This window comes from Nuphar pumila, chromosome 12 (genome assembly GCF_984573655.1).
Source record: "Nuphar pumila chromosome 12, dmNupPumi1.hap1.1, whole genome shotgun sequence".
Taxonomy (NCBI): Eukaryota; Viridiplantae; Streptophyta; class Magnoliopsida; order Nymphaeales; family Nymphaeaceae; genus Nuphar; species Nuphar pumila.
The window spans coordinates 7,832,341-7,904,429 of record NC_143260.1 but is presented as its reverse complement, the minus strand read 5'-3'; the positions used below and the strand labels follow the sequence as shown (position 1 = coordinate 7,904,429).

At 36.8% G+C, this 72,089-nt stretch overlaps 2 protein-coding genes across 6 annotated transcripts; both read left to right on the top strand.

The window, feature by feature from the left end:
- Nucleotides 1-5,384: 5,384 nt before the first annotated feature.
- On the top strand, nucleotides 5,385-16,271 carry LOC149819859 (uncharacterized). The gene is made up of 14 exons (XM_089983104.1): nucleotides 5,385-6,100; nucleotides 6,195-6,281; nucleotides 8,445-8,554; nucleotides 8,819-8,869; nucleotides 9,125-9,296; nucleotides 9,434-9,754; nucleotides 9,926-10,129; nucleotides 10,230-10,706; nucleotides 10,815-11,024; nucleotides 11,730-11,918; nucleotides 12,963-13,126; nucleotides 13,930-14,082; nucleotides 14,211-14,289; nucleotides 15,535-16,271. The coding sequence occupies exons 1-14, from the start codon at nucleotides 5,702-5,704 to the stop codon at nucleotides 15,961-15,963; spliced, it is 3,045 nt and encodes a 1,014-aa protein (XP_089839230.1). The 5' UTR covers nucleotides 5,385-5,701; the 3' UTR covers nucleotides 15,964-16,271.
- A 19,186-nt stretch (nucleotides 16,272-35,457) lies between these two features.
- LOC149819858 (GDT1-like protein 1, chloroplastic) lies at nucleotides 35,458-64,459 on the top strand. Of its 5 annotated transcripts, XR_016426544.1 has the most exons (13): nucleotides 35,458-35,631; nucleotides 37,508-37,550; nucleotides 39,235-39,558; nucleotides 43,253-43,306; nucleotides 44,548-44,609; nucleotides 59,707-59,775; nucleotides 59,894-59,945; nucleotides 60,105-60,179; nucleotides 61,575-61,704; nucleotides 61,787-61,857; nucleotides 62,224-62,271; nucleotides 63,705-63,837; nucleotides 63,941-64,459. XR_016426544.1 is itself a non-coding variant. In XM_089982869.1 (12 exons), the coding sequence occupies exons 1-12, from the start codon at nucleotides 35,483-35,485 to the stop codon at nucleotides 63,774-63,776; spliced, it is 1,149 nt and encodes a 382-aa protein (XP_089838995.1). In that variant the 5' UTR covers nucleotides 35,458-35,482; the 3' UTR covers nucleotides 63,777-64,459. The 5 variants fall into 5 exon arrangements, 4 of the variants coding, with proteins under 4 accessions (XP_089838995.1, XP_089838998.1, XP_089838996.1 ...); XM_089982869.1 differs by having other exon boundaries at nucleotides 63,705-64,459; XM_089982872.1 differs by lacking the exon at nucleotides 61,787-61,857 and having other exon boundaries at nucleotides 61,575-61,632; nucleotides 63,705-64,459.
- Nucleotides 64,460-72,089: the final 7,630 nt, after the last annotated feature.

Genomic DNA, 72,089 nt, shown 5'->3' with positions numbered 1-72,089 from the left:
GAGGAGAAGACTGAAGTGGGGAAGATGGTGGCTCCAATTTCAACTGCAACCGCCTTCTTGGTGGGGTTTGCTCCTATAACATGGGTTTCTTCAATGATGTTGGTGTGTTGCGATAAGACAACATCGAAACAGAGGGTGGAGAAGATGGAGGTTCCTCGATTCTTACCCGCAATCGCATCAATGGCACTTCGTATTCAAAATCATCATCTTCCCTCTGTCTCAAACTGAACATTAGCTAAAGCAAAAGATAGAAAAGGTTGACAATACACTACAAACTAAAAACCACGTAGATGAGCAAATTCATTGAGCAGACCATGTTCTAAAAACCACGCAGATGAAGCAATATACTGTATTACATACCTGTTCATGCGAAGGGCTTGGTTGCTTAGGGATTGGTTGTTTTTTAGACATTTTCTTGCAAATCAATTCCAGTGCACCCGTATATCGATTTGTAGGATATTATGTTGAATTGCCGTATACCGATTTGTAATATATTTTATTGAATTGTCGTATATCGATTTGTAAGATATTATGTATTTTCGAGTATCGATTCGTGAGATATGGTTTTGTTTGTTAATATCGAATTGTAAATACTCTAAACAACCACTCAAAGGTTTCCTTGGTCTGGTCATAAAAAAAAGTACCACCTAATATGCAACTCTGTGAGTGATGGTTCACTCCGATAAACTGCGCAAATGACCACTGTTCCGTATTAATCTTCACTATCGTATAAAAAATAAGCACATCATTGGAGCATTCATAATCTACTCTTAACTTTGAATTTACCCAAAACATATTCAAAGCATACCCATCTTCGTCCAGTTGCATTGCACTAAAGAAACTAGGGTCAATGTTTGATTTTTTTTTGTAGGTAATCAACCAAAGAACACATTCCTTCATTCTTCATGTTTTCTGACATCTTCTTTCTCAAGTGGTTTCTTAGATCCACAGGTGTGAATGGTACATTCTCGCAACCACCATCTACGTGTACGCACAAATTGTATATCTTCCTTGGTACAATGCCGACACTATCAACTATTTCAGCAATTGCAGCATGCACTTCAGTTACTTTACGATGTGACCTTAACATAGGAGTCATAAATGAAGCGGCTAATTCATGATTATGATCATTGATTAAAATACGAACAACATATTTTCCATTCGCAAGTCTTCTTAACACCATTCTCGTTGGACATCCGCATCTTGAATCTGGCGTGCTTCTTGTTGGATTTCTACTAGACTTCATCCAACCTTGCTTAGAACAAACATATGTCTTTCTCACCACGACACCCTGTGCATTTTTTGCCTAAGAATACCTTCTAACACTGAATCCAAATTTTAAGGCTTAATCATTATAAAATTTGTATGCAGCGTCCTTATTATTAAACTGCATTCCCTCTACGGGAACAGAGTCAAGTGTACTATCATGTAGAATTGAGGTGCCTGCACTTTTGTCAAGTGGACTGTCATGACCGTTTACTTCTTTATCGAATTGCATTTCGTCTGCTGGAATATTTAAGTCAAGAGTGAATCCAATGCCTACACCATTCTTATCATGTGCATCATTAGTGCATATATTCAATTCTTCAGGTGCATCGATAGTACGGATATCCGTTGCTCCATGACTTTCCAATGATTAAGATACATCATCTTCACTGCAACTACTTGATATGCTAAACATTGTCATGAGCAAAATATCAATTTGCGTTAGCCAACACATACGTTTACTATGATTTATTCAAGATGCATATAACAACGGCTACCGATTAGTTAAGCAAGTTAAAAAAATGATTGAATGAATCACAGTATCAAAGATCCAACATAATAGTTTACAAATCGATATTAACAAACAAAACCATATCTCACAAATCGACACTAGAAAACACATAATGTCTTACAAATCGATATACGGTAATTCAGCAAAATATATTACAAATCGATAATAACGAACAAAACAATATCTCACAAATCGACACTAGAAAACACATAATATCTTACAAATCGATATACGATAATTCAACATAATATATTATAAATTGATATTAACAAACAAAACACTATCTCACAAATCGATAATAGAAAACACATAATATCTTACAAATCGATATACGACAATTCAACATAATATATTACAAATCGATAGTAACAAACAAAACAATATCTCACAAATCGACACTAAAAAATGCATAATATCTTACAAATCGATATACGGCAATTCAGCATAATATATTACAAATTGATATTAACAAACAAAATAATATTTCAAAAATCGATACTAGAAAACACATAATATCTTACAAATTGATATACGGCAATTCAGCATAATATATTATAAATCAATATTAACAAACAAAACAATATCTCACAAATCGATACTAGAAAATACATAATATCTTACAAATCGATATACGACAATTCAACATAATATCTTACAAATCGATATACGACAATTCAACATAATATATTATAAATCGATATTAGCAAACAAAACAATATCTCACAAATCAATACTAGAAAACACATAATATCTTACAAATCGATATACAACAATTCAACATAATATATTACAAATCAATATTAACAAACAAAACAATATCTCACAAATCGATACTAGAAAATACATAATATCTTACAAATCGATATACGACAATTCAGCATAATATATTATAAATCGATATTAACAAACAAAACAATATCTCACAAATCAATACTAGAAAATACATAATATCTTACCAATCGATATACGACAATTCAACATAATATATTACAAATCGATATCAATAAACAAAACAATATCTCACAAATTGATAATAGAAAATACATCATATCTTACAAATCGATATACGATAATTCAGCATAATATATTACAGATCGATATTAACAAACAACATAATATCTCATAAATCGATATACATGTTACTACAACCGCGATTTGGTTACATTGTATATACTGAGTGAATGGACGATATCGGGTGGGGTAGAGACCCTTGCTCACATCTATAACCAAGCATTTTTGTCAGGAGATCCCACCACCTTACAAATATCTTCAAGTTTCCAACAGTCGAAACGATAAAATCTACCTGCAATAACAAAACAACGCCTTAAAGACACTCACGACGACATATGTTCTTCAACAATAGCATGATGACATGAAAATGTATTCACCACACTTTAATGACACTTGTTGGAATGTTTGTGCATCATTGCTTTTTTTCATATTGCCTAACGAAAATGAAGAAGAAAAGAAGACTGTAAAAAGTGATGGCCGGCAAATCCCCCTTTGACGCCCACCAATGATTGAACCAGACATTCGATTTATAGTTATCTCCACGAGATAGGAACGAACCCGAAAAAGTTTTCTATTTAACACAAGGCAGGAACGAGAAGGCGGCCATGTGTTGTAGCACAAGCTAAAAACAAAGGCGAAACATGCAAATCTATATACGGGGAGCAGAAGGACATTTTTGTTCAACGCATATCTATCTTACGGGAGGACATTTTCATCAAAAGCATATCTATCTTTTTTATATGTTATTTTATTATAAAATCATCGTGGGCAACATTGGAATATGAATTATCATGGGTCCCAAGATATTCCTCCATACACACCGAAACAAGCGAATTTGTGTTCCGGGGAGAACACACAACACCCTCTCATGAAACGGGGATAGAGGCGGGGAGAAAGGTTAAAATCAAAACTCGTGCGGGGATGGACTTACGCTTTCTCCCTTCCCTTCCCGCCCCATCCCCAATCCTTCTAAAGATGACAATGGGCCGAGGGGAAAGAGAGCCCCGCCCCACCTCGTCCAGTTCGGACCGGGGATGGAAGACATGAAACAGGGATGGAGCCTGGAAAGGAGGACATGAAACGGGGATGGAGATCCAAATTTTGAGACAGGGCGGGGGTGGAGACCTTGGTCCTCATCCCGGTCCACTGCCATCCCTAGGCACTCGAAACACAGTAGGTTCATTTGGAAATGCTAGATCATAACATGGTGGGCAGTTTCATTAGAAAGGAATGCGCGTGTATTAAGAAATGAGCGTTCGCATCCCGGGGCATTCACAAGCACATTTTCTTCGATGCACTTGCAATTGTTAAAGAGAAATGGGGCCACCATACTTCTACTTGGATATTGTCCCTGCCCACTTTACTCTCAACAGTGTGACCTCTGATATATGTTGAAACCTTCACTGAATTTTACTGAGAATAATATCTAATCTTTCTTTAAAAAAAATGATGCACTGTTTCTTATGAAAGAGGGTCTCAAAGAACATGAAACAAACAAGCATGACATAAATAAAAAAGGCTTATTTGTGCATAAATGGTTTCATTCGAACAACAAAGTTTGACAAGAGATAAGAATTGACTAGGTTGTTGAAAAATCCAGAATTGTAACATTGGCTTGATTGGTTCAAAAGAGTTGACAGATGTTTTTCATCCCAAAAACCCCCAAGGGGTTTCTTAAGAAACATGTTCTCTTTTATAAGTAAGAGTCTCTTTCCTAAAATGAGTGAAACAAACATCCTCATCAAAAATCTGTGGTGAGGCCCATGTAATAAATGCTAAAAAAGCAACTTTTCTATCAAAATAGGTTCACACCTCTACCAGTGAGAAAGCACTTTCCCTCTTAGCATCCTTTTAAGGAAAAGTAGCTTCTCTTGAGTAGGAGTGCAACAAAACATGGTTGAGCCAAAATAAAATTTCCTATCTTTCTTTCTTTGCACGAATGCGTTCAAGCTCTTCCTCAGTTTCTTAATTAAGTTAAGACCAAAATATCATTGATATTTTGAAAATATTGTTATTTTTATTGACAAATTTTTAAAAGATAATATAATGCCAAAAAACATATGACCTAAATATCACATTTTTATCACAATATGAACGCGATAACTTTGTTGTAATATTTTTTACATTTTTATTTATCATTGTCACATATGCTTTAGATGTTTCAAGTTTTATATATTGATATTTTTTGAGTTTTAAAAAATAAAAATTTTAAAATAAGATTTCCCAGCAACTAGTGGGCAAGCAAGGCACAAAGTAATTGACTGGACCCTCTACAATCGAATGCCCTAAACCATACGCACCAACTCAATCCTCCATGACCAGCTCAGGAGTATAGAGGTTATTATGTATAATTATAGGAACAACTTGATTAACTTAAGTTTGCAATTCTTGCTGTCATCACAAAAGGCCGGTCTCTTTTGTCAATTACAAATATATCTTAAATCTTTGTTTAAACCCTTCTGGCGTTCTTTTTTTATAGTTCTTTCCGAAAAAACAAAAAATAAAAACAGACCCATTTTGTCTCCTTCCGAGAATATATATATATATATATATATATATATATATATATATATATATATATATATATAGAGAGAGAGAGAGAGAGAGAGAGAGAGAGAGAGGATTGCTGAGTTGCATTTTAGCACAGAACACGTGAGCCCGTCTTCATATTCAACCCTCTCCAGTGAGGTGAAGTAAACTCCCAGGAAATAGATAGTCTACTCTCTAATTCTGCCATTAACTCTCTCTCTGTCTCTAGACTCGTTTACTACACTCGTCACTCGTTCTCATCCTCATAAAGGCGGCCGTGGGGAGAATCTGAACCCCCACCACCGCCCTTGTCTTCTTCTGCTTTTTCCTCATTAGTTTGGATGTAGAAGGCCCTCTTCTCGTTGAGATAACCATCATCCGAAGATGGGTTCTCTGGAAGAGCCTGAATCGAGGAGAAACTGGAAGAATGAGAAGTGGGTACCCATCAAAAGGTCGTCTTTTGGGAAGCGGTCGAAAATGGAGAGATCTCTCAGATTCGAGAAGATTGGTTACCTGCAGTGGATCTGCTCCATCTTAGTCTTCCTCTCTGTGGTCATTCTGTTTCAGGCTTACCTTCCCACATCTGTGGTGGAGAAATCCAGCGGCCAGGTGAGTGCCGGAGGGATGAAGCAGCTAGGAGACTTGAACTTTGGGGATGGGGTTAAGTTTGTGCCGTGGAAGATGATGAGGAGGTTGGAGATAGGGAAGAGGAGTGGGAACTTGGGGCTGAGTGGGACGAAGCCGAGGATCAGAACGCCGATTAGGAAGCCCCTGATTGCAATTGTGAGTTTTGTTTTTGTGGGTTTTGTTTCAGTATGTGTTGTCTTTTTTTTTTTTTGTAATGATGTGTTGGATGTGGGGGAGGTTTTGGGTGTAGGTGTTTGCAGATATGTTGATGGATGATGTGCAGCTGTTGATGCTTAGTGTTTCTTCTGCCCTGCAAGAAATAGGGTACGCAATTCAGGTATTTACACGGATAAGAACTGTTCTTGTTCATGGTGTGTGCCAAAGTTGCTTGTGGTTGATCCATGTGAACTGAGTATAGGTTTCATGGGAAGGGTTTTGTTTTAGTTGGTTTTCTTCTGATTGTGCAAAGTTTGTCTTACTATTTCATGGTCAAGTCCAAGTTGATTCTCCGTGAAATTTAAAGTGCAATTGTTGACTGAGATTTTCCCTAATTGCTGCTTATTTAGAAGATCATATTTTTTGCCTTAAGGTATTTTCCCGTTGGGACTTGAAATTGAATTGTCAGTAGCTGGATGCTGCTTAGTGTTCATGAAGCTAAAGGAATTAGGCGATTACTTATCACTCTCTTGAGAGATGTAATCGACTCATTTCCTAGACAATTATCCTGAAATTTCCTATTAAAGTTCACGGGACCAGTGGCCTAGGAGCTGATGTCCTTTAGTATGTGCAAGGTTAGAATTTATAGGTTATGTATCTTCTTTTATTTGTTGAATTACAGAAACTTAATGTTAGTTTAATTTGTGGATACCCGTGCCATGGTATCTATTAGGGGAACTACTATACCCTTAGAACTTGACAATGAATTTCCCATCAATAACATGTGGATATAATGTGGCTATTGACACAATTTATCATGTGATTTTCTGTGATCTTGATGGGATAATAATTAGATGTAGCTTTGAAAATGGTCTTCATTTTTGTACACGCAGGAAAAAAGATTTTTACTCCAGGTGGAAATGCTGGTCCTAGTACATGGGGCAGGCAGCCATGGAAATTGTGGATGTTTTACCGGATTTCTTCTGCTATTCATCTATTTTCCTTATTGACAAACACAAAAAACAATAGAATTTGAATCCTCCAACTTAAATTCTGAGCTCTTAAATTTGACTTCTTGCTATGATTCTACCAAGAATAGTAGGGCCTATACTTGCAAATCTAACAGCATGAGTTATGATTCAGGAAAATGAATAATGTACCAATTGTTAGTTTCAATCTTCTAGCCATATTCATAAACGCAATTGATATTGTTTAATGGTAGCTATGTTAAAGTTGGACCTCTTGCTGGTTTCGAAAAGGTGGATAACTTCCACAAAAGAAGCAGAAATTAGTAAACATCAAATATGAATTGGATTGATAGATCTTCACTTTGATATTTATTGACTGGACTATTATCTTGTCCAATTCAAGTCAGCGTAACTGACCAAAGTTAACTTGTTTCTTTATAGTAATTTTCCATGTTAATCGTTATACTCTATGTCACATGGGTGCGGGTGTGGAGCAATTTCAAAAATTTTGGACACGGGGACACGGCTATATATATATATATATTTTTAAATATATATATATAACAATAATAAGACTCGGTCAAAGTTGTGCCCATTAGGGGACACAGCTATATATATATATATATTTGTTTTTTTTAGTTTTTTGCCCTAAAAAATGGACAAAAATAGACTCCATCAAAGTTGACCGAGTCCAAAATGTGGACGGACTCGGCCCCGGTGTGTTGACCGAGTCCGACACTTGGTTGACCGTGTCTGAAGCCGCATCCGTGTCGGGGCGTGTCGACGCGGGTGCGTCGACCCCCTAGCCGAGTCTGTGTGACATAGGTTATACTATACCATTGTCTGAGCGATAATGAACCGAACTAGTATTGGCACTGGTTTACGAGACTTGTATAACCTTGAAGACTATTTAGGAACATACCTGAATATCTGATAAGCTTTGTCTTCTTATATCTGATAGATATGTTACTCTTGCTGGTTCCTGCAACTGTGAAAAGTTTGTATCAACTAGTGCATACATCCAAAATATCTCCTTGAAGAACTGTTTTCAACATCTGATCATTATAGAAGGCTCTTGCTAATTTTTGCTGGGGAAGAACTCAGATTTTCAAGTGTCTGCAGCCTTACCTAGGTGGCTTTCATTTTTTTGAAAAAAAAAAAACAACTTGGTTCTTGTCATTAAGTCATCATTTGTGAAATGGCAATTGTCAGTTTTCAGTATTTGTTCTTCATTGCTAATTGATTTCATTTTGAGAATTTACATGATGAAAATGGTGAATGACAAGTGATTCAACAAAATATTTTCTTCAAAAGATAACTCACTTTGCTTTGTGAAATGTGAAGCAATACAAAGTATTAATTTGCATATGCCATAGGTTTTTGCAGTTGAGGATGGTCCTGTTCATGCTGTATGGAGGAACAAACACATTTCTGTTAGTATTTTGCAAGGAACCAACAAGTCAGGAACAGCTGTAGATTGGCTCAAGTAAGTTATTGTTCTTCGGTATTATTAAAGAATTACAGATCTTATATACGCTAGACTTTATAGTTTATACATGGTGAGCTATTCTTTGTTTAAGTAAGTTATTGTTGTACCTGATCCTATTCTTCATTTTATTTTCCTTTTTCTTTTCTTCTAAAGAGGTGGATTATGATCCTTAAAGTTATACTCTGCAAAGTCTTCCACAATAAAATATATTTTGTTGTTTCATATGCAAGCTAATGCATGATTAGTATGTCTCATGTGCAGTTTTGATGGTATTCTTATCAATTCTCTTCAGGCTAGGGGTGTTCTTGCAAAGTGAGTATGCATTTCCTGTTGGCTGTTATGAAAAGTCATATTCTTTTTCATATGGTTGTCTTATTGCTACTGGTTCTATTGTACTTGAGGAGTAAATGATGTTTTTCTTTCCTTAGTTACGGCGGGACAAAATTTCTAGAATATGCATTCATTGTGCTGGATCCAATTATCTCTTTCCTATGCACTTTCTCCCAAAGATCTGTCGTTGAACAAATATTGCTGCTCTTTAAGGAATAAGTTTCATATCTGCAACAGTTTTATGCAGGAGCCCTTCAAATCTATACCTGTGATATGGACAATCCATCATGGGGCACTATCACCTCAGTTGGCAGAGAACAGACCAGATGAGAACTCTAAATTCATCAATGAGTGGAAACAAGTCTTTGGTCGAGCTACAGTTGTAATCTTTCCTGACTATGTTTTGCCGGTAATGTAGTGTTACTGCAGGTCATCTCTTTCTCTGTTCATTAACATCTGAAGGGTTTGGAGTTCTGTTGGTTGTTAGGAGTCCTTATTTATACTTTTGAAAATATTATAAACTTGGTTACTTTTCCATTTGTGCAGATGATGTATGCAGCATTCGATTCTGGAAACTACTTTGTTATCCCGGAATCATCTGGTGAATCATGGGAAGCATCGACATTTTTGGCCCTCAACAAGGGGCGTGATGTACGAGCTGAGATGGGTTACAGGACTGATGATTTTGTTGTTGTCATTCTTGGGAGTCAATTTTTGTACAATGGTATTTGGTTGGAACATGCACTTGTTATGAAAGCCTTAGTGCCACTTCTTGCAGAGCTCCACACTGGTAACATTTCCAGTTCATCTCTGAAAATTGCTATTGTGAGTGGGAATTCTACAAGCACCTACAAAGTGTCACTGCAGGTATAGTTAGAACAGTGTTTACATTATTTTGACAAATTTGCAACTTTCTTTCTTATTTGAAACGTAGCATCACTTCGCCATTTGGATTTTAGTTGTGAAGTTATTATGCTATTCTCGATAATTTTTATATAGGTGAAATGATTTCAGTCATGAAGGTATATGATACTGCAGGCAATTGCTCTGAAATTAGGTTACCCGAGGGCTAATGTACGACATGTTGGCAGTGACGAAGATGTGAGCAGTTTTCTTAGCATATCTGATCTTGTAATATATGGAACATTTCACGAAGAACAATCCTTCCCATCTTTTCTCATTCGAGCAATGTGTCTTGGAAAGCCAATTATTGCTCCCAATCTCGAAATGATCAGAAAACATGTACGTTTTATCAGCTCCATTTAAAAAGTTCCTATTCCTTTTTCATCGTAAATTGCTTCACAAAAGATGTATAACAGTGCAGCTGCTATGATGAAATCAGATTGATGACAGGGTCAACGGATTTCTTTTCCCGAAGGAAAATATTGGCTTGCTGACAGAGGTGCTGTTTCAAGCAGTTTCAAATGGAAAATTATCTCTTCTTGCTCAAAATGTTGCATCAAACGGAAAAAAGAATGCAACAAATTTTATGGTTGCAGAAACTGTTGAAGGCTATGCAGCAGTACTTGAAACCATTATTCAGTTGCCATCAGAAGTTGCATACCCAAAGACCGTCAAAGAGATCCCTCAGCTGGTGAAAGAGGAATGGCACTGGCAACTTGCCAATGAAGTTGACCTCAAATATTGGAAAAGAAGTTCCAGCTTTGCGGTCCTGGTTGGGGAATTCCAGAATCATAGTCATGTGGTAGGTTCTGTAATCCCCAAAAGTGTGATAGATGAAGCGTTCTCATTTACTGATTGGGAAGAACAAAACTCTATTGAGATGGCTAATGCTAGAAAGAAGAGAGAAGAAGAAGAGGTATATTGATGCCCTGGTGATTTTCTTTTCCTGAGCCATTGTCTGGATGTAGCATTTAGCTAATCGTCATTCTTTCCTCTTGTCATTATGATCTATTAAATATTTCAGTTGAAGGACAGAACTGATCAGCCTAGAGGAACATGGGAGGAAGTATATCGGAATGCAAAAAGAGCAGATAGAGCCAAAAATGAATTGCATGAAAGAGATGACAGGGAGCTTGAGAGGATAGGCCAGCCTTTGTGCATATATGAGCCTTACTTTGGGGAAGGTGCCTGGCCGTTTCTCCACCAGAGATCCCTTTATCGTGGGATAGGCCTGGTGAGTCTTTTGCTTGGTTTACTAAAGTTACTATGACCTCTTCACTACTTGAGACCTCAGATACAGCACAATTTAACTTCATCTCAAGTGGATAGCTGATTTTATGCATTTTGTCATGACCTAGTCCTGCAATGTAGAGTACCAGATTAGTCTCTTGGAAACTGAACTCTCTTAGTGGCAGTGTTTATGCAAGCCCCAGCACATTTCCCCATCTTATTGGATGTTCCAGTTGATTCAGACATGTAGGATCAGTGTTTACATGAATACCAAAAGCTTGTTTCCATGCTAGTCAATTTTACAGTTGACTTAAACATGTAATTATGTAAAATTGTCTACTTGCATGAGCACCAAGGCCTCGTGTATATGTTATTTGATGCTACAATAAAAAACTGTAAACATAGGATCAGTCTTTCCATTAGCACCAATATGATCTAATGCCTGCAACCTTATCTTTTATATTGTCAGCCTCTAGTGAAGTTTCTCCATAAATGCTGAATTGGATGACCTATGACACATACAAATATCTATGTTACTGGGATCCGGTATTGCAAATTGTTTGGAATGCTGATGGATGCTCATCTTTGCCATTTATGAAAGGAGTAAAATCTGTCATCTATAGTTTGCTAACATAGGGTTTTATCTGTAGAAGATGCTTGACTGGTTTGTGCTCCATCTAATCCTTTGGTTTATTCAAATGGGTGATAGTCTACCAAAGGCCGAAGGCCTGGAGCCGACGATGTAGATGGACCTTCTCGTCTTCCACTCCTGAATAGCGCTTACTACAGAGATGCACTTAGTGAATATGGAGCCTTCTTTGCTATAGCTAATAGGGTGGATCGTTTACACAAGAATGCATGGATTGGGTCTCAATCTTGGAGGGCTACGGCCAGGGGGGTATGTTTTGAATTAATTTTTTATGAATTGGTACTCTTTTTTTTAATTATGAGTGATACTTTCAATATCTATTACAAACCATATGATGTTTGTGTAGAATGGGATGCTCTCTTTTTTTTATTTTCTTACAGTGTGTATTTCAGTCCTTTGACTTAACAACTATTGAAACCTTTAACTTATAATTTCGGGCAACGAGTCCTTACCATGAATGTGTGATTTCTATTCTGATAACACCTAAAATGGCAGCATAGCAAGAAGATTTAGTTTTTAGAAGAGAAATTACAGTTTATCAAGTTATGGAGAACAGTCAGTATGAATAACATCATATCAGATAGAACATAATTGGTGTGTATATGAAGGGAACACTGAGTGATCTAAAATGATATAACTTGGAATGCCTTTGGATAGGTATTGGCTCTTGCAGGCATTATCTTGTCATATAAAAGCAAGAATCTAGCTTTTCATAATCATGCTGTTTTTGCCTTTGTTTTGCTTCTCTTTCAGCTTTGACTGAAGAATATTTCTAGCTTTTTATTTCACTTTCATTCTGATCCTTACAATAAATCTTGTTGTTTTTAGTTTGATAGCACATAAAATGACTGCTTACCACTATAAAAAAAAATAAAGTTGATTAAATATGTCCGTCACAGTTGATTGGAGTACAAAAAAAGCACACAATATGAAACCACCATCCCGGCATGAATGATAAACTAGCAAGAATCTTGACTTGATCTATGCACGAATGTGTGTGGGTGGGTTGGCAGGGGCTGGTGAGGGGTGGGGAGAGGGATTGCACGGCAACTGGCAGGTTAATGTGTCTTTAAAATTAAAACTTGAGGTTATGAATTAAAATACCATCATCCCAGAACATACAAGGGATTTGATTTTCCATGAATCAATAGTTGTCTTGTGAGATGGTTATGCTTTCTTTTTACAACTCTTATATTATAAGTTTCATTTGCTGAAAATTTGTTGACTCCTCATCTAACTTTATCATATGGTATTTGGAATCTTTTGCTGACATCCGATCATCACCTCAAACAGGCTTCCTTATCTGAGACTGCTGAAGGTGCACTATTAGAGGCAATTAAAACTCACAGACATGGGGATGCTCTCTATTTCTGGGCCAGATTGGATGAGGATTCAAGAAATCCAGCTCAACTGGATTTCTGGTCTTTCTGTGATGCTGTAAATGCTGGAAATTGCAGGTACCATTTACTTGCAAAGTTTTATGCAGCGTTCAGGAATTCTTGATCAACATATGGTAATATTTAAAATGAGCAGGCCATAGATTTATGTCTTTAAAATGATGAGGGCATCCTCAACCTTTATGTGAGCCAGTATTATGACCATAACAGATGGAAAACTTTTCTCTTTTATTTTTTTTGGGGGGTAGAGAGAGAGAGAGAGGCAGGAGTGTATGGAAAACTTGAGAAAGCAACATTACATTCAACAGGAACCGTTCGCATAGACCTCGGAACTCCATTTTGAGAGAATATAATGTCTTCTGATTTCATCTCCTCATTGTTAACAAATTGTAAATTCTGTCCTATTCTTTTTGGTCCATGTCCATCTTAAAGAATGAAATTCACTGGATATCAAGTGGGCATTGTGACATTTCTGTGGAGATTCATTGAGAAAATTCTGAGTTGCATTGAGCTTGGATGTTTCCCTTTCATTTCATGCAACTTGTTTGGTGCCGCTCAGAATCACTTAGTTTTCAAGGGCTACTTTGAGACAGTTTCTTTTTTTTATGAGGAACCTTTCTGATAACCGGGTCACCTAATGGGTCACCTCCCTGCGAGGTAAACCCGAGTGGGGTCACCGACACCCAAGCCCTTATGGCGCCCACCAGTTAAAGGCACCCACACACCCGGTGGGAATTGAACCTGGGACGAAGGGGTCAGCACCTTCTCCCCAGTCACACACTTGAGGAAAATAATGCTTTTACTTCATCAGATTGAGGGAAATTTATCTGACTATACTTTCTGTGACAACATATATTTCTTAGGTTTGCAGTTTCTCAAGCACTTAAAAGGATGTATGGTGTGCAGAAGGATTTTGATTCTTTTCCGTCCATGCCTGGTGATGGTGGTACTTGGTCTGTGATGCATAGTTGGGTTTTGCCAACAAGATCATTTCTTGAAATGGTAATGTTTGCAAGGTGAGAGACATGAGCATTTGCACTTCACCGCATGGTGTATGATTTTTGCATGCATGCAGTTGCCTCAACTGTCTATTCCCTTTTCTTGTTGCCATATTCATTGTGCTAAAGATGTGAATCATTGACAGGATATTTGTAGATGCATTGGATGCAGAGATATACGATGAGCACCACAAAACCATGCAATGCTATTTGAGTACAAGAAAGGTACTTTATTTATTTGAATTGAGTGAATTCTTGTATGTGTGATATTTGCAGTGCTTATTTCCTTTATCTACTTGTTACAAACTATGCTTGACAGCCATAAATTTTTTCCCCTATTGGTGCATGTTGTGTAATTATCTGTTTTGGACCTTTGGTTAATGTTGTCACTTTTTACTATAGTTCTTAGCACAGTGACAAATAAGGCGAGATTTATGAAAATCTTGCAATAATATCACGAGAAATTGCCTGAAAGTTTAAAACGGCAATTTCTCGCAAGATTTTCAAAATATAGAGGGATTTATGAAAAAAACACAAATACCGCGATTTAAACATGATATTTACGTTTTAAACGGCTATTTAACGTGAAAAATCATGCATTTTTATCTTTAAATAATTTTTATTAATATTTTCTTATAAAAAAATATTTTTTATATTTTAAAATTTATTTTTTATTGCCAAGATTTTGCCAAAAAATGCAAGATTTATGAAAAAATTTCAATTTCTCACGAGTTTTTGAAAAATGAGATTTTTCTGATAAAAGCATTTGTCACTCGTTCTTAGACATGATAATTCACACTAGTCTTCTCTCTAGTACTTCTCATGTCCTTTTGATTCCTGTTTCATTATCTGCTAACATTGCTTTAACTTGATGTGGTAACCTTTGTCTCTATAATGAGGGGAAACTACCAATATGGTTCAGATAACCTATTACGGTCCGAGGGGTGCCACATTGACCATGGCCCTGTTTCAGTATTTGTGGTGTAAAACTCCATGAGTACTCCCTTCTTGCTGACCGGGGTTAGTGTCCTGTTGACTTTGGCCTGGTGGCGAGGGACACAACCCCCGGGCATCAAAATTGCAACGTCCTTCAACTTAAACTCCTTAAGCCTATATATATATATATATATATATATATATATATATATATAGAGAGAGAGAGAGAGAGAGAGAGAGAGAGAGAGAGAGAGATCCTCCAACCAAAGGAATGTCCAAATTCTACGACCAATAATGCTCAGATGGCTCTTCTGTTATAAAAAATGATAAAACCATATAGTATGGTATAGCCACTTAGACAAATAGGTTAGAGTTGCTCTTGTTTCTTTTTAGCTTTAAGTAAAATCCCTTTTATTGTTCACATGCAAGTCTCATCTTGTCATAAGCTGTGCAAAAGACGCATGCCCACACACACACACACCCAAATGTCTTTCAATGTGCTGCCCTCACGCTCATTCTCATTGATTTCTGTAGGACCGGCATTGCTATTCACGCTTGCTTGAGCTAGTTGTTAATATCTGGGCGTATCATAGTGCAAGGCGGATGATTTATGTAAACCCACAAACTGGAGCCATGCAAGAGCAACATGGATTAAGAAGCAGAAGAGGCAGAATGTGGATCAGATGGTTCACTTTTTCCACACTTAAAAGCATGGATGAAGAATTGGCAGAGGAGTCTGATTCTGATCATCCGAACAGGAGGTGGTTGTGGCCCTTGACCGGAGAAGTCTTTTGGCAAGGCATATATGAGAGGGAACGGAATATGCGGCACCAACAGAAGGCTGAAAGGAAACAGAAAAGCAAGGATAAGATTAGAAGGATTAGAAACAGACAACATCAGAAAACGCTCGGGAAATACATCAAGCCACCACCTGAGGAGGTGGCGAACACAACAGTGACGTGATCATTGTTGCAATTCTGGCAGCTGGTTGTGAAAATTCCAGTGACACCAAGGCGATTCTGGCAAGTTAAGTGTATTATTTCATTCTCTCTCTCTCTCATTTGGAAAGGTGCATGATGCTTATGATTGAATTTCTCCATTTTTTTGTATGAGCATGATGTTCATGGAGTGAAGAGAGATTGTAATATGTTGGATCTGCATCCTTGTAGCGCATGATGTTCATGGAATGAAGAAAGATTGCAATATGTTGGATCTGCATCCTTGTATGCGCTGTTCATGGAATGAAGAGAGATTGTAATTCTTTTGTTTCATATTCTCGGTTTCTAGCAAATGCTCCAGCTTGGGGATTGAATCACCATAGTGAGCCAACTCTATTACCACATTATCATCATCTTTAAATGTCATTAAACCATGATCATCATTGTAATTTGTTTCCATCATGATAATCGCATCTTCATACAATGCCATCATGACATGGTGTCCTATCATCATTGGCATCTTTGTAATCTTTATCTTTCATGCAGTGCCATCATCAGTTCATCACATGGTATCCTCCTATAATCAATGGTAAATATAAAACCGAGCTAACAAACCAAATTTGAAGGCACAAACTTAACCAAACTTGGTGTACGACAAAGTTGAGCCTTCTGAGTTGAAATGCGTGTTAACTCCTGGTACTAGGTTTAATCCATACCACTCATTTGATTGGCTCGGCTAAGATTCTTAGCTAGTTCATCTCAGTGGTATATATAGAGAGAGATTTTCTTTGTCTACTCCCTCAAAACTCCTTGGTTGCAAATATAAACAGTCATCAAATGAATTTAATGCTCATATTCACAGAAAATATACTCATTTCATCTTTAATAAAAAAAAAGGATCCCACTTCTGCATAGGAATTAAAGGCATATCTCATTTATGCACAGAAATTAAAGGCATATAAGAGCTGAAACGAATTTCAGGTTCTCTCAAGATATCTGGCCTAGTTTTCTACAATGAGTGAAATGGACCCGTTCATATAAAAAGAGAAAAAAACAGGGAAAGTAATTAACAATAACAAAGAGAAAAATCAGGTGCCGAAACCAAGCTATTCAATTTTATGTAACAAGGGATTGACCAAATTTATATGGACATCTTAATAAGGTGTTTAACCAAAGTTGAACATGTGGGATATTGTGAGTTGGATGAGCATGGACCTAAATCTAGGACTGGTTTACTTGTGACAGCAAAGCCGACTAATACCATGATGTCATTAGTACTTTGGATTACAGGTTTGTTTACAAATGCAGGATGTATTCACATAGAATATGGACCCCAGATTTACCTGCCACAGTATTTGGCATGAATCCAGACCCAAATAAAAAAACACAAAAGCTAGATGGTGAGCAAGAGAATATCCAATATCATGTCCATCCCAAACTCAGTATCCACACTTCAGAATTGGATCTATGTCCAAAAAAAAAGGAATCCGATGCAGGCCCAACCAATTAAAAGTCTTAAGAGGAAGGCAACTGCTGGTTTTAGACAAAATCAGTGTCAGTAGTAAAGCATTGAGGGAAGGTTCATTGTGCTAAAGCAAAAGTTAAGAGGGCATATTGAGAAAATGTTCTACAAATTGTACATGTGTCACCACTCCTATGGTGGTCTAATTTAAAAATCCATCTGTTGGGTAATGTTCCTTTTCCCTTTTGGCAATGAAGGTTATCTTCTTATAGAACATCTATTGGATGGGACCATCTTTATGTTGAACTCATGGTAAAAACCCAGCAATTCCATCTAACTTGATGCTATAAGAGGGAAAAGTGTACTAAGTCAAAGAATGTAAATTCTACAATTTGTCTTGTGTGAAACTTTGACTTTGCATGTTGCAACATAAAGATCTAGAAGAGAAAATAGAAGTGTATCTGAGAGTAGTAACAGTTGGAACCTTGGGAGGTTTCCTTCGTAGCCGTTTATAGGTATAGTGATTGCTCTTTGACAGATCTCATAGTAGCACACAATAGGATATAAAAAAAAACATAACTGTGTTAGCAACCATTCATGAGAAAGAAAGAAACTGTAATTAAAGAAGCAATGACAGCAAACAGCACAGAAACACTCTGAAAGTCGGAAAAGTTTCTCTAAAAAAAATGAGTTAAAGATTGTATTCTTAAGGCCTTACCTCATAAAGTCTACCAACAAAAACAAAAGCCAAACCGTTTCATTACTTTCCTCAGAGTCCACATGCTCCCTGTTAGGAGTTTAAGCGCCATCATCATTATAATCTCAATCTTTCCCTCATTTTATGCAGGAAGAAGAAACTCTCATACTTGATACTCATGGTGCATTCCTCTTGCTGCACAAATTTGGAGAGAGAGAGGGTTCAGAAAGACGGTAGAAAAGGAAAAACAAAAATGCCATGTAACTGTATGGTTACCAAGAAAGGTCAGAGAGACAAATTTGTTATGAGTAGGGAGGTAGTTAGGAGCCAGTAAGTATGGTAGCCGTTTTTTTTATTCTTTTTTATTCTTTTTTAAAATGGAACCAATATTGAACACGTCAACATAGATACGGCTTCACGTCTTGCAAGATATGGAAGTGGAACAGATTCTTAAATCCAAAGAGCTCAGATGGTGGGCACATTGATGCAGTGTAGGGCCCACGTCAAGGATCGAGTCTATTCAAAAATTTCATGATGGTATAGAGAGAAAGAGGCAGTGAATAATTGATTGAATTTGAAAAATACCATTGTGTGTACGTTATTTCATATCCTTTCGATCCGTCGAATTTTTCATGACTGGAAAATGGCAGCGCCTTTAACTACTTTTAAAAAAGAAATTGGACATTCACATAGAGTTAAGCATACCCTGGGCTATTCAAACTCACCATAATGAAGCATCTGTCCTTCAACCCACTGCACCCAAAGGCATAGAAAACATGTTCAAAGTCATCCAAGTCTGTGCCAAACTACATGGTGATATTGGGCCAGACGTTAAGGATTTAACTCTAAGAGGATCCATATTCAATATTGACAAATGGCATCATATAGATAAATGCTAAAACAAAAGCCTGACACATAAATCTGCCATACTGTCAAGTTTTGCAATAGCTTCGAGGAGGGATTGCTCATGCCCCTGCACGGTGAGTGAAGTTCCTCAGGTATTTCTGTTAAAAGCTGTTCTTCAAACTAAGAAAGAAAAACAGCTAATTGCCTGCAAAAGGTGATGAGTTAGGAAAAGAACTTACTCTGAGAATCAACTTGGCCTTCTCTACCAAAACAGGACTAGGATTCTCTACTCCACGTACCCTTCCAACTTGTCCAGCATAATTCAAGCCATTAAAGTAAAATTGAAACAAAAACTGTACAGAAACTGCTTCATTTTGCCCAACAGGAACAGAACTGTAACTCTGTGGCTGGATAGACCACAGATAATATCCAAGGTGACAGAAAATGGAAAAAGAAAGAAAAAGAAAAAAACAATAAAATCACCCATTAGAATAAAGGAATTTAACTAAACTTCAATTTCACAATTATATAAAGGAAGATTAAATTACACAAGCAAAATATAGGAATATAAAATCCATTTATTGGTCTCATAGACAGCAAAGAAGTGTGCCAGATCCTTGAAAGAAAGCAATCCAATTTGAAAAAACATCAGAAAATAGTGAACAATATGAAAAGAAATAACGTAAAAACGAACAGGATGCCACTTGTATTCTATGTGAGGTAATGAACTCTGCTTCCATCTTGAACAGCACCCACAATAATTATTAAATATTTTTTCAAGAAAAGGCAATTAGGTCTGGATGGTCTCAATTGCAATCAAAATGCACCCATATATCTCTAAATCTTTATGACTCAGATCTAGACAAATCTGAGTAAATTTGTTAAGCAGAGGATGGGCAATTGTTAAAGTTTTAACAAACAGATACGTAGAGCTGTAGTATACGAAATAGAATAGGCAAGACTTTAGTCAGAGCAAGTGTGTGAATGTGCATGTGAACTACTTACATGAACCTGGGGTCTCCAAGACTCCCAAGTATCGTCCTCTATACATGTGTGCACGTGTGTGTAAGCACAATACAAATTAAACAAGTTGGGCATCCTTAACACTCCCGCTTCCATTTCTTGTCAAACTCTCCGGTGAGATGCTGCTTGACAAAAGTGGTCATTCCTGAATACACCATAAAAGATAAAAGAAATGGTAGATAATACGACCATGATAATCATAAGAAAAGAAACACAGAAGAAGAGACTATTAAAAAAGACATGAGGAGGAGGGAACCGGAGAAGCAAAAGCAAACCTGTTCGGCCATTATCAACAATGGCGCAGTAATCAACTTTTTGTTGTTTGGGCAACAACTGAAACCGAAGTTTCCAAAAAGAAATGAATCGCAAACGGTAAAGCCCAGAAAACACCATTACTGAGAAAAAACAGACTTGTCATGAATAACAAATAAAACAAGACCACAACATCATCAACAATGAGATGGGAAAAAAACAGAGTCCAATGTGCAGAAAACCAACAAAAAGGTAGAAACATAAAGCCAGCCAATCATGAATATCGAGAAGCAAAAAGAGAGACTAACATGAAGAAAATCAAAAGGAAGCAAGACCCATCATTGGAAAACGGTGAGAAGCAAAAAGAGAGGCTAACATGAAGAAAATCAAAAGGATGCAAGACCCATCATTGGAGAACGGTGAGAAGCAAGAAGAGAGACTAACATGAAGAAAATCAATGAGGGAAGAGTTTTCCCTTGCACAAGTAGTTACAACTTTTTAAGGATGAGATAGAGAGAGAGAGAGGTGTGGGAAGTTTGGGATAATTAGGTGGCACATATAGTTAGAGCATTTTAAGGATGAGTGGAGAGAAAGGGGGAAGGAGGTGGGTTGGGAAGCTTGAGATGCGTAGGTTGAAGATTTTTCTGTTTTTTTTTAGATATAGGTGGAACCGTTTTGGAAATTTTTCAAATGTTTAGGCTTAATTCATCCTCGCACCAAAAAGTTTCTGACTTTGCAAATGTCTACCAAAGTTTTTACTTGGGTTAATCAAATGACCCTAATCATAAACTAACCTTCAGTCAAATAAATACAATAGGTAAGACAGTCAACTGAATGTATTTAACAAAAAAATTTATTACCTATAATTATACTTGAACTGTTGTTCCTACTCTCTTTCTTTCAAAACCGTGTGGTTTGGGAGAGAGTCTCATTTGTTTGAACTCTAGCTATCCTTTTTTTTAAGACTTGCTTATTTTAAAACCCCACCACTTTTGACTTTTCCACTTGAATAACTAACCACCGATAATTTACCAAATTGCTTAATGATTTGAGATGAGGGGGAGGGACCTCTCACCCTCTTTAATTTTATAATTAATTACCTAATTCATTGATTGATTAATTAAGAATCTTAATTTCTCAAATAAAATCTTGATTAATTTCTAATTAAAACCAAATAAAATTGAGATTCAAATGTAAAGACTCTTGGATCCAAATGGGGTTCACATAGGCCATCCCATATGAGGGTCCAATCCAATAGTACTAGATCCAATTAACCTTTTTAATTAAACCCAATTCATTTATTAATTTAAATTTATTTTGGATCTGAATGCTAGGGTTTAGATCCAAATCCAATATTCAAAATCTACAAATATCTAAATCGTCTAATACATATTTTGAATTCTTACAGTTATTCGAATAATGTTATAAATACATTAAGACTAAATTCTACACTAATTCAAAAATAAAAAAAATCAAGAAGATCAAAATTTTTAAGAAAATTAAGAAATTCAAGAATTCCAAGAAAATCAAGAATTGCACTCAAGTCATAGATGCACATAAAAAATCATCTTTATTACTTATAATTTTAGAGAAAAATCTCAGGTTTTACAATTTTCAAAATAGTCAATACTTAAAAATTTATTTTTTTTATCAAAAAACATGATCCAAGTGTCATTTTCTAGCAAATCTACCATGCCAAACACATCTTCAAGGTCGGATTTGCAAAAAACAATGGTAATAGGCTTGCGATAGGCTTAAAAAGTGTTAGGCAGCTACCACTTTCCCAAATCTATATAGGCTCAAAATTAAGTGGATAAAGTTGTATCTAAATGAAAATCTTAAAACTTGCATAGTTACTATCATAGGAATAGCTAATTGATCTTGATTCTTGAATTAGTAAAACTTTTGTCAACTATATATAACCACATTGGCTTTCGGGTCAAATAAAAATGCATTTAGTTTGTGTTCAGATATTTATCCGATCAACTATTGAGGAACCAAATGGACCCAATAGCTTATAGTGGGTCCGATAATTGATGGGTTGATTGGCTTATTACAATATGAATATATAAATTCTTTTTTGAAAAATGATTATTAACATTCTTTATAGTGTAGTGGTTAGAGTTGTGGTTTTTGTCAATGAGGTAATTTTTTTGCTAAATACATTCATTTACGGTCCTATACATTTTATTTTCTCAATTACAGGGGTAAAATGGCAACTTCACAGCATTAGTTAGGTTAACCCAAGAATAACCCAACATTAGTTTATGATTAGGGTCATTTGACTCACCTAAGTAAAAACTTTGGTGGGTATTTGCAAAGTCTGAAATGTTTGGTGTGTTGATGAATAGGCTGTTTGGTTTGTAGAACTCTAAAGGAGAGAGGATCAAGTCAGAGGCGCCTTGGATGTGGTTTATCTTAAAAATGAACGGCACCCATCAAACAATGAATAAGGCTCATTATGAGCTGTTCATTTTTAGACTATCCAGATACCGTCCATCAAAAACAAGAACGACATTGGTAAAAAACATGGAGCCCATCCAAGTGATGGGCATCTTATTCGAATAGGTTTGAATGCCGTTCATCTTGAAATCAATGGCATCCAGTGGTATTACCGTTAGAGAACATAACTATAGATAAAAAAAACTAAAAGATTTTTTTAAGAAACAACCAAAAGTTGCTCTTATATTAACTCTTTTAAGAGAGTGTGTCACGTAGTTACTGTTATATTAACTCTTTTGAAAACAGAGAGGGAGAGGGGGGGAAATCGCATCCCTAGTTAGGGAAATCTCAGATCTCAGAGAGAGAGAGAGAGCAATAATTGTTTTTTAATGATTTGCTTGAAGAAGAAAAATAAAATATTTTTAAAAACTAGTAATGTGCACGTGTGCACGAAAAAAAAGGAAAAATACACTATGCTATCAAGAGAGAGAAAGGGTTCATTTGATAAGTTTTTAATTCAAAGGGAGGGATTGGGCCTGAGATGGATTATATCTGACTAATTTGGCCCCATACATCCCCGATCTGATTTGTTCCCAAATATGTTAACCCATATCAGTCCACTAATTTCAGGCATATGCAGACTTAAACCCAGACCGGAGGCAAATTGGTTGGGTTTGGTTCTTAGTTTTAGACAAAAAAAAACAGGTTTATTTAAAGCCAAAAGGCCAAAAACTGTCTATAGCCAACCTAATTTGTAAATGTGGGTCTTACAAAACTCAATCCAAAATCAGATCCCAACTGAAAGAGCATAAAAGAGTAGTACTTTGAAAGAGTTTTTTGTTTTTGTTTTTTTAGAAGTGAACTTCTATTTTCTTTGAAAGTATAATAATTAAAAGAGATGAATGGGTGGTGACATGGATATAGCCCATGTGGGATTGGTCAGTTGGTTAGATAGAGCATCATACATCATGAGTTCAAATCCTTTTGGAATGAAGTGGTACAAATGTTGGATTTTGATTCAGGGTGTGTGCAAAGTGAAGAAGGAGAGAACAGAGAGAAGAATGGGAGAACGGGAAAACCATGGGAAACAGCATGCTTCAGAGGAGTTCTTTCTCGATCATAGTCTGCAGTGTGCAGGTGCTGGGGATTTATAATCCTCCCTTAAGTAGCCATTTTTCCAGATAACTCATGCTATGTGAGTTACAAGCTCACCATTGTATGGCTCCTTGGATTCCAATGTGAGCCCCTATGGCCACACTGGATTCAATTACCAATATTCAACATCTTTCACTTGGCCATACAGGGTGAACAACCAATGCATCATATATCTTATATAGTATTTTATGATAAAAACATGAACTCAATAAGCCATGCACAATTTCAAGGGTTATATTAATATGTAAGTATGATATTTTTCCACATGTTACAAGTTATTTCTTCACATAATTATGAACATTACTAGCCAAGCTAAGTGTACCTCGAAAAGCCGAAAGGTAAAACCAAACACTGAAATGAGATTCTTCTATCGTGAAGAGTGTCTCCTCTTTGTTGCAGACCTCTTCTCTATGTGTGCACCGCCTCTAAGAGCACCACCAGCTCTAGTTCATACCCCAAATGGGGCATGAGATATGAAGGAAGAAGAGAGAATAAGGAAAAGGAAATAGAGGGGGGCGTGAATGCCTCCTTTTATAGGTCCCCCATTGGGTTTCCCAAACCCATTAGGTAACCCCAATTTCTCTCTCTTTGCTGGAATTCCAGTTGGCTTATCACATACAACCCAATTTAGAATTCTAACCTCTTAGGATTTTCATATAAATAATTACTTATTTTATTTGTATTTTTTTATTAAATAGGTAGGTTAGGACGTCCCACCTCTTTTGGGATTTATTTACATATGAGTGGAGTCCATTCCATATGGACTTCCTCCCATGTAGGTGGGCCCACCTAGGGGGCATCCCACCATAGAGTACAAGTCAATTGGAATATAACAAAATCTCTTAAGTTCTCTAATTAATTACATCATTTGAATTAGGTAACTTATTAACCATTTTTTACTCTTATCAAATTAGAATCCTATATGTCTTAAAAACTTAGAAAGTAGAGAATTCTAGTAGGATGGGCCCACAAAATGAGGGAGAGGAGCATCCCACCCTCTTGGGATTACCTTCCTAACTAATTAATTGCTTAATTCAAGTTCAAATTTAAATCCAATTAATTCTATATTTTAAAATTTTAATCCAATTTTCTTCAAAATCCATTTAGATGATTCAAATCCAAATGTTGAATCCAAATTTATACTTAATTAGATTCAAAGTCAAATCCATATTCCAATTAAATATAGTTCTAAATTCATATTAAATTCAATGCAAATTAATTTAAATTCTCAATTCTCATTAAATTCAATTCAATTGAAAACCAACTTCACTCATGATTGACATGTGTACTAAACTCTAGTTTAAATCAAATCAAATCTATAATTAAGATATAAAAAATTATTTTATTGATTTAATAATTATCAAAAACTCATAGGTATTACAACGGAATATTGCATTCAATGTGAATAAAGCATGTCAATCTATGCATCATCCAACTATTGAACATTGGGCAATTATTAAACATATCATGTGATACTCGAAGTTTGTTGCCCAGGCCGTCCAAATCTCTTGGTATCTTTGTTTACTTTGATGCTGACAGGCTATCCAGATTATCGTAAGTCAACCTCCAAATATGCAGTTTACCTGGGATCAAACCTCGTGTCTTGGAGTTCTAGAAAACATCATGTATCTCGCTCCAATACAAAAGCTGAATATAGAGTTGCAGCTAATGCTGCTGTAGAAATGACTTGGGTTTAATTTCTTCTCCATGAGCGTGCATTTATATGCCCTCTCTTCCGGTTGTTTGGTGTGATAGCGTCAATGCCACATACCTTACAACACACCCAACATTTTATAATCAAAGCAAACATATTGAAATTTAATTATGTGCATTTTGTCCATAAAAATGTGGCTTAGAAACAACTATACACGTGACCAGATTGCAGACATTTTAACAAAGCCCTTGCCAATATCTCAGTTTTAATATTTCAGATCCAAGCTCAATGTAACATATAGGACGTTTTGCTTGAGGGGGGATGTTAGAGATCAACACACGCCCCTCCTTGGTGAAGTCTCCCAGCATGTGAATAAGTCTTCTACAAGAGGACTCCCTAACCACCTTGGTGAAGTTTCCCAGCCTGTGAGCAAGTTCTTTATAAGAGGACTCCCTGATGAAACGGATGAAACTCCTATCACATGAGCAAGTCCTTCAAAAGAGAGCTCTATGATGAAGATGACAAAGGCAAATCCATCACAACTAGGAGTCAAAATCAAGTAGGCTCCAAAATTAAGAGAGATGTTAATTATATATTTCTCCCACAAAAAGTGGGAGTTTGCTATGCACCTCAAGGAGGAGGACTCTCCTCAAAATCGTGTAACCTTACTCTATAAATAATAGAGGTCCTCTCTCTCTCTCTCTCTTGATTATCACTTTTGAGAGATTGAGAGAGGACCCTAATATCTTGGGCGTAGGTCCGGGTGATCGAACCACGTAAAAAAATCATGTTAGTGTTCTTGTTTTTTGTGTGGTTTGTCAAGTCTGCTACTTTTGCAATATATATATATATATATATGGGTAGGGTTATGATTTTGGTATATCTTCTATCTCTTTCATCAGTGGTACCTTGCAGCAGTGTCGGTTTAATCAAGAGAGACATCAAGATGACGAAATGGCTCATTCAAGATGGGCATCTTGTGTGGTTCTTTTGTCTTCCTTTCTTTCTTTGTTGGGGAAACATGGGATTCTGATTTGCTGCATAATTGTGTCCGGCCTATTTTTTGTTTCAATTTCTTTTGTTTTTCTTTTTGGTTCTTGGTTTATGTTTGTTTTGACCCTCACCTACAACTAGCGCCAAGGGTGCATGTTTTCAGACAAATAAAGAAATGACCAGAGAAAGTGGTAGTGTTGGACCAATGAAATATCTAAAAACAACTTTCATCGGTTACTTCTCTTTTTAGAGATTTCATTGGTCCTTCAACACTACCAAACTTGATCACTTGTTTAGAAAAGGCATGTTGAGGATCCATTGGTCCCTCATGCTTGTTAATTCGCTTTAAAAAAAACTACCCTAGGTGATGCATGTGCTTCACAATTATGATAAATAAGAAGACCTAATTAAGACCTGAGTCCAGACCCAAATGTTCAATATCAGACCCAGGCCTGACCCAAGTTCCCATTAAGACCCACAAATTTTCAATGTAAAAATGATAGAAAGTTATTATTTGACCGGGTATGGCCCGAGTCTGGTTCAGGTAGTTCTTATCAGGTTTGGGTATGGCTTCTCTTATGGTGGGTCCGATTAAACTCAAATCCAGACCCAAAAGTCGGAGTCAGGTCTGGTTCTACCTGAATCCGAACCAAACCCGACCCGTTTTCGCAACCAATCTAGCCATCTTTTCCAGATGTCCCTCTCTTTTACCTTTACTGTATGGATGGTAGTTTTATATCAGATAAGGATCTCGTACCTCCTGTTTCATTTTTTCTACCTAGATCGGTGCCAATAAGCCTTTCCAACGTTCTTCATCGTATCACATCAATAGTTGCAAATGGATGGTTCATATTTGTCCAAGAACCCTTTGTTTGGTGGGTTTCTGTGTATCATTCATCTTAGAAATGAACATCTCCAAGGCACTTGGACACCTTTCTGTCCAATGTCCCATGGGCCTGATTCTCTCTCTCCCTTTGTCACATGTTTCAGTTAATGGGTCAGGTGGTAGCATGGATGAAACCAAATCACTGGTTGTGTTTGATTCGCTGGACAGAACATGCAGTGTTTGTCCAGAACTCACCAGTCGCACCCCTAGGGGTGCAACTGGTGTGTCCTGTCTCGTGCTGACTGGGGCGTGGTTCTGTGTTTGGGCCGAACACTCGTAAGAGTGTTCTGCCTTTTTAGCAGCGAGGCAGTACACTGGGCACCCCTCTTTAATAGGGGAGGCTCCTCCTTTGTTTATAGAGGGGACAACCATACGTGTCTCCCCCTATTTGGACAAAACACCATATAAGGTGTTCTGCCCCGAACACTGGATCTGTTTCCCTGTGTGCTGATGCGTTATAATGTGTCGTGTGGGACGCTCTCTGTTCTGTGCAGTGGGATTTGTCATGCACAATGCCCAAGGCTGGGGTCGCTTTGTCCCAATGGTGGGATTTGTCTGACGTGTCAAACACGCCCATAAACACAGTAACAAATATGGGATATTTTCTAAACATGTTGCAATTTTTTATAAACCGATACAAACCAAAAAACACGATATTTCTAAAATATCACTTATTTTAAAAATATCATGTTTTTATCTCGATATTATCACCTTATTAACATGTGCTGAGCCTTGTGGCCTGCACCAATACCCTATTGTACCGGTGGCTAAAGATGTTGGCATTTAGCTGGATCCTAACTTGGGGTGTCCCAAGTTATGGATCCAACAAGTTCCTATCTACTTACAGTCTAAAGTACGTATTGAGGTAGCATCACTGACTGATCCTATCATTAACAAATCTCTCTTTATAAATCCGGATCCAAGCACGAATACGGTTCCTATCATCTTGTCCTATGATGGGATCAATCCTACATTCAATCCTAGCCGTCCAACCAACAGCTTGGATTAGTCCACATTCTCATCTGGAAATGGACTCATCCTAACCATCCAGATGCATCGGTTGGACAACTAGGATCGATGCCTCTGAATCAAATGTCAGAAGATAAGATCCTTTTTTCCCAAGAAAAACTCAGTCCAATCAATTAACAGCCATGATTATGTGAAGATATAGAGACCAACAAACCCGAAACTGTCCATTGATTGTTTCATAAGTTAATCCAACATGCCTTTTATGGTACCTGTCAGGTGTGGGAGCCAAGACCTGATGGAGGGTGATGGTGCTTAATACACAAATTTTTGTGCAATCATAGTGCACCGGATCCAGACTCCTTTTATTTTGCCCAAAGCAACAATGCGGACTATGATTAATGCACAAATATTTATGCAATATATTGCACCTGATCTTTTTTAGGATCGGGTGCAATATGATTGCACAAAAATTGTACATTAAACACCTGCTCACCATCAAATCTTGGGCCCCACACCTGAAAGGCCCGGTCCCAGGGTGATACCTGCTTAATGCACAAATATTTGTGCAATCATATTGTACCTGATCTTTTCACCTTCCTGTATGCAACCATACACAGCATATAAATAAGCATGTGCATGTTCTACCAACAACCTAGCCTAGCACTCATACATATATATGGATGTCAGACCTCACCCGAAAATAGATATTCAAGGCATCAGTCTGCAATGTAGCCATACCTCTAGCCATGAAGAAATCCCCACTTCTTCCTATAACAAAGATATATCTCTTCTTGACAGTTGTTGGATCAGCACCATCAAAATTTATGGTCCCTTTGTGCTCAGTTGAGTTGAGCAGGAATGAGAATCCCAGCCATGCTGAAAAGACCTCCTTGTTGTCATACAAGTAGATGCCCTGGGCTCGCCCGACCAGCGCCAAGTGAAGGTTGTTATCAGTGGCGATCTGATTGTTGAACACGATGATATTTCCAAAGCAGATCTGATCAGAAAAGATGGTGAGGTTTGCCCATGCCAGTGTAGCAACTATGGCCGATGTTACATTCTCGACATTCTTGCCATTGTAGACAATGTCATGGAAGTGTAAAACCAGGCTTTATTTATTTTTATTATTTTTAGTACATTAGTATAAGTAAAGATATGTACGAAGGAGTAGTAACCAATGTCCGCACTTGTGGAAGGGTGACAACCAATTTTCCTATAACGGTTGAGTTACATCAAGGATCTGCATTAAGCCCTTTCCTATTTGCTATAGTGATGGATGAGCTTACGAGATCAATTCAAGAAAATGTGTTGTGGTGTATGTTGTTTGCTGATGAAATTGTTCTGATTGATGAGTCTAGAGTTGAGGTTAATGCTAAGTTAGAATTATGGAGACAGACATTGGAAGCAAGAGGTTTTAAGTTGAGTAAGAGTAAGACAGAATATATGAAATGTCGGTTTAGTAAGCAACGAAGTAGTGATGGGAGTGCAGTAAAGCTTTGTGAGCAAGAAATACCGGTGGATGATTGTTTCAAATATTTGGGATCTATCATTCAAAAGGATGAATAAATTGATGGAGATGTAAATCATAGGATAAAGGTTGGGTGGATGAAATGGAAAAGTACAATCGGAGTGTTGTGCGATCGTAGAATGCCATTACGGTTGAAGAAAAAGTTTTATAGGACGACAATTAGGCCCGCTTTATTATATGATACGGAATGTTGGGCTGCCAAGAGACATCATATTTAAAAAATGAGTGTAGCTGAGATGCGTATGCTTCGATGGATGTGTGAAAATATAATAAAAGATAAGATTCGAAACGAGGAGATACGTAAGAAGGTAGGCGTTGCATCCATTGAAAATAAGACGAGAGAGAATCGTTTAGGGTGGTTTGGACATATTCGGCGAAGGCCTAATGATGCTCCAGTTAGAAGGATGGAGAAATGGAAAAATATATTAGTTAAAAGAGGTCGGGGTAGGCTTAAGAAGACTTAGATGAAAATGATAGGAAAGGATATGAATGCTTTGAACCTCAACGACGACATGACTTTGGATAAAAATGATTGGAGGAGAAGGATTCATGTGGAAGACCAAGAATAATTTTCTTATTTGGTTTATATCGTTGACCCCAATTATTTTGGGATGAAGGCGTAGTTGTTGTTGTTGTATTTCTAGAAAATACTAGGTATATAAAATAAATATAGAGATGTAATATTTTAATTTTCACAACATCAAAAGTGAGCCTCAAAAATTAGATGATAGACAATTTATAAATGCCATTCAACATACCCTAGATAAAATTAAAAATACTCCTATACTTTTTTTAATAATAAAAAAAATATATAGATGAAATATTTACATTTCCAAAACATCAAAAGTGAGCCTCAAAAATTAGAGGATAGACAATTTATAAATGACATTCAACATAGATAAAATTACATACCCTTATCAATTTTATATGTTGAATAAAAAGTATAGGGGTATTTAAAAAGTATAGGTGATCATTACACGTACCCACTTGTGTCGAAGAGTTGCAGCGATTTCTTTCTTAGAATGTTGGGCGGTAGTGTTTGTGCTGAATTCGTTGAATAGAAAATTTCAGGCTAAACTTGATGGCCATAATCAATTTAAGGTTAAAATCTTGCTAATCTAGTGATGCAAAAAGTTATATAAAATATTTTCAGTGAACAATTGTGCTAAAACCTCTCTCTCTCTCTCTCTATATATATATATATATATATATATATATATAGAGAGAGAGAGAGAGAGAGACCATGAAGAAAAATAAAACTTCTGTTCAGGAAAACGAAGCCATTAAGAATAAAAACAAGGTTGGGCAAATATATACACACAAAGAAAGAGAAATTCATCAAAACAACATACCTGGAAGATCAGGCAAACACGAGATGCCACCTGCTAGAAGAATGTTGTTGAACCATCCATCATTTGATGATGCCTGAGCAGCAACACAGTGCTCCACACAGAGTGCCACTGCCTGATGCAATCGCATTGCATATCTGTAACCGCACCATCAGGAACTTGCTAGTTGTTTACATGATATTTTCTTGTATGATTGAAAAATCAAACTAATGTGAAAAAAAAACCATAACTTGAACATAACCAAACGCAAAAAAAGAGAACGAGATTTTTTGGTCTCACATTCAATCAATATGAATCAGTGTTGTTAGAGGCGAACACCTCAGTACCTGAAGCGTACGCCTCAGAGGCAAAGTGCAAACTCAAGGAATTGAGGCATTGTAGGGAGGAGTTTGCAGGCTTGAAGTACACGCTTCACATGGGTGAAGCGCACGCCTCACATCGAGGCGCGCTTCGCTTCTAAGGCGTACGCATCATGTAAAACTCAAAAAAAAAAAACAAGTAGAAGATTTGTCTTTGATGATATAGATGTTACTCCTTTTGAGACTTCACCAAGCTCAACTAAAAAACGTAAAAAAGATCCATCTTTAAACAAGATGCATGCTAATAAAGGTATGTCTTGTATTTTATAAATCTTATACTTTTTTAATTTTAAATATTAATTTTGTTAATATTTTGGAATGAAGGTAAAAGAAAACAAGTAGAAAAATCAGAAAATGAGAGTGTGGATAATGAAGAAACTGAAGATGAAGAATAAACTATCTCATATATGGATGATTCAAATGAAGATGAGCTATCTAGTCCTAGTGAAGACAATTTTGTTAAAAATATTTGATATTATTTAAGGCTTATGAATTATTAAATATTTGATATTATTTAAGACTTATGGTGTTGAAAAGATTAGAATTTATGTTATTTGCCTTTAAGGAGACATTTAAGACTTATGACTTGTTAAATATTTGATGTTAAGTGACTTGAAGAGGTATCTTGTTTACATTTTGTTAAATATTTGAAGAGATATTTTTAATTTTATTTATTCATTTGTGATTCTGTGAATGTTAGTTTTGTACAATAGTTGAGGAATTAACTTATTTTATATTAATTATGCATTTGAACTCTATTATTACAAAAAAAAAATTGTGCATAGAAGGTATTTCTAAAACAGGTCGATTTGGAGATGACCCCACATATATTCAATATGATTTCAAGATTGTAGATATAACTTGTTTTTATCTTGCACTATGCGTCTAACTTAATTGTGGTTTACATGTGCATGCATATAAGAAAATGAATAATATGAGTTAATTATAGGAAAGTAGTATTTATTTTATACTAGCGTTTATTAGTAGTTCTTATTTAAAATTTTCATTATTTTATTAATATTATATATTTTATTATTTTGATCATGAAGCTTACGCTTCAACGCCTCGAGGCTTACACCTCGCTTCATAACAGGCTCAACGCCTCGCTTCGCCTTATCACATTTAACAACCTTGTCGATCAAAATAATAAAATATATAATATTAATAAAATAATACATTTTTTAAATGAAAACTACTAATAAACGATAGTATAAAATAAGTACTACTTTCCTATAATTAACTCATATTATTCATTTTCTTATATGCATGCACATGTAAACCACAATTAAGTTAGACTCATAGTGCAAGATAAAACAAGTTATATCTACAATCATGAAATCATATTGAATACATGTGGGCCATCTCCAAATCGATCTCTTCTATAAATACCTTCTATGCACAAAATTTTTGTTGTAATAATAGAGTTCAAATGCACAATTAATAAAAAGAAAGTTAATTCCCTCAATTATTATACAAAACTAACATTCACAAAATCACAAATGAATAAATAAAATTAAAAATATCTCTTCAAATATTTAACAAAATGTAAACAAGACACCTCTTCAAGTCAAATAACATCAAATATTTAACAAGTCATAAGTCTTAAATGTCTCCTTAAAGGCAAATGACATAAAGTCTAATATTTTCAACGTCACAAGTCTTAAATAATATCAAATATTTAACAAGTCATAAGCCTTAAATAATATCAAATATTTTCAACAAAATTGTCTTCACTAGGACTAGATAGCTCATCTTCATTTGAATCATCCATATATAGGATAGTTTCTTCATTATCCGTACTCTTATTTTCTGAATCCTCTACTTGTTTTCTTTTACCTTCATTCCAAAATATTAACAAAATTAATATTTTAAATTCAAAAAGCATAAGATTTATAAAATACAAGATATACCTTTATTAGCATGCATCTTGTTTGAAGATGGATATTTTTTACGTTTCTTAGTTGAGCTTGGTGAAGTCTCAAAAGGAGTAACATCTATATCATCCAAGATAAATCTTCTATTTTTATTTTTTACAAGCTTTACATGATGCGTACGCCTTAGAAGCGAAGCGTGCCTCAATGTGAGGCATGCGCTTCAAGCCTGCAAACGCCTTCCTACAATGCCTTGATTCCTTGAGCTTGAGTTTCGCCTCTGAGGTGTACGCTTTAGGTACTGAGGCGTTCGCCTCTAACAACACTGTGAATAACAAGTTTCCCAATTAGGCAAGCAAAAGAAGAACCACCAACTGTTGATCTGCACTCATGTAAAGTTTGAGAGAATTTATCACTAGTTATATCCAGAAGAACACTTAACAACAACTCGAGCACTTGGAATGGACCTTGGAACAAAGCAATATGTCCAAATGTTGGATCAAATGTCTGTATTAATTAAAATCATTGCTAGTATACAAGCGTTTGATAAGAGATACAACTTCACTTAATGGTTATTCTCTTCCTCAAATTCAAATCCATATTCAGAGCAAAGCAAAAATTCATGATTTTAGACATAATTTTGTAATTGGATCAATATCTGAGAAAAAAAATCATAATAAACTTGTTAAAATATGTAAAATAGTGGACAAACCGGGTCATACGAACAAAAACGAAGTAATTCGACCCATTATGCATGATTATCCAAGTTGTCCGCACATCATCATCAAACAACAAACATTTGGAACATAGCTTCTAAGTACGGTCCAAACAAACATTAGACTTAAAACAGTTGTTACGGAATGAACAAAACCAATGTTCTATTCCATCTTTTTTGTTCATTTCGTCCAACCCTTGACAAGCCATCAATTTTCGAACAACCCTAGTCAAGTATATTATGCCATGTCCTCTTCTATGGGTCTTGTCTAAGGCTTTCTTCCAACACTTTTTTGGTTTTTTTTAAAGGTATCCAGAACATTTGTTTTCAAAGGTATTCTAAACGGAGGGGGGGCTCCCCCATACACCAAAAAGTGTACCAGAGGAATGCACCGGACATGGTGTCCCACGCATCCGCACATACTGCGTGTGTGGCGAGTGGGCCCCACGTGTTGCATGGACAACGGACAATCGAACGCACTAACGACCATAAATTTTGGTAAAAAGGACGGATGATCGTGGAAACTGGGATAAGGAAGGGATGGTTTAGTGTTTGCCTCATAAAGGAAGGGGTTATCGACTGGGAGAAGGTTGCTTTCAAAGAACAACTTGACTACATATTCACAATAACATTTTCAAAACAAAGTTTGAAGCATTTCGTTCGTGATTGATTTGCATGTACACACTAAGGAGAGTGTTGAATAGTAGTGTGTGTTTGGGTCTTAGTCAAAGACCAATTTTGTTTTCTTGTGTTTGAGGCATTTTGGTCAATTTGTGTAGAGATTTTAAGAGCAAATTTGATATTTACATAATTAATTATGTTCAGATAAATTTCTGTAGAGGTGCATAAAGATGTGAAAAGGTTCGAGAAGAGTTATTAAAAATGTATTTTCGCAACTTAGATTGGCGTATATGAAAAAAAGGCTAAAAGTCATTGAAATTATGTAACGGTTGGGTTTCTCCCTACAACCCCAAGAAGAAGGTTTGGTTGGTTGTTTTATTTTAATTTTTTTTAACATGTTTCATAAATATGAGAAAGCACCTCCTTTTTTACTTGGCCGTTGTAATTTCACGATCTAAAATTTGTTTGTTCATTGAATATATTCTACACATCATTTATATATTAGATTCATTTCACCATCCAATCATCCTACAGCCCAGATCTTTCTCAAGAAGACATGGTCCGCATACTAATCTCCAACGTGGGTTTTTTCAGATCGACGGTCTATTTCCCCAGTCGCTTCCTGATAAAAGGTAACGTTCCCGCGGGTATAAATATGGCGGGGGGAGAGGGGAAGGGATTTCAAAAGAATAAAGAAGTGAAGAAAGAGGAAAGAAGTAAAAATGCGCGGACACGTTATCTGCGAGAGCGCGCTCGGAGTCGCTCTTCGAAACCCGAAGCCCCCGAGGCCTCATGGTTTCTCGTTCTCCGCCGGCCGCCGGAGAGAATGGCGGCGATTCTCTGGAGACTCGCGTTTTTTCCGATCAGTGAGGCAAGCAAGATCTCTCTCTCTCTCTCTCTCTTTTGTGGATCGACTTGAACGTTAGTTATTATGCTGATTTTCGGCTTCTATCGAGTGGATTACGGGATTTCTGATCAGAAACTCGAGTGGACAACGCAGAATTGCAGGATTCTTTGTTGTTAAAATAAGAAGAACGTAAATGTGTGTCTGAGCACGCGCGTGTATGCACGCCTATGATTTTATGCGATAATTCTGTTGATCGGTTGTGACGTTTTAGTTTTATGCCGATTTTCATCTTTTATTTAGTGAGTTGGGGAAATTCTTGGCAGAAAATTGAGCTAAAACGTGTCTGCGTCTTTATGCGATCATTCTGTGTACCGCTCGTGGATTTTAGGTGTTCTGCTGATTTTTTAGTGAAAATTACGAAATTTCGGTCAAAACTCGAGCAAAACTGGTGGAACTGTTGAATTCCTTTTTGTTATAGAAAGAAAAAGATATGTGAGCGTGCAGGCCTTGTATGCATGTCTGTATGCTTTTATGAAATCGTTCTGTGGATCAATTTCGTATTTTAAATATATAATGAATTTCAGATTTTATTTAGTGAGTATGGGAATTATGGTCAGGTACCCGAACAGAAATGGTGGAATTATTGAGTTTTTCTTTGTTGTAAAACAGCAGAAGATCAATATGTATGTGTGTGCGCACAAACATGTGCCCTTGTATGCAGGCCTGTATGCTTTTATGCAAATTGTAGACTTCAGATTCTGTGTTGATTTTCATCTTTTAATTAGTGAGTTTACCGGAATCCTGGTAAAAAACTCAAGCAAAACAGCAGAGTTCATTGCATCCTTTTCGTTGCAAAAGAAGCAGTTCGATGTTTATGCATGTGCATGAAAGTGTGCTTTTGTGCGATTGATTATGTGGATTGGCTGTGGCTTTCACAAATTTAGTCTGATTTTCAGCTTTTACCTAGTGAGTTGCGAGAATTTCAATGAGAACATAATTATGTGCAAAGAGAGGAATTTTTGAGTTACAATATGGCAGAGTAAAAGAGAAGAAGATATTCTTATTATTTGGTTTTGTATGGTTAACGATTGATTTTGGTGTATTGGTTGTATTTTGTGCATCTTGTGCCAATTTTGGGAATTTACTCAGTGAATTACAGAAATTCTTTTAGCAAATTTGAACAGAAAAGGAAGAGTTATAGAGCTGTGTCTCCACGAGATGGGAGGGAGGGAGGGAGGAGGCAAAAAATGCCTTAATTTTGAGTTATTATAGGTGAAATATGTAGATAGCAGATTTCACATTGTCATATGGAGTTTTGGCTCTTTTTAAGTAAATCAGAGAAACTTCAATGTGAACTTGAATGCAAGAATAGGTCTATGACGGTTTTCATAATCTGAAAAAAACAAGGCGAAATTCCATCAATTTCAGGACCCAAAAAAATACATTATATAATTTTGGGAAATCTCATCATGCATGTTATAATCTGAAGAAAAACAAGGTGAAATTCCATCAATTTCAGGACCCAAAAAAATACATTATATAATTTTGGGAAATCTCATCATGCATGTTATGCCATGATTTTCCTTGCTTCTGATTGTTAAGTAACGACATCTACATCCTTTTGTTAGTACTGAATGGGTTGCTTAGCTGCTGTTCCATTTCTTCTCCTAGAGAGTTGTGGAGCTTTTCTATTGAAGATTTAGAATATCTGATGCTAAGAAGCTAGAGAGCCTGACTTGACATTCTAAGATGCTTTTCTATTGGGTGTCATACTTGGATCTTATTCTTCATTAGATATTTATTTGATTTGGCAAAATTTTGTTTGTTTTCAGGTATAACTTATGGATTGGAATAATCCATGGGTTTTTAGATTTACTTATTGATAGTGAATGTTTTGCAGGCTGTCAAGACAGTGGTCACAAATTGCAAAAGGGGATGATCAGGTAATGTATTATCTCTCATGGTCACATATCTCTTAAATGCTCTTTTGTATCTTATGGAAGCTTAGTGATTGAATATGTTTGGGCATGAGAGACAGGATTTGATGCATCACCAAGATGATTAAAATCAATGTTGTAAAATGCACATTGTAACTCATATCTTAATAATGTATCGAGAAAAAGATAAATTTGCATAACATAAATTAAAAAAAGATTGAAAAAAAATCGCGTGATGGTATTTATGGATGAAGATAAATAATGCATGTGTTCAATTTGCAACATGGTAGAGTCAATAAACACAACTATAAATAACTAGAACACAATCTTAACATGCAAGCTGATCTAAAAGGTTGTACTTCATGGTACATAAAACATTTCATCTAATATCCTAATTCTTAAGTTCTAAATTCTAATTTTCTAAACTATAACCCTGAGCACCTTAAGATCAAACTTCCAATTTTTTTTGGAATAATTCTTTGCCACTTCATTTTAAATTGTGTCCCTTCTTCATAAGCTCATGAATTATCTCCAATTTATGAAGTTGGCAGCAGTGATGATGGGTCTTCATCAAAGGAGAGACTGGGTGTAGGGTCAATAAGGATTTGATCATCATTGAGTGGCTTGTTAGTTTTCTAACATGAATGATTGATAATGTTGTTTTATTGCTTCTTGTTTTTACATCTAAGGTTGATTGAGAACCAGTAAACAAATGATTCATGGAAAAGCACATGCAGTTTATGTTGATAAGTTAATCATTCTATTATCATGTAAATTTTAAATGCCAATACTATTTACTCCATGTATAATGCATTTTTATCATATATAGATGTTAAAGAACACTTCCTAATTCATTTAATTCACAAACCGATTTATCTGTTCATCATAAAAAAATGATCCTTTTTTATTTTAAGCCCCATGTTTGCCAACCATACCTGCTACCACCTCGTGATTGTTGTTAGACATGGCCAGTCAGTCTGTGGTGTCACGGTAACAACTCAAGTGTCATAATTACCATGGTCTTGAGTTCATTGCTGCACTAGTGAGGGTCCATGATGCATGTTCATGTTGTTGTAATGTACATATGCTTGCATGTCTGTGTGCATACTTGTGTGTTTTATTATAGCTAATACTTATTTGTTCCTATTAAACCATCAATTCACAAATAAATAATTATACACTTTAGACATATGGTTGATTGAGTTGCTTGATTTGCTGAATATATGTGGGATCTACTATTGTAGAATCTAAGGCATTTCTCCCTTTTTAACTGTATGTGAAAGAGTCTGATATATTGTCGTTGGGGTATTTTTATTCATTAAAGTACCATAAGTAAGTGCCCTTTGTTTAACGTAGAGAATAGCATGCAAGTAGCTTTTTGCCCTACCCCATGATAGTTTCCTCTCTTCCACTTTCTTCTCCTTCTTCATTCTTCTTCATATTCTCCTCTTCCTTTTTCTTCACTACAATTACAAATGGAAATTCCTACAAATTTACAACCTACAATCTGGATGCCCTCATAGCCAGTTCGTGTGTGATACAGATTTTTGATCTTATTAATGGTATTGTCTGATTGTATAAAGAAATTATTGCACTACTGTCTGATAATATAACTTTGTTCTTCAATTGTCTGTTAGTTGGTCATGGTGCATAGAACTTTTGTTGACAAGTTTTTACAATTTGAATGCAGGAGCTCAGAATCCCTGATGATAGAAGGCAATGTAGAGAAGGAAGAACATTTGACACACTTCAACATCAATGTGATTCTAGTACCTTGAATAAGTCTTTCATTAGAACCAATCTAATGAAAGAAGTGCTTCCAGCACTTTTGGGTCACAAGGCTTTCGTGGGTTCTAATTTATCGATTGCATATACTATGAAATTTGCATTGTTGTTTGGACTGCTTACCTTCTGTGGATCTCAACAAGCACTGGCCAACTCAGACTTAGCAAATGCCTTGCAGACTTTTGATTTTTTTGGAGAACTTGGTGACATTAGCACAGGTTTTGCTTCGGTTAGGAAGCTTCCTTGTACCTTTGTACTTCACATTGTAATAGTGATATTCTGTATCTCTAATAGTTATGTGGAACTTGGGTCTTCTAAGAATGTTAGAATTATGGTGATATAGTTTCTTTTCTTCCTTCTATGCTTGTGCATGATATGAGAGGGTTGCATCAATATTATGGATTTAAAGATTATGTGTCATTGAGTTTCTGCTGCTGATGTATGTTATCTACCTAACCTATTAAGTGACTTAATGATAATGAGGTGATTTTGTGGTTATGCTGATTGGCAGTTAGATTGTGATAAGGTCATTACAGTTAATTCCTCTAAATAATTGATTAACATCAGATTGACAATTTCAGCATTGACATGATTTCAATGTTATTTAATCCCTTTTGTGATGGTATGAGAGCATCACAGCAAACACGGCCTGTAAAAGCTTAACTGTTCCTGATCTTTTTATTGCTTACCTTGCTTATTTGTTTTAACATACTTTTACCTGTATTTTCCTACTCTTTGAATTAGACCACAACTTTTTCCAGAGCACAAAAGTTTACAAGTATGCACTTCATCTGGAGCTATGTCGCATGGGTGTGACACAGCAATTTCTGAAAACATGGGTGTAGGTTCATTACTTCATTTGTATAATTGTACATACATTATGTGTGTGTGACTGTGTGTGTGTAAAATGTGAACAAAACTGGATGTGGTCAGGGTTGACCAAGTCCAGTTTCTGAGAGAAATGGACTTGGGTGTGGCTGACCACACCTGACACTAAGGAATCCATGTCTCTGTCTCGCACCTGCAGCGATACAGGTGTGATGCCCTTTTAGGAGTGTCCATTTACATGGTTCTGGAACAATACTTCTAACACAATAATGGCAGTCTTGCCCCAAAACTCACATGGGTTATACATAAAATGAAGTAAAGAACAATTTTCTGGCATTATGGCATTTCCTTAGCAACTCCATGTTTATTTTAGTGGACATGTGTGTTACCGGATAATCCATGAAAGGACGGAAATAGTTTAAATGAGGTTGATGTATACTTCTTCCATGTTAGATAGAAACAAAAGTGCCAATTCCTTGGTTATTAACATATGCATGAAATTCATGGAAATGGAGAGAAGCCAAGGACTTAAATTTATGTTTAGAAATAAACCAGACAGAAGTGTTGGCATCAGTAACTAATAAAAGGTAATGGAGTCCATATAGATGACTGAGGAGATGCAACCACTAGTTAAAGTGAACAAGTGTAAACAGTATATTGCACTTAGATATACTATGGAGAAAGGTGAAGTAATGAACTTACAAAGTTTTACAAATTTTCACAACCAAAAGCTGTTAATCAATGTTTCTTTTTAATCACTTGTAAAAGAAGCAAGGAAGAAGCACACGATTAAGAGGAAGACTTAACCCTCCATCATTGTCTCATGTAGGACAGATTACTTGTGAAGTTTTTTTGGAGAAAACATGGAGAAGCATCTGGGACCAATTATATCCAGTTGACCCATGTTCCATTTATGACTGAGTATAAATGGGATGGTAGAGGTAGGAGTGCCTCTATACTGACCTCTAGGAATACCAAAAACTGGCTATTGGTATTATAATAGAACTTTCTCAGTATGTCCTATTAAGATGAGGGTAATTTACATATAGTCACCTAGCATATGACAAATTTATGTTTAGCTGCTGCAGGTTTGAAATATTTAAGATAAATGCCTAGCCTTTCAAGAAATTGCTCAGATAACTGCCTGAGTTGCTTTTTTATTCATCTAACTCTAGAAGCAACTCAAGCTTTCATCTGAGCAATTTCTTGAAAGGTTAGGCCTCTATCATAAATATTTGAAACCTGAGATGGCTAAACGTAAATTTGCCATATGTTAGGAGCCTATATGTAAATTATTGTTAATGTGCAAACACGTATTAATGTTTACAATATTACAAAAATGTACCCCATTTGAATGCACACTTATCATCCCTCCAGGTTGTATGTCATGTTTAATCTATAACCTTCTTCGTAAGTTACGGATATCTTTGGTTGTTTATCTTTGAGTCTTTGCTTAAGAATTTGAATCTTAATGAAATCAACTGTCCTTTTATTGCCCTCATGTGTGGGCCTGATTTCTCTTTCCTCTCCTTTTTTATCTTTCTCTTTTGTCTCCATTCTTTTTTGTGTATATCCATCATTTAAAATATATTAACTATACGTGGTATCAGAGCAATTTTAAGAAACAAATTGTTGTTATTTTTAGCCCTGGTTGACCTTCTCTAGGGCAACACATGAAATCATTCTCTTGAAGGTTAAATACTGTTATCTTTCACCATTTTTCTGGAAACATTGGGAAGTCTAGGTTGTTGATTTTACACAAAGGATGCTTGAAAAATACACAAGGAAAGGATGCCTGGCTTGCAGAAGTGGAAATCTTGCTGATAAAATTTCATCCTTTGAAGATGCTGATAATTGCTGATGATTAGCCATCCTATCCTTTCAATAAGATGAAACAAAAATATCAAAAATTTTACCAAAATGACTATCAGTTTTACTGTGTCGCTGTTTCTGACTCCAAAATGCTATGACTTGCAGAATATTTGAAATTTTGAACATGTAATGTTGAGAATGTTAGAGAACATAGAACTGAAATAACCAGTAAATGATTGAACTGGATGATTGTTGACAAGAATTAGCACAACCGTCACAATGTGTCTTATTCTATGGGACCCTACTCAAATGATTTCGGGTCAATATGAGTTCATTAGTTGGCATTGAGTTGAGCCAATCCTGGTAGCATAATGACTTCTGTCATGATCTTGGCCTAGCCAATGCAATGACTCAGCTGATCAACTTGTAGTATTTGACAGCCATGAATGCACATTGTTAGTGTGACTCCCAGCATTTGAAATTTAGTTGAAGAAGATTGTGCTTGCTAAGTTGCATTTTATATCATTTTGCATGCTCTGTTTTCTGGATATCAGCATTAATTTGCATCCAAATTTTCATTGTGTTGTTTTTCACATTTAACTGGTAATCTATGTCACATGGGTGCGGGTGCGGGGTTGCGGCACTTTCAAAAACCTTGGGTGCGGGGGTGCGGCAGGGGTAAAAATGTAATATATATATATATATATATATATATATATATATATATATATATAGAAGGGGGGTCCGGGGGTTCCCCCGGTGCGGGTCCCGCTGCGCGGTCAGCGGTCCAGGGGGGGGGGGGGGCGCCCCTGGCGGGGGGTTATAGGGGGGCAGCCCCCCCCTCCCCCCAAGAATTTCTTTTTAAATTCCGCAGCCCATTTCATAGGGCAATTTAAAAAAAAAAATCCAAAAAATGGACCGAAATGACCCTGGGTGCGGTCAATGCACCCAGGGTCGGGTTGACCGCACCTGCACCCGCGTCGACGTGGGTGCGGCACCCTGCTAGCTGAATCCCTGTTACATAGCTGGTAATGTAAATGAAGTTCATGTTCAACTTCTTGTGAAACTGGCCATCTGGGCCTGCTACAGTATCATGACAAAGTTCAATATATTTTCTTTTATCTTTTGATGTTTATGACATTTGATAAAATTCAAGTTGATATTCATTCTACTTGATTTCGTATTTATGTTTCTCATATGTCCCTAAATTTCTGGTTGGACATACTTATTATGGTGTAACGAGCACAAGTTTTGATGTGGGATGTTCATTTCTTTTTATGCAGGCATTTTTGCTGATCTTTTTCTCTGAGCTTGGGGATAAAACCTTTTTTATCGCTGTAAGATGATTGATTCTTTCCATAACTGATCTTTCTCATGCACAGGTTCTTTATCTCTTATCTCGTACAAGTATGAGCAAATAGATAGACATAACCTGTCACATAGGTATGGGGGTGGGTATGGGGTATGACACAGTGATTTACAGCTGAGGAATTTCTAAAATGATGGGTAGGTTGTTATATATAGACATATACACATAAAAAAATGCACAACTATACTGCATTTTATAAAATATTGTATATATGAAGTTGTAGACTGTCAATATGAACTAAAAGTCTAAAATATGTTAAAGATACTTAATAAATGACAGTTGCTAATAAAAAGGTAGATAGTTAACGTTGAGTACTTTTGATCCCGTGTGTTGACCACATAGTGATTAAATTACAAAATGGATAAAATGTGCCAAGATACCTGAAGGTACCCAAGTACCACTGTTGGTACAACACGGGTATGGGGAGCTGGGAGAAGTACCCATGTTAAGGTCGTAACTGTTTCCATATCTTAAGGTTAATTTTATTATTCCAATGGAAATCCATATAGCTATGGGGGCTCATGTTAGGCTTGTAGCTTTCTTTGAGGAAGCAAGTTTCCTTTTGCTTGCATCTGTGAAGCATGGTTTGTTAAACATATCTAGTTCATTACAACAATTATTGGATAGGTGCAAGTGTTTGTATTTCTTTCAAAGTCAAATACATCTCTAATAGATTCAGAGATACTGCTTGATGGTGAAAGAATTAAGTTGAAGTTATATCCTTTGGTAATAGCCCATATCTACGTTCAGCAATTTATTGGCTTCATTTATTAAACTGATGGGCATAAATGTTCAGCTTAGCTTAATGTTTAACCAGAAAAATGTGCTTAATACTGATCATATGGACCTGATTCTTAAGTTTGTGATCTTAACAAGTTATAAACCTTTTATCTGCCTTTCGACATGGTGTGTGTGATAGCTTCTAAATAACTATTTTCCAAATTCCTTTTATGAAGAAGTTGATTGAGTATCAAATTAACCAGTTTGAAAAGTCACGTTTATTATTGGTTGATGATCTTAACAAGTTATAAACCTTTTATCTGCCTTTCAACATGGTGTGTGTGGTAGCTTCTAAATAACTATTTTCCAAATTCCTTCTGTGAAGTTGATTGAGTATCAAATTAACCAGTTTGAAAAGTCAGGTTTATTATTGGTCAATTAGCTATACTATATTTTGCTTCATATTTATTTGATTTTATGCTTAAGCAGGCACTTTTAGCATCTCGGAATTCTGGGGCGGTTGTTTTCATTGGCACATTTGGTGCACTTGCGTAAGTTATCACATGTAGTTAATTTCATCAATAATTTGTTGCACTTTTCTCTACATTTATAACTTGATAACTTGATTTTGACTAGGTCAAATGTGTTGAAAAGAATAAGCTAGAATAAGAAAAAGCATTAGATCTTCAGAAAGAACATTTGCATGAACTATAAATGGATAAATGTTTGCATAATCTCAGTGAAATAAATTTGTTGAAATCAGAGCATGGAAAGTTTAATTAACATTTCACTGACAAAAACTGAATAAGACAGACAAAAAATCTGATTTTCAAATCAGAATCATTATTCTCAATTTCTCAACAAGATGAACGGTAAGATTCATTCACTCTGGGGAATGAATATCTCTCTCTAATGATGTTATGTTCCACACAATTTATAAAACAAACAACAGAGGGGATCTCTTATCGTGAATGAGTGGCTGCAGTATAGAAAAGCATGTACATTTTGACAGTTGAAATGTACTGTAGGGTCACATTGCGGGTATCCTCAGATTTCACAAGATATTGCTACTAGATTTATATCACCCTCATATTGTGGTAACAAAGATGAAGTTATCATCACCTTCCTGAGAAACAAGCACCTTTCATATACCAACTTCTTGTGAATAACTGGTTCCCTGCTCTTTGCTTTGGGTTATGCCTCCATATCTGGGCACCTATGTCACAGGGATTCGGCCAGACAGGTGCGGCACCCGCGTCGACGCGACGCGGGTGCGGCACCCGGTGCGGTCAACCCGACCCTGGGTACGGTCAACGCACCCAGGGTCATTTTTTGGATTTTTTTTTTAAAAAAATTCTAGGCTGCGCAATAAAAAACCCAAACTTTTTCGTGAAAAATGTTCAAAAGATGGAAAAAAGAAAACTCACTAAATTCTGAGAGGACCAACAGGAAGATGAAGATGGAGGAGATGAGGGTGATGAGCCCTCCGGAGAGTGTCCTGCTGTAGAAGTCCTCGTTGATCTTCGGGTAGGCGTCGAGATTCCGGAGCTTGTTCATCATCTCCATGGCCCTCCCGGCCGCCGGAAAACAGGCAAGCTGGGAATTCTGGCGAGGGAATCTAGGGTTTCCGCTCTCTCCCCACAACCCTCTTCCTCTCCCTCTTTATTTTGCCGGCAGAGCTACCGTGAAATACTCTCATTCTCCTATTTTTTTGTCCTTTTTACATACAGAACTTCCTTTTTTGGGGGTTTATTTATTATTTGCCTTCTATATGAGGGTTGGCATTTTTCCGAACGGTACAATCCTGTGATGATGTATGACATCCAAAGGTCAAGTCCAAGGACTCATGAGTCATGACCACGGTTGTCATTGGATGGTGGATCGGATATCCTATTCAGACACAGGAAGGTGTGAGCTCCCAGGTAGCACGCAATGTGGTTCAGATTCGGGTTCGAATTACATCGGGTAGAGGAGACCTTCAAGGCAGCTCAAACTCGTCCCACGTAATTGAAAATAAAAAGTATTAAAATGTAGTATTTCAATTAAAAAGTTATATACATAGCTCACAGGGGCTATCCTTTTCTGACTAAGGGCTACCATAGTTGTCATTTGACATGGGATGCCCATGGTACATACGGGTGGGCAACCGGCCCAGCAGCCTGATGGGCTAAGCCTACCCGGCTCAGGCCCGGTTTGGGTCATGATTTTAGAAACCCCATTTGTTATATACGTGAGATGGGCTAGGGCCAGCCCGCAGGCTATCGGGGTCATTTTGGTCCATTTTTTGGATTTAAAAAAAAATCTGGGCTGCGGTACCCCCAGACCCCCTTCTATATATATATATATATATATATATATTTGCTGCACCCCGCACCCAAGGTTTTTGAAAGTGCCGCACCCCCGCACCCATGTGACATAGCTGGGCACTTGTTTCTGCCTATCTAACTAATGTGATCAGTGAATGCATGCACATGTACATATAGACCCTATGAGCATATGTAGGTTCTTCGATTGTGAGTAGATGTAAAATTAATAACATCTTGCAAATCAGGAAACTCCAAACAATAGAAGAAGCCCTGCAACCAGGGCTATGTCACATAAGTAATGGTGCAGGTTTTCTCTCTCTCTCTCTCTCTCTATATATATATATATATACTCTCTCTCTCTCTATATATATAAGGTACATATTGATAAATTTTGTGTGCACACCAAGATATTCAGCAAGACACAGAGGGATATAGATGGATGAAGACAATTTCCAATATGGGTTGTGTTCTTGGGCTGTTGTCATTGATAAAATTGATATATCACATAATATTACATGGACAGAATTACCCTCGATTATACAAATCAACATAATACACATAAAAGGGTAAAAATGAGAAATACAACATAGAACAAAATAGATAAACATGCTGGAGCATGATTCGAGACTTGCGATTCAAAACCATACATGTCTCAACAGCCTCCCTCAAGTTGTGCATGCTTTTTTTTTCATGGAAAACTTGGATTTGGGGAACCAAAATCTTCGTCTTGTAAGCCCTTTTGTGAAAAGGTTAATTCCCTGTACCAATAAATCTAGCCTCCAAATCCTGATTTGCAATCTTCTTTCTGATAAAGTGCTGGTTTGTTTCTATGTGATTTTTTTTTATGATGAATCAGGTTAAGAGAAAGTTTGATCGCATCCTGATTGCCACAAAGTAAAATTGATGTTGGGACAAATTCATCTAGATTATTCACTAAATGCTCGATCCATGTGATTTCTGCAGTCACTGCTGCCATAGACCGATACTCAGCTTTTGTACTAGTACTGACAACTGTCTTATGCTTTTTACTACTATAAGAAACTAGATTTTTTTCCAATTAAAACATAATATCCAGATATCGACCCTTTTCATCAGGATCACCAGCCCTGTCGGCATCTGAATAGGCATAATAGTAAGCATATCATCTCTTTGTGATCTTCGTTTATACAACAAACCGTCCCTAATAGTTCCTTTAAGATATCTCATAATCCTCTTCATTGCATCCCTATGTCACATAGACATAGCTAAATGGCCTAAGTACCCGTGTCGACATGGCCCGACACGGGGATAGATACCGGGCGCGGCACGGGTACGTGTTGGGCTGGGTCTAACTTGGACCCAACCCAAAACCCAAAAACTCTATTTTTTTTGTTGTTTCGCAGAACCCTCAAAAAAAGAAAGAGGAAGAAGAATAAGAGAAGAGGAAGAAGGAAGAGAGAGAGAGAGAACACCATACCTTGTTCTTCATCGCACCGAGAGATGGCGAGCAACAACGGTGGCTTCTCGTTCTTCTTCTTCACATCGAGTGAGAGTAAGAGAGAGAGAGAGAGAGCAACAACTCCACCTCCTTCTCGTTCTTCTTCTTCACATCGAGATTGAGAGATCGAGAGAACGAGAGAGATTGAGAGAGAGAGAGGCAGTGGAAAGAGATCGAGTGAGAGAGTGCAGCAACAACGAGAGATAGAGAGATAGAGAGAAAGTGTGCATGTGTGTGAGGCGGTGGGAATGGGAACATGACTCCTTCCCTTAAAAAAAAAAAAATCAATAACCCCCCTGTTTTTTCAAAAGTTTCATTTTACCCCCTGTTGTTTTTTTAAAAAAATTCATTTACCCCTTATAAATAAAACACAAACACAAACACAAACACAAACAGCCCATTGAAACATTTTTAAATATTTTAAATAAAACAAACATCCCCCACTCCACACACACACATATATATAGCCGTGTCCCCATACCCACATTTTTTGAACTTGTCGTGTCGTACTTGCACCCGTACCCATGTGACATAGCTGCTTCCATACGAGTAATCCTTGGTTCATGCATGAACTAAGAGACTTGATTTACGGTGTATACAATATCATCCGGTCTGGTAAAGGTGAGATATTGCAACATACCAACTATTTTGTGATATCTTGTCAAGTCATCACATAATTCACCATCCTTTGAACTCAACCTTTGTGAATAGGGGGCTAGACGTTAAAACAAGTCTAAAATCCTTTATACCTATCTTAGCCAACAAGCCAGTGGTGTATTTGTGCCAAGTCAGAATGAGTTATCTATCTTTTTTGTCAACTTTAACTCCTAGGAAATATCATAATTTTTTAAGATCCTTCATTTCAATTTTTTTGCTGAAGAGATTCTTTATCTTCTATATATGTTGTTTTGAATTCTTAGTTATGATTGTATCACCCACATATATCAATAGAAGAGATGACATTCTCACCTTTAAAATTTAAATGTAAAGAGAGGGTGATATAAAGGAATTTGATAAAATCCATACCTTTCAATCTCAAGTGAGAAATTCTCAATCCACGAGCGAGAAACTTGTTTAATCCATATATATTCCTCTTTAGTTTGCATACAAATGCCTTTGGATCCTTTCATTGTACCCTAGAGGTTGCTCTAAGATCTACTATCAATGTCAAAATATATCCCTCTTCAGCCTGCATATGAATGCCTTTGGATCCCTTCACTGTGCCTTGGAGGTTGCTTCTATTAAAATGTGTCACTCTTATATATATATATCTATATATATATATATATATATATTTCTATTTTGTAAGCCCTAGGGGCATTTCGGTCATTTCAGCATTCTCCCTTTTTACGCATCTTCACAATTGTGAACATGCATTTAAATTTTATTATTTTTCTTTTTCTATTTCTTTCTTTTTCATTTCTTATTTTTTTATTGCTTTGACTAAGTCAAAGTGGGAGGGGGTAGACCTTGGACCCCCTCCAACGGCTAGAATTCTAGCCGTTGGAGGGGCTCCAACGTCTAGTAGGAGCCCCTCCCACTTGGTCTCTTTTTGTATTATACATAGGGGGCTTCCCCCCCTTTAAGATGTATTCTTGTGAGAGCCTTTAGTGCTCACCCTCTCTTATTGGATTCAACTTATGCATTTGTGGGTGTCCCCTTTGTATCTTTTTGGTACTTTTGTTCAAGTGTTCTTGGTGTGTGTTTGAACACATATGAAGAACCTAGGAGCTTCGAAGAAGCTCAAGAGAAATTAGAATGGAGAGATGCTATGGAAACTGAGCTTAATGCACTTAACCGAGCCAAAACTTGGGAATTTCAATGTCTTCCTGAAGTAAAGAAGGCAATTAGATGTAGATGGGTGTTCAAAGTTAAAACCAAGAGCGATGAGACTCTTGAAAGATACAAAGCTAGACTTGTTGCAAAAGGGTACAGTCAGGAGTATGGTATTGATTACGATGAAACATTTGCTCCTGTAGCTAGAATGGTAACTGTGAGATGTTTAATTACTATTGCATCTATTAGAAAATGGAACATATATCAAATGGATGTTAAGAATGCGTTTTTGAATGGAGACCTAAACGAAGAAGTCTACATGGAAGCTCCTCTTAGCATGAATGTTCCTAAGGGAAAAGTCCTCCGCCTTAGAAAAACCTTATATGGCTTAAAGCAAGCTCCAAAAGCTTGGTACGATCGATTTAACGTTCTTTCTTTTTCATTTTTTATTTTTTTATTGCTTTGACTAAGTCAAAGTGGGAGGGGGTAGACTTTGGACCCCCTCCAACGTCTAGTAGGAGCCCCTCCCACTTGGTCTCCTTTTGTATTATAAATAGGGGGCTTCCCCCCCTTTAAGATGTATTCTTGTTTGAGCATTTAGTGCTCACCCTCTCTTATTGGATTCAACTTATGCATTTGTGGGTGTTCCCTTTGTACCTTTTTGGTACTTTTGTTCAAGTATTCTTGGTGTGTGTTTGAACACATATTCTTTTACGGTGTTGGTGCTTATAGTACACATCTTCGAAGGTATTTTTACAGCTTCATGATCTATTGTCAATGTTAACTCGACCCTCAAGAGGTCTTTTATACCCAAAATTAAAAAGGACCACTTTTGTTTTTTTTTTAAGTGCGTCGATACTGTATCATACAATATTCACTATATCATATGATACATCACGATACATGGCTGTATCATACAATACACCCGACATGGGTATACGAGTGTGTATTGTATCACGAAACCCAAAAGTAATGATACTTATTGTATTGTATGATACAATATGATATGTACAACCATACTCCCATCAGGTTTATATTTTATTTTATAAACCTACTTTGATCCATCGTTTTTCTAACTATTTCCCAAATCTTACATTTATGCAAGACTTCCATTTCTTCATTCATAACTTCTATCTATCTATTTGACTTGACTGCTAGACTAAAAAATTTGGGCTCCTGTTTTTCTATCCAAGTTAGAAACATCTGAAAATCAATGCTAAAATTCTCATAGCCGACCTATCTCTCAATAGGGTGCCTTATTCTAGTCAATCTCCTTACAATATTTATTTGGTTGATCACTAGGGACCACCTGCTCTTGCTCTTTATTGATGGGCTGATTATTAACATTGATGAATTCTCTTGGCCGCTTGGTATACACATCCTTGAATCTGACAACTCCCCCAACTGAATATTGTCATGTGATCGAATATGATCTCTATGTTGTGTTAATATATATATATATATATATATTATATTATATTATATCATACCTGATAAAGGGTATTTATGTAATTCTGCCAAATAGAGGCATTTTAGTCTTTTCCATTTTTTAAATTTTTTTTCCTTTATTATTTTTCTTTTTTTTCTGTTTTATTTTTATTGTACATGCATTAAATGCATGTTGCATTGGGGGTCCCAACCAAAGAGTCGTTGGACCCCCAACGGTCACCGGTCACAAATGTGACCGTTGGAGGCCCAACGACTCCTTGTTGGGCCCCCCAATGCCCACTCCTTCTCCCTTTCTCTCCCACTCTCACTCTCTTGCCTATAAATAAAGGGGTAGACCCCTTTGTAATGTAAGGGCTTCTTGAAGCTCATTTCTTGCTTTTATAAGATTTTTATGTTTGCAAGCCATTGTTGGTTTTTGTGTATGTCCATTGTGGACTTGCTCTTTGCATTCTATGTATGAATGTCCATTGTAAGACATTGTGTTTACTTCCGCGTATTTCATTACATGGTATTAGAGCAAGGTTTATGCTCTTCATTATTGCTATAGCTAGTTGATTAGTTGTAGTTTGCATATTATATTTCTCTTTTGGTTTGTCATCCTTTCTTGAGTTATAATGGAAGGAGAACAAAAGATCGATCTCTCCTTCAAACTTAATGGTACCAACTACATGATGTGGGCCGCTGCCATTGAGAACAACCTCAAGGGTAAAAAGCTTTGGGGATATGTTATGGGCACTATTCTGGAACCACAACTCCAAGTTACAAAGATGGACGATGATCAAGAAAAAGCACTTAAAGGAAATGCTCGCATGAAGGCCATTGAAGATCACTAATATAAAGTTGAAGATTGGGAAAGCAAACATGCAAAGATTCTTGCATGGTTCATGAACAATGTGGAGCTCAAAATTTGCGCCAACATTGCAAAATTTTGAATGGCAAACGAAGCATGATTCTTTATGAAAGGTATGTATACTCAAAAGGACCTTGCTAGACAATTCTTCCTCCAAGAAAAAATTCGTACCATTAAGCAAGGAGAAATGAGTGTAAGAGATTACTTTAGCACCCTTGGACCCTTATGGGATGAGTTATTTCTACTAGAACCAAAATGGGTTTTTAGTGAAGATGTTGAACTACGGAGAGAACAAATGGAAAGAAATTACTTTTTCCAATTTTTACATGGGCTTAGGCCCGAATAGATCTTCTCTACTTCATAGATATAAGCCTCTTCCGTTGGAAGATGCCATAGCTGAAATATGCGAAGAAGAAACTCGTCTTGGCATGATTAAAGGAGGAGATGAAGTTTTGGCCATGTCTAAACCCGACAATCATATGAAAGCTTACAAGCCTCCACACTTTTGAAGGCAAAATAACTATAATGGAAACTATAGAAAAGCTATTTGCCATCATTGCCAAGAACCGGGTCACATAAGACCTAATTGCCCTGAGCTAAATGAAACTCCCAAAAGTAAGGTTGCTTCCGTTGAAGAAACTACTCAAAAGAAGGAGGAGCCCATCAAAGGGAAGAATTGCTTCTCTCTTGCTCAACTATCGGAGGCACTTCAAATTTTACTCAAATCACCATCAACTTCGGGTGCCGCGATCACTTCCTCTTCTCCTCCAGGTATGTCCTCTTGGATCCTTGATTCTGGAGCTTCCTTTCATATGACACCTCTTGAGAAAGGGCTATCCGACTTATGTAATAACTCAAAAATCTCTTATATTTCAATCGCTGATGGTACATCTTTACAAGTCAAAAGTTTTGGAACGTTAAGTTTTTCCAAAGATTTCTTTGTGCCAAATGTGAGGGTGGTACCTCAACATAATTTAAACCATCTTAACTAAGGGTTGCTCAGGATCTCCGGTCCGGGAAGCAGATTGGGCAAGGCCACAGGAGGGGAGATCTCTATTACATGAGCAACTTGAAAATTCCAACCAACTCTTTTTGTAACCATGTCTAAGATAAAAATATTGAAACTTGGCACCAAAGACTTGGACATCCAAGTTTCTAAAAAATGTACTCATTTCCCTTTGAAAAGAAATTTTGTAACAAGAAACATTTTGTTTGCAAGAGTTGCATTTTTGGGAAAATGAAATCTACTCCTTTTCCAAATAGAACCTTTGTGTCCAAAAGGCCATTTGAGTTAGTTCGTTCGGATGTGTGGGGCCCTTCTCCGGTCATATCTAAAGGAGGATACTCCTATTATGTTACATTCATTGATGACTACACTAGATATGCGTGGATTTATTTTCTCAACCTAAAATCCGATGTCTTTGCTTTTTTTAAGAAATTTCATATGATAGTCAAAAATCAAATTTTAAGTAATATCTCTACTCTTAGATCCGATTCGGGTAGAGAGTATCTATCAAATGAATTTCAAAATTATCTAGAATCAAATGGAATTTGTCATAAAAAATCTTGTCCTAGAACTCTTTAACAAAATGGTCTAGCCGAAAGAAAGTATAAACACATTTTGGAAACCACTAGGACACTTCTTATTTTCAAAGAAATTCCAAAAAGCTATTGGGCCGAAGTCGCTTTAACATCAACTTACTTGATAAATAAAATGATATCTTCATCCTTACAAAATACATTTCCATATGAAAAACTATTTGAAAGAACACCCGATTTTAATAGATTAAGAATTTTTGGGTGCAAATGCTTTGTTCTTTCACATAAAAGAGATAAATTATCTCCTAAAGCTATTGAATGTGTTTTCTTAGGATACAGAAAAAATAAAAAAGGTTTTATATGCTTCGACCTCAAAAACAACAAACTATATGTTTCTAAAGATGTAACCTTCCTAGAAAATGAAAATGGTTTTGAGAAAACAAAAGATATTGATGAAAGCGAATATACTTTCTTGTTTGATCTTCTTCCTCAAGAAGATGTGACTCCTCAAGAAGAGAAAATTTCTAATGATTTGTTGAATGATCAAGAGGATATTCCTCTTAACAATGTTGAAAATAAAAGTGATGTCATTGAAAGTAGACCAATTCAAACCTATGTTAGGCGTGGTCAACAAGTTCTCATAAGTGCCTTAGACAAATACTCTCAAGGTTCCAACATAGAAGAAACCTCTTTAAGAAGATCTGGCCGAATCTCCAATCCTCCTAATAGGTTTGTTTCCTATGAGTCTCTAACACCAAAATATAGGGCGTGTCTAATTGTGTTACACTCTTTTCATGAACCATCTCATTATAATAAAGCTAAAAATATTCTTCAATGGGTTGAAGCCATGAACTTAGAACTTAGTGCCCTTGAAAAGGCAAAAACTTGGGAAATAACTGTGAAAATATCTCAAAAGCGATAATGTGCATAAAAAGCATAACCACCACAAAGGAAAATGTGCACAAAGGCACAAGAACACTTAGAACAAGATGTACCCAAGGTACAAAAAGAGAACACAAATGCAAAAATATAAAGAATTTTATTGAACAATGGAGAACAATGCTCCAAGCATTGAATAACATTTAAGAAGGGGGTTCACCCCTATTTATAAGAAGAGAGAACCTTGGAGGGGCTCCCACTAGACGTTGGAGCCCCTCCAACGGTTAGAAATCTAACCGTTGGAGGGGTCCAACGTCTAGTTTGGACCCCTCCAAGTTGACTTAGTCAATAAAGAAAAAGGAAGAAAGAAAAAGGAAGAAAGAAAAAGAAAAAGGAAAAGGAAAAGAAAAGGAAAAAGGAAAAGAAGGAAAAAGAAAAAAAGAGAAAAAAAAAGTTACAAACATATACACTAATGTGGATATGTGTAAAAAGAGAAAAAGACAAAAATATCTTTGGGGGTTTACATGATGTGAAAATAATATATATAAATATATGTGTACAATAAAACGAGATACAATTTAACACCCTCCCTCAAACTTAGGGCGCAATGACCGAGAGTTTGCCGAGAAGAAAATTGAAATCTTGGTGAGCAAAGCGCTTTGGTGAAGAAGTCTGCTAACTGATATTTTGAGGTGACGTAAGGAAGATCTATAACTTTTTGCAAATATGTTTCTCTAACGTAGTGGCAGTCCATCTCAATATGCTTTGTGCATTCATGAAATGTGTGATTTTTAGCAATGTAGATTGCACCAGAGTTATCGGAAGCACCTAAATGCATGGGGTAGCGCGCTTTCCCATGCGTGTTTCGGAAGCGCGAAACGTCGCGCTTTTGAAACGTGCAGGAAAGTGTGCTTTTTTTTGGGAAGCCCGCTTCCCCCCACGCTTTCCCATTTTTTTTTCATTTTATTTTTTTCGCTTCCCCTTCACTTCCGGTTCGCTTCCTAGGTCGCTTCTGAGACGGTTCATAATTTTCTTCTAAGTCATCCCACGCTTCCTAATTCCTAAAATTTTGAAAGTGCCTCGCTTCCCGCTCCCGCTTCCTCGACTGGTAACTCTGGATTGCACTCTTATTAGCACAACATAACTTTATAGGTCCTTGAACTTGAATCCCCATGTCTTGTAGTAGTTGATGAATCCACACAATTTCCATGGTTGTTGAGGCCATGACTTGATATTCTGCATCTGTGGATGATAGAGACACCATCTGTTGTTTCTTGCATCTCCATGAGATCAGGGATTCACTTAAAAAAATGCAGAAACCTGTAGTGGAGTGACGATTATTTGGGTCACCTCCCCAATCAGAGTTAGTATATGCAATTAAATTTAACTCAGAAGATGAGGAAAGAAAAACTCCCTTGTTTAAAGTTCTTCTTATGTATCTGACAATGCGTAGAACGACGCCCATATGGACGGATGTAGGGGCATGCTGGAATTGGCTTGCAGTGTGCACGACATGTGAGATGTTTGGCCTTGTGATGCTGAGGTACATTAGGGACTCCACGAGTTGCCGGTAGGGAGTGAGATCCTTCAAAAGTGTCCCATCATCGATCTTCATTTTTGATCCCACCATTTTAGGGGTCTCACAGATTTTATCATCAGTAATATCTGATCTGTCAAGAATCTCACATGCAAGTTTAGTTTGAGACAAAAAATACCCTCTATGAGAGTAGGCTACCTCAATACCAAGAAAGTATGTCAGATATCCCAAGTTTGACATTTCAAACCTTTCTTTTAAAGTGTTTTTAATACTTTTGATGCCCTTTATGTCACTACATGTTATCAACATATCATCAACATAAAACATTAAAATCACAATACCTGCATCAGATTTTTTGACAAACAGAGCAATGTCAGTGTTGCATGATGTAAAACCATCTTGAACCATTACTTCATTAAATCGATCATACCAAGCCTTAGGAGCTTGTTTTAAACCATAGAGCGCTTTTTGCAAGCAAAAAAATTTTCTCATTGGCACGACCATGCCAGGAGGAGCATTCGTGTAAACTTTCTTCATTAAGGTTCCCATTTAAAAAAGCATTTTTAACATCCATTTGGTAAATGTTCTATTTTTTAATAGATGCAATGGTGATCAAACATCTTACTTGACTTGGAGAAGAATATAAGAGATCTCTTTGGACTTACCTTTTGGATTGATCACAACTTCAATCATGGCTCTGATGCCATGATAAATTTTGTGTGCACACCAAGATATTCAACAAGAAGCAGAAATGACACAAAGAGATAGAGAGGGTTGAAGACATGATTCCCAATATGGGCCATGTTCTAGGGTTGTTTTATTATATATCACATAATATTACATAGATATAATTACCCTCAATTATACAAATAAACATAATACACATAAAGGGGTAAAAATAAGAAATACAACATAGAACAAAAATACATAAACACACTGGAGCTTGATTTTGGGACCCGCGATCCAAACCCAAACACGTCTCAACACATATTTGTTACTAATGAAGGTACAAAACACAACCAGCTTACATGAAGCTGGAATCTCTAGTAATTGTTGGTCATCCATACGATGATGAATTCATTCCCGAGCCTTGTACACACCACCCATCACACTATGGGAGTTGGCCATGCCCGAAGTCGTTATCTTAACCGCAAGAGGGGGATGCTGAAGACGGGGCTAGTGATTGGAGTGAAGTCGTAACGAGATAGTCGTACTAGAATGTGCGGTTGGATCACCTCATTTTCAGGGAGAGTTAATGCTTGTTGGTTGGTTTGACATTGCTTCATACCTAAAAAGAACAAGCCATGTCTGAGCTAAGCTTGAAGATGGAAGTCTTCTTTCGTTTCTTAATGGTGAAGTATGACCAAGTTCATAAGCTTGTTATCTTGGGTCAGAACAAGTTAATAGGATCTCCTTTTTCACGTATCGATAAGAATTTAACTGCATGAGAAATTGAACAACAAATTGTCGAATCAGCCTATTTTTTGCTTATACCAATTGAAGTATTTTGAAATGAAACAAGGAAATCAAGGAATGAGTGCTCCTCGTCACGAGGGAGAGGGAGGGAACCCAAGAATCTCCTTTTTTAATATATTTGATGTTTTGCCATTGTGTAGAAATCACTCTTTTCTTCAAAACTTCTCAATTTTTTTTGTAAATCAAATGTTACATATGTGATTGTAATGAATTGAGTCTTCAAGGGAACAAGAGCACAAAGCCACAAAGGGCACACACACAAGAGCCACTTATGGGCAAGAGATCATTAACAAGCCACAATAGCACACACTCACAAATAAAATAATAAATTTCATTATCATAAAATGCACAAGATATGCATACATTATGAGGGGACTTGAGTCCCTATGAGCTCTAATGGCTAGAATAACTAGCCGTTAGGGGGGAGGGAGGCCCTAACAGCTAGCTGGTCTTAATGACCAGTCTGCCCCTAATGGGCACTTAAACCTAGAAATACAAAAAATGAAAAATATATATTATTTTACATAAAAGCCTAAATGCAATATATATATATGTATATATATGTTAACACTTCCCCTCAAACTTACGATGAGATCACCGGAAATTTGTCAAGGAAAAAGTGAAACCAAGGAGAATGAAGTGCCTTGGTGAAGAAGTCCGCCAATTGATATTATGAAGTAACATATGACAATGATATAGTCTTCTTCAAATATTCTTCTCGTACATAATGACAATTTTAATATGCTTGGTCCTTTCATGAAATGTATGATTGCCGACTATATAAATAACATTCTTGTTGTCACAATACAACTTCGAGGGTGATACTAAGTGCACCACTATATCTTCAAGTAAACTCATCAACCACAGAATTTTTGATGTTGTAGTGGTCATGAATCTATATTTAGCTTTGGTTGATGATACCTTTTATTGTTTCTTGCACTTCTACGAAACCGGAGTCACCTAAAAAGACACAAAAACTTGTGGTTGAGCGACGATCATTAGGATCTCCTCCCCAACCCGAATTAGACTAAAAGTCAATAAAAGTCCTTTAGAGATAGAATTTTGAATATATCTATCTATCCTCATCACAACACGTACTGTGATAAGAAAGTGTTGAAATTGAAATGCATAAAATTCACATGAGTGATCTTGTCATGTAATTATGCATGTTACTGTATTCTTCTCCTGATGAACTTGTGCATGTGTAAGCAAAAGTAAGTTGAACTTTATGTTCTAGAGCTGTATTGATTTTGTCATGTTAATATTCCTTTCTTCTCTTTGTTTTGCACTTGCATCTTATCTCTCTGCATGAGTGCATAACTCTTTTTTACTTTATGAAACTTGTAAATTTGTTGAAAACATGGATATGACGCATGGCTATGCATTACATTATCATATAATTTTACTTTGTGAATTATTAGTTTTAAATTAGTTATCAAAAACCTGGTGTCTCCTAGGCTTGCTCCTGGGCTATGTGAAGCTAGACAAATCCTTTAGTTGTGCATTTGATAACATGCATCAAGTATGAGATGCCACAAGGGCCAAAGAAAGACCAAGCAAACAATGTTGTGATAATATCAAGCTTCCAAATGTTGAAGCTACCTCGGAGAAATTCACACATAGGGTTATTTTTGTCATATGGATATTTTCTAGATTTTTTGATTGATTTTGCTTGTCAGATTAGATATTTACTACAGTTGAATATTTATGTTTCACTTGACATGGTAGTAACATAATGAAACAATGACAGAAATGTTGCGGTATCATTATTACCAGAGCCTTCATACTAAATGTAACATTTTAGTGTGACAAATAGGTCATCAACCTCTAAAGGATGCCTTTTCAAAATGCATAACTTGAGGGTGGTTACTATTTGCATATGTTCTATTATAGGACAGTTTTCTTTTGTATTTTATGGAATATATTTTGCATTTCAAGTTGAACATTTCTTTGATCTTATCCGTTTTGGCATTATTTGTTATATGTAAAGCCAGAAAACTTAATGATTGTCATGTAGGTCTTTTATGGAGTGTAGATATTGTATGTCTTCCTTTTTATTTTATCTGCTAACAGCTTTGACTTTATCATCTCTATCACCAAACAAACAATTGCCACATATCAGACATGCAAAGAAAAACTATAAATCACTGGAGGCACCTCAAATACTTGTGCAGCAAGCTCGCTAACTTGAAGAGTAACTTTTTTCGATACCTCCAAATATTAAGATTTAAAAAAATATGCTTTCTAGGGACTTTGACCGTGGTCTTTTTATTTATGCCTTTATAACTTGGAATGTTTGATAAACAATATCTAAGGTTCTAGATTTTTTACATGATGCTTATTTTGATGACATCTACAGAGCAATGACAGTTATATCTGTCTTCCTTGGGCGTGTCTTCCACTACATTGATGGTGTCCTCCCATTCAGGTTATATCATGATACTACTCTTTATTTTTAGGTGTTACAAGTACAACCTTGTATTCTTCATCTTTAATATTCCTTGTATCTTCTTATTATATTTCTGAAGCAAGTGTAACACATGCAGATTTGGTGAAACAGATTTGCCCATTGATGATATTGCAGCAGTTGGCCTTTTGGTAAGTTTCGCCTATATTCATCTGGGAATTGAATGTGCTATTTTTAAGCAATATGCTTCTTATTTGTCAATGTGTTCACATTATGATCTCTAACCTTGTGATTTTGTGAATTCTATTTTGTTGTGCATTGATTTAGGGGCTATATCATCTATATTTCAGGTATATTTTGGACTCTCCACTTTGCTTGAGGCTGCTTCAGATGATGGTTTGAAATCAAAAGAAGAAAAGGAAGAGGTAAAATCCTTGTTAATCATTCATCTACGCCTGTATTTCCATATGGAGGCATGCTAGTTTGTTTTTATTTTGCATCATGTTTCCATGGCTATGGCCATTGGTTACAATTTGATATCATGGACTTAATTGTTGATATTCAACTTTTGACATCTACAAATAGTGGAATTCTTCTTAAAAAGAAATAAAAACCAATAAAACTAAGAAAAGACGAAAACCAGAAGGATAAAAGAACTTGTTCAAAAGTCTTTCAACATGAAGATGGCTTTTTCTGTACACAAGCCCAAAAAAAATAAAATAAGAGGAACCTTGGTTAAGTGCAATTGAATGTGAAGGTTTTTCAGCATGGTGCAGGTTTTAGTCACTACATTGGTAATATGACAACATCCATACTGCTAGCCATGTTTGTCCTTGTTCCTCCTATGACTGGTACTCAATGTGCCTATGCTAATATCCAGATGGTTATTTATGGAAATATTATGCTTGTCAGTTCCAAGTTAACATTTGATGTTAACAGCTGGTTAATCTATTAAATGGCACTCTGTCTGATGCTAGAAATAGAATGTTCTTTGCCATTCATATCCTAAAGAAAACGACACCAAAAAATTATGCACATCACATGGATACTCCATTTCGACTCCCATTCCATGTCCCCTTATATACAAATCATATTGAAAACTTCATAAAAGTGGCTGCAACTCGTATCTGCAGCGATATCCATGTGACATAAATTATCATTGTCCTACTTAATCCATCAAAGACTAATGGCCCTGAGCATTGGAAAGTTCTGTCCGATGCCGCAGTATCATCATAATTATTAAACAAATTTGTTTTGGGTTTTACATGTAAAAGGAACTTCTAACATGAAGTCGCTGCATCAGTTTTGATCATGACCTTTTATTCAGAAAAGAAAAAGTTATGGCCAGGACCTTGTAATTTGTTACATACATTGACTAACTAAAATCACATCTTGCTTTATAATTCTGATGACATGGTTAATGTGAAAAAACAATCTTGATTATGAAAAGGAAATGTGGGGAAGAAATACAATTAAAAGCACTAGTAATTTCATAGAACACTGTAGAGAGACCAGTGTAAACTCAAATACCATGTTAAACTTAATTGATAGAAGACTAGAGAATTCTCCATCAGTAGTGTATTTATGATCATACCAACAGCCAAAAAAAATCTACAATTTGACAATAATTCGAATGATACATGGCAACATAAAAAATGGCTAAAATACTTTGTTGCAAATTAATTTGTGCATTTGCTTGTCTCTTTATTTCTAATAATGTATACAAGACAGTAATAGCATTATTCCTTCTTGAGTGGCTGGAGACTTTTCGGTATATTGTGATTATGGATTTCCTGACATGTTTTGCAACATTGCACCAGGCAAAATTAGCCATTTCTGAACTTTCAGGAAATGGTGCTGGCATCTTGGCAGCTGCAGGTACTGTTATAAGCACCTTCTTGTTGGTGTTCGTTGCTGAATGGGGTGACAAGTCCTTCTTTTCCACAATAGGTCTGCCTTAAGAGCCATTTTCTTACTCCAAGTTCCCCAGCTCAGAATTTGTATCCTTGGATTTACATAATTTGTTTTGCAGCACTTGCCGCTGCGTCATCTCCCATTGGTGTCATTGGTGGATCACTGGCTGGTCATGCTGTCGCCACCATGGTAAATTTGCTTATCCTCTACCAAGGATATGTCATCCTTAAACCTGACCTTGCTTGGCCAATGTGGTTCCTGTGTCTTGATCTCAACCTTCTTTCTTCTGACGAGCTCAAATATGGGACATTCCAAGAGCTAAGCCATGTCCAAATTCTGAGCCAGATTCATGGCTACGAACTTCAGTCTACAAACAATATGCTATCATTCTAAAGAATTTGGTTATTTGACTCAGGAATGTCTTATTTTTTGTTTCAAATTCCTAAGCCTAGTTTGTGACTATGAACTTCAGTCTACAATCTATAAACAATATGCTGTCATTCTAAAGAATTTGGTTGCATTGACTCAGGATTCTCTTATTATTGTTTTGTGCAGATTGCAGTCCTGGGTGGTTCTCTATTGGGGACATTCTTCTCTGAGAAGGTGAAGCTCATGTTCTTTCCTGTCTATGATGTATTTTTCCATCAGACTTGGTGGATTTTTTTGTTTCCTTTTTTGCAATTTAAGGCAAGCTATAGCAAAGATGCCAAAGGCCCTTTCTACAAAGAACCTTCATATGATTTTCCAGTATGAAAATGAATTTTCTCGTGCCATCTGTGAATGATTTCAGTGGTAAAAGTGTGAAAATTCGGCAAAACTGGGAAATCTTCCACTACAAGAAATTTCATGTTTGAGAAGGCTATAAGGAAAAAGAAAAGAAAAATAGAACCTTTTTTATTCTGGTTGAGGTTTGTTGAATTTTCAAGAGTGGCTGAATCTGTATCTTTTGCAACTCTTCTGTACTTTCTGAATGGTTTGCAAGCAATTTGAGGTCCTGTCAACAGTTTAAGGAACTCTGCTCTAGTCTTGGCTACCTATTGGCCTTTGAACCAATCGTCCATAGTTGTATTCTCCATTCCCGAAATCTTATTTGTAGTGCATGATTCATGGACTTTTTTTCTTTTCTTTTAGTTACACGGAGAAACCCAAAGCCTGGTAGCAGGTAGATCATAGATCGACCCCCCAGGGGAGAAAACTCAGTGGCTAGGACCCTTGCACTGGCCGTCGGCTTGTGCAGAGAGGTGACATCCACAGGAATTAAACCTTAACCACCCTTACGATAGCCAAGGCTCATCCCCACTATGCCAACCCCCCTTGGGGCGCATGATTCATGGACTTATGCTGCATATCTGCCACCTCAAGTATCTCACCAGCTAATCAAAAACTTGTTCAACATGTTGCTGTCAAGTTCGGTTCCATGCCTTCAACTTAATCATGACCATTTGCTGACAGGACCTGAGTTCACTTGCATGTCCGGTGCATACTTTCCTTTAGTGTTGGGTGGTTATTGGGAGATTAATGGTGCATAAACTGACATGAATGTTTTGCTGAAACTTCCACTTTCTCTTGGATATCTTCACAACTCTATAACCCTCATCTCCAAATGTGCGGCTACAATATTAGATGAAACCCTTCAGAATATAATCTGTAAGTGTGACCTGGTACTTTTGGTTAGAGATGACAAATGGATTTTCAACTGTAAGATTTCTTCGCAAAGTTTGAACTCTTCTCCAAGATGAAATGGTACTGAATACAAAAGGTGGTTAATTGGTAGAGGTAGGCCAACGGTCAGTAATAACAACCTGCATGTTGAGTGCAATCCAGTGTTTGTGAGGGATGGCATGCTATGCTGGTATGTTGTATGACAATTGTTATGTAACAGTGTTGTATAAACCATGCACACTTCACGGCAATTGAATGACACTGAGAAGTGATATTGTGTCATTTTCACTAAATTGTGATTTCTTTTCACTGTTTTTGTTTTACTTTCTTATAGTTCTGTTTTTAGTATGTTTCATCTGTGAATTCTTTTCCAGGCCATTGCATACACAGGAGGAACTTTGTTCCTTGTATTTGCTGTTGTGACATTGATAGAGATTTTCACCTAAGAAAGAAAGATCAGATGTCGTTTTCGTTCGGAGTGTCGAAAGTGAACCGGCAGCATTGAAGGTCAACTCCGATCTCATGTTTTCCCACTTTCTATTTCATTTTCATTGTGATTTTTTTTTTACATGGGCCACTTTGCCTTGTTGGTGACTGTTTCACATTTTAGGTAATTGGATCGGATATCCCGCTGATGTTGACCTGTCAAGCCAGGCTTGGTAGGCTCCTCTCGTGTCCATTTAGATGATCTAGTTGAATCTGATCTGGGTTTCTCAGACCCACATCTAGCCCACTAAAGGCCCAACCTAGTTATATGTAACATACACTGTTATAATAGTTGAGAATTTTCTCTCTTTGATCAGCCAAAAAGAAAAAAAAAAGGAAAAGAAAAACCCAAGTCAGTAATCTCTAGGGGGTGTTTGCATCACACGGAAGGGGGCTCGGTGCTTCAATCCGTGCAGAGCCTCCTTCTGCGGAAACAGAGTCGGCCCCTCCCCCCACAGGAAGCGATTCAGCTGAAAGGGGCTCACGATGATTTTGGGGGCTCTCTTTGCACGCGGAAACACTTCGTTCTTTGTGCATTTTTGCGGAAACCCCACCGTTTCCGTGACACAAACGCACCCTAGATCTTAAAACTGTCTTTTTATATTGTAATCCTAGAAGGGAAATGAAAGCCACTATCCAGTAACCTCCTGTATCCTACCATCTAATATAATATTAAATACAACTTACGGGTATAAATATAGAACTAACATAAAATATACAAATAAAATTAAATGTCCAAAGCCATATTGTGAACCCAATTAATTTATCCCTTTTAACTTTTTGTGACACTAAAGAAGTACAAAATATAAAAGAATTTGGTTGGCTGCATTTCAGGTTTGATCAAATTTTCTTTTATAAAGAAGAACCCTTACGGAGAACTGGGTCATTTAATGGATCCGCCCCCACCTAATCCCGTAGGGCATGTTTGATGGCTTGTTCATGAAATTATGGAACAGAATTCGTTCGTAACAATTGTTCCAAGTTCAATGCTTGTTTCAACCTTTCTCCCTGTTTGTGTTCTAAAGCCCAATGTTTGTTACGGACAACATGGACAAGCCATCAAACCAATAAATGTTTAAAGAAAATCAAAGAAAATAAAAAAAATAAAAAAGGAGAAGAAGAATAAGAATACCTAATCAAGATTTTAATAAAGAAGAAAGAAGACGAAGAATAGAAGAAGATCAAAGAAAATAAAAAAGGAGAGACCCTGATCAAATCTAACCTCATCAAAAAGGGAGAGAGACCCTAAAAAGATGCAGCGACGATCAGAGAAAAGAGGGAGAGGAAGGAAAAAGGGGATAGGTGTCATAATTCTAGAGTTTTGGCGAGCCATGACGGAAACAAAGAAGCAAAGAGGAAAAAAAACCCACGAACTCCAAACTTCGTTGGTGGCCTTGCCGGTTGTTGATGGCCTCTCCAGTTGTTGGTGACCTCTTCCGGTATCACCGGTGGCCTCCCTGATCACTGGTAGCTTCTCCCGGCTTGCACAGGTAAGAGAGAGACAAAGAGAGAGTCGGAGGGACCCCCCTCTCCCGACTTTTTTTCTCGTGTAACACCCCTCTGTTCCTTGCGTCCAGTTCTTTTCGTAACGGGGGAGATGTTACAAAATTTCTGTGTTTTTTTGGACGAGCACGTCCGCCGTGTCTAACATTTGTTCGAATCCATGTTCCCAGCGTGATTTCCATCCCAATTCCACTGGGAACGGTGCATCAAACAAGACCTTAAGGAGCCCACTAGTTAAAGGCACCAGTACACATGGTGACAGTTGAAGATGGGATGAAGGGGTCAGCGGCTTTTCTGGTTCTCCCGGAGCCCGCTGTTTGATCAGATAGGATGAGGCAATTGTCTACATCCGAATGGGGGGTCAACAGTTCGGGTTTGAGTTAGGGATCTGACTAGATTTGAACCCGATTAGGCAAGCTTAGTGAGAAAATAAAATAAAAGACGGATCCGATTAATAATTGGATCTGGATTTGGTATGCAGTTTTTTTATCTGAATCTGATGGATAATCCAATCCAATTACCCACAAAATATATCTGATTAGCTAATTGCTTCCAGGTTTATATTGACTTTTTCACTTTCGACTGTGAATCTAAATCCAGTTAGGCTAGATCCGATGAAGTCGGATTCAGTAGTGCTTCGGTACGAACTGAAGCCCGCCTCTTTACATCTCTATATCCAACTAAAAATGTTCTTAGTTTGCCTTTTAAAAAGAAAAAGAAAAAGATTGAATGGCATGATATGAATTTCGGATCTCAGTTCAAACCTGCTGCTCAAAACCATCTCCTTTCTAACTCATGAAGGGTTTATCATTAGGCATGTAAAATGGTCTGGTATGTGTTGGATCAGGTTTGATCCGCAACTCTGCTTTTCGAAGAGTGGATTGGGATATCAATCTGGACCTGATCTGACTTCATAGTGAAGTACTGAATTTAATTAAAATTTTGATTTTACGTGGGACTGGATCTGCCAAAAACGGCTTTAACTTATTGAGTTTTTGGTGAAAATGTCAAATGGGTTTGTTGGATCCAATTATGACCCAATGTTTGATTGTATTGTTTACTGAATTCTGCCTCGGATCTAATTAGTCCCAACCATATTTGTTCTAAATCTTATCCATATTTGACAATATGGTTTGGATACTCATTTGCATTCCTATTTGTCATTCTATGAAATTTAATAAATGAGAAAAGGAGAAGCATGATGTAAGTGAGGGGCTGTGCTATGTAACAGATATTGCAATTATTTTGAAAATATTGTGATTTTATCATTTGATTTCTTCAAAGGCTGATATAATACCCCCAAAAACATTATATTTTCAAAATATTACTTGTTCATAAAATATTTTGTTTTTATAGCTGTGTTAATGTCATAAAAGGCAGTTTTGTAATATTTTTACATTTTATTATATTGTATATATTTTAAGTTATATCTCCATATATGCCTTATTTGCTTAAAGTTTTTCTTGGTTTTCAAAAATATCGCTAGATTTTCTGAGAACGAGACTTGCGACATTGAGTACTTCTTATGACCAATGTTGTGAGTATCGGTATCGGCCCTGAATCTGGCCTACCGATTCAGTTTTATAGGCTGATATAGATACTCAAGTGATTAGTTTTGTTTCGGTCAAAAAATAATAAAAAATATTATGTGTCAATTATAACGTGACACATGTTAAAACTATTAAGATAATAAAAAAATAAAAAATTAGTATTTTTGCATTTATTTAAATAATAGTCGATTCAGGGCGTATCAATTTTCTGCGGATACCATGTGTATCAGCCGATACAGGCTGATACGTGATAACATTGTTTATGACAGTGACCAAGTCAGATCCATAGAGTCCAAGCACATTGGATCCAGGCAGGCTCTATTAAAGGATTGTGGACCTGTTTGTGTACCCTACTAGGCTGTTAGATATCGAGCAATTTTCTGATGATTATTTGTTTCATGCACTTTCATGAAAAGCTGCTAAGTTAGCATTTTTTTTATCCTTTTACACTATGAATGAAACAAATATCAAATCATGATGGTGAAAAAATGTCATGTTGGCACAAGTGAGCCTATTTTTTTTCTCACAACCTACCACTTTTAACATGTGAATCCTTTGGTACAGCTACATCGACACAGACATTTGATGCATATGAACTATATTTTAATGTTATTTTATTATTTTTGTTTTTTATATTTTAAGGTTTTATTTAAATAAAAATTGTATTTTTTATACTGAAATATCAAAATTTAGTTTTTTATTGATTAAAAAATAATAAAAAATTGTGTCATCGAGTCCTCTTCCAAAACAGATAAAACTTAAGTCAAAACACCTTATCCATTGTGTAACTTGTGTGTGGGGGGGGGTCTGCCTAAGCCCAATTTGCGTTAAAAAAAAACATAAACATAATTACTTGAAGCATCTCCCTGGTGTTGTGGGGGGTGGGGAGGGGGGGTTGAAGAACGCTTCCAAAGTGGGAAGCATGGGAGAAACTTGCTTCCCAAGTTGCTTCTGTATCTTTTTCCACACGTTTTCTTTTCGCATTGTCTTTGTTTTTTGTGTTTTTAATGTTATTGTTATTATTATTATTATTACTTTTTCTTTCTTCTCTTTTTTCTTTTTGTTTTTTCCTATGCTTTTACAATATTACTTCAAAAATGAATTATATTTTATGCTTTATATTACTTTATATACTCGCTTTAGACATCACTTGTTGTATCCATTTTGCCTTGGGTAACATCTTATCCAGGGGTGGGCAATTGGCCGTGCAGCCCCGATAGAGGCCAAGTTCACCCAGCTTGTCATGGGCTAAGTTTGGGTCCGTTAACTACCAAGTTGAAGCTCGGCTTGTTATATACATGGACCGGGGCCAAGTCATCTCGCGGGCTATCAAGATGGCTTGACGGGCTTGAGTTATTTATTAATTATTAAAAATAAAAATAATTAATTGCATATTAATTTAATAACTATTATTATTTACTTAATTAGTTGCATTAATTTTATAAAAACTAAAAAAATAATTAGTTGAGTACACGAAAACTTATTAATTTTTATTAATTATTTAATTAGTTGGGTTTGGGCTGTCCGATCTGGTTCAGGTTGGCCCATTGGACCAATGAGTTGGGTCATGGGCTACTATTCAAACTCGAGCCCGTTAACTAAAGCTGGGCCTGTTAGCAAACGGGACCGACCGAGCCAGTCCTAATGCCCACCCCTATCAAGGAAGCAGTCACTTCCCCTAACCAGGAAGCAGTCACTTCTCCTCAGAGTGTCTTTTTGAAAGGAGAGAATAAAGAGAGGCTTCCTTCGAGGGTGAGGTGTAACTGACGCCCCTTTTTAGGGATTCCTGTCATTCAACAATAAAGCTACCTCCTCACCTTTCTCATCCATTAATTACTTTCACTCGCGCGTGGACGTGGCCGTATGTTTTGAGTGCATTTTGGTCATGAAGGTACTTTCGTCCATTGAAAAAGTGCACCAACCTGCCTACTATAATATTCTGTACGCCCTCTCTTTCTCTCATATTTTTTTTCTTTTCGCTTCCACATGCGGGGTAGCAGTGTCTGGTTGCTCTCAGGGCCACGAGGTGGGACCCACAGTAGCCGACGTGGTCTGCCTCGAAACGTGGCGTTCCCTCGCCCTCACTTTTTTTCAGCCCCACTACCATTCGCCGCAGTACCTTGGAGGATCTTACTTGGACGTGTACGGTTGGAGCCTCTCCACGTTTCCCCTTCCCACCGAACCCTTTTTGTCGGGATGCTTGGGGGTCGAAAAATGTTCTTCCGGTTCTGATTTGGCTGCTTGTTCGCTTTTTACGGTCCGGCATGCCCCCACCATATTCTCCGTCTCGGTTTGAGTCTTTAAGCCCGTACCAAATCGGTCAAAATGGTTTTATATATATATATATATATATATATGGCATGTTTCATTTTGGTTAAAAATTAGTTGATTTCGGTTCAGAATCTAAATGAGCCAATTTCCTGAATCGATTGGGTCCGATGCAATTTTGACCATTGAGTTTGGGTGTGCCACCGGGGCAGTGGCTAGTTGCCTTGGGGCTTTGATTTTTTCAAACATGGTCTCTGAAACGGGGTGAATCGCTGAGTGGTAATATGAGCGGGAGTCCCATGTGGTAAGATGGGTCCTGTGCCAAGCTGAAGGCCTAGGTTGGCATCAGTCTGCCGGGCTTATGAGATATCTGGTAGGGGTCTGCCTAACCCCAGCTTGCCTTTCAAAAAAAATAAAATGAGCGGAGTCCAATTTGTTGATTGGCAGAACTTTATGATTACGTAAGGGCAACAGCCCCAAAAGGGTTTGGCTCAGTGGGATGAGGGGACTTAAGCAGCTAGACAGGCGGTCTAGGTTCAAATCCCTTGATCTTTATCTCTTACACCAGCCGATTCACGAGGACTTCATGAAGGTAAGCTCATTGCCAAGACAGTGATCTTAAGTACTTTATGCAGAGCTAGCGCTCATACGTCTTTGATTTTGAGGGTGGTTTCTTTGTATAAATATAAAAAAAAATGTATTTAAGATTAACCAAAGACCTATTTTTAGTGGTCAATAGGACGATCAGGCCAAATAAGATCTTTCATGAAAGGAAGGGTTGACCAATGTCATCAATCGTTTGGAAGCTATGAGCATGAAAAAAAAAACTCTTTTCGAAGCTACAACTAATCAGTTGCAAGACAACCGCTCTACCACTGAGCTACTAATTTGGGCTTAATATATTGGTTTGTTGATAAATGTCGAAATGCATCAGCCTGCCAAGTGGGAGAATGTGGACCGTCGGATCGAAGGCATGAAGGCACTTGCGTTGGAGGCCTCATCTGCGGGACATCCAGAAAAAAAAGATCCCATTCAATATGCCCCTACTTAGGTTTAAGGGTTGTAGCTCTCCGTCTGGGTAAGCCTTTTTTTTTCTATTTTAGAAAAACGGAATGCACAATCTTAAGAAAAATCAAGCTTGGTCTTGGCGAAATGCTGGCTCCCACGCTGCCAAAAGGGCTCTGTACACTTAGCTAGGTGGGTTAGTTAAAGACTTTCAAGTTTAATGACATCGCGAGTTCGATACTTGTCTTAAAGTTAAGAGGGAAGACTATCCCCCGTTGCCTTGAAAAAATACTCATGGAGTTTTACACCATAGGCACAACGAAACAGCACCGCGGACCGTGATCAACGTGGGCTCATAAACCAGAACCGTATTTTCTCCTTATTATCAAAAAAAGAAAAAAGAAAAGAAATCAAAGGGTCTCACAAGTTATTGGGTGCATATTGACAAATATTGCGAGATTTATGAAAATCTCACGATAATATGGCAAGAAATTGCCTGAAAGTTTAAAACAGTTCTTGCAAAAATTTCAAAATATTGTGAGATTTATGAAAAAACATAAATACCATGGTTTAAACGTGATATTTATGTTTTAAACTGCGATTTATCATGAAAAAACTGTCTTTTTATTTTTAAATAATTTTTATTAATATTTTCTTATAAAAGATAAATTTTTTATTTTTAATTTATTTTTTATTGCCGAGATTTTGCAGAAAAAATGCCAGATTTTCAAATTCTCGCAAGTTTTTGAAAAACCAGATTTTGCCGTTTTTAACGTTTGTCACTATGATTGGGTGTTTGGTATTTTTCTACGGTGGTAGAAAGTTCAGCAGTTTTGTTTGAATCTTTTGTGGCATATAAGCCTTGTCCTATGTAGACTTCCAGCTCATACTTCCGATTTGGCCAATCCTAAAAGTTTAAAATATGATGTGAACTTGCCAAAAGTTGATACGATCCCTTTTTTTTTTTTGCATTATTGAGTTGAGCCCATCTAATTAGTCTCTGTCAAGCCCTACCGGCTACTGGTGGCTGTACAACCGGCAGTTATACAACTACCTCCAGCGGGGTTTGAACTTGCAACATCCCATCATATCACATGGTGTCTTGAACACACTGCTCTTACAAACAGCTGGAGCCCCTGTTGGTACTTAATTTGATGTTGAATGGTTGTTTTTCTACAAAAAGTACATTAGTTTCTCAAATGCAAGGTTTAAACATCTAAAATTGAAACTTTAATTTTCGTTACATTTTGATCAGAAATTTGTAGGATGGTGGACGGTGAAGAAAAAATAGAAGGTAAAATGGTACTTAATAAATTAAAATTAAGCTAAATTATGAATGTCAAAAGAGGAAGGACAAAAAAGGCACTTCTTAAAGCGAGATCCAGGGAGTGGCTATGCGTCATGCTTAAGTGTCATAACCAATCATATGACAGCATTTCATGTGGAGGCTGCACTCAAACCCAACCCGTTGACACCCCTAATCAAATCTAATTACTAGATCCAGATTATGATCATAGAGTCACAAACAAAACCCTATGGGCAGCCAGGATGATGAGCCATCAAGTGTAATTTATGCGATTTATGAATGTTATAACCCTCTTATTACTATCGTTATTAATGTTATTTAATGACTGCTTGTGTACCCTATCTACTGGTTATAGAGGGGTTATTGAATTAATGGGGCATTATTCTTTAAGTTATAGTGGAATTAGTTCAATCTTCCGTAGTTGCTTGTACATAAAGAAGCCATGGCCATAACGTGAATAGAGATCAGTGTTCACAAGGGCTCTGCTGGTAGGGGTTACTTGTGAATGTCACCAAGTTGATAGAACGTCATAAGTTCGAACCCATCTCTTGCAGCAAGGTTGAAGTTGGATGTACTCCTCAATTGGCATGAGGACTTCAAGGTGTGATTTGTGGGTGGGGGGTCAATAAATGAGGTTTTTT

Excerpts from the sequence above, each read along its gene's own strand:
- LOC149819859 (XM_089983104.1), top strand. The coding sequence starts at position 5,702 with ATGGGTTCTCTGGAAGAGCCTGAATCGAGGAGAAACTGGAAGAATGAG. Across the intron at positions 11,025-11,729 it reads TTTATCGTGGGATAGGCCTG|TCTACCAAAGGCCGAAGGCC; the intron begins GTGAGTCTTTTG and ends AATGGGTGATAG. Across the intron at positions 11,919-12,962 it reads GGAGGGCTACGGCCAGGGGG|GCTTCCTTATCTGAGACTGC; the intron begins GTATGTTTTGAA and ends CACCTCAAACAG.
- LOC149819858 (XM_089982869.1), top strand. The coding sequence starts at position 35,483 with ATGCGCGGACACGTTATCTGCGAGAGCGCGCTCGGAGTCGCTCTTCGA. Across the intron at positions 43,307-44,547 it reads ATAAAACCTTTTTTATCGCT|GCACTTTTAGCATCTCGGAA; the intron begins GTAAGATGATTG and ends ATGCTTAAGCAG. Across the intron at positions 62,272-63,704 it reads GGACATTCTTCTCTGAGAAG|GCCATTGCATACACAGGAGG; the intron begins GTGAAGCTCATG and ends ATTCTTTTCCAG.